This window comes from Camponotus vicinus, unplaced genomic scaffold (genome assembly GCF_025532165.1).
Source record: "Camponotus vicinus isolate PSW18456_S1 unplaced genomic scaffold, iyCamVici1.0 SCAF_14, whole genome shotgun sequence".
Classification (NCBI taxonomy): domain Eukaryota; kingdom Metazoa; phylum Arthropoda; class Insecta; order Hymenoptera; family Formicidae; genus Camponotus; species Camponotus vicinus.
The window spans coordinates 10,406,088-10,478,176 of NW_028141950.1; the positions used below are offsets into that span (position 1 = coordinate 10,406,088).

At 33.3% G+C, this 72,089-nt stretch overlaps 2 protein-coding genes and 1 pseudogene across 2 annotated transcripts; 1 reads left to right on the forward strand and 2 right to left on the reverse strand.

The window, feature by feature from the left end:
- Window positions 1-8,613: 8,613 nt before the first annotated feature.
- Window positions 8,614-14,457, forward strand: LOC145964831 (uncharacterized; annotated as a pseudogene).
- A 3,200-nt stretch (window positions 14,458-17,657) lies between these two features.
- On the reverse strand, window positions 17,658-33,480 carry LOC145964832 (uncharacterized). The gene is made up of 5 exons (XM_083087992.1): window positions 33,030-33,480; window positions 31,157-32,944; window positions 25,387-25,478; window positions 19,716-19,965; window positions 17,658-17,744 (listed from the first exon to the last, which is right to left on the reverse strand). Exons 2-5 carry the CDS (start codon window positions 32,930-32,932, stop codon window positions 17,658-17,660), a joined length of 2,205 nt encoding a protein of 734 aa, XP_082944118.1. The 5' UTR covers window positions 32,933-32,944; window positions 33,030-33,480.
- An 11,026-nt stretch (window positions 33,481-44,506) lies between these two features.
- LOC145964833 (uncharacterized) lies at window positions 44,507-45,430 on the reverse strand. Its single transcript, XM_083087993.1, has one exon. The coding sequence runs from the start codon at window positions 45,428-45,430 to the stop codon at window positions 44,507-44,509; it is 924 nt and encodes a 307-aa protein (XP_082944119.1).
- Window positions 45,431-72,089: the final 26,659 nt, after the last annotated feature.

Below are 72,089 nucleotides of genomic sequence, written 5' to 3' on the forward strand. Positions count from 1 at the left end.
CGTTGGAGGCAGAAAGAAGGAGTGAGAGGAGTGGCGGAGACGGAGAGTGGAGATGGCGCCAGAGGCTGGAGGAAGAATGCGAGCGGCAGATAGATGGCTCTAGGAGTGAGAAGAATGAAGCAGGGGTAGTAAGATCGATGCGTAGATCGATGAGGGGAGTTATAGTGGACGGAATAGACAGTGAGAATTGACAGGGGCATAGTGAGAAATGGATAGGAAGACAGAAGGTGGAGAGTTGGTGGAGGAGGTGAGAGAGTTGAGGAAAGTGATGGTGGAAATGGTGCTGGTGTTAAGGAGGATGGTGAGGGGGATGGAGAGGAGAGGGGAAGCCGGTCGTGAGCACGTGGGAGAGGAGGTTAGAAAGGAGAGAGAAGGTGTGGGAGAAGAGAGGAGAGGAAGGAGAAAGGAGAGAGAAGGAAGAGAGGAGAGGAAGAGAGGAAGGTAGGAAGGCGGAGGAGTCAAGAACAGGGAAAGGGAAGACAACAGAGGGGAGAAGGGAGATAAGAGAGAAGAGAGGGAAAGGAAGCGGAGTGGAAGAAGAAAGAAGAGAGAAGGATGTGAAGGTGGAGGAGCCAAGGATAGGGAAAGGGAAGACATCAGAGGGGAGAAAGGAGACAGGAGAGAAGAAAGGGGATGGAATGAGAGTGGAAGACGATGAGAAGAGGAACAAACGGAAGGAGGGGGGGAAGGACGGAAGAGGAACAGAAGAGAAGGAAGAAAAGGGGAAGGCACAGGAGAGAAGGGGGAAAGGAAAGAAACGGGAAGAGAGGAAGAGGATGAAAGAGGTAGGAGAGAGGGAGGAGGAGAGGGGAGCAGAGAAGGAAAGGGAGAGTGGAGGAGAAGAGAGTTCAGAGGACAGAGAGAGAGAAGAAGAATGATGGAAGATGGTGGAAGAGGAACAGGAGGAGAGAAGGAAGAAGAGGAAGGCGGAGGTGGGAGGAGGAGAGGAGAAAGAAGTGGTTTTAGGTGGGGAGGGCAAGAGGACAGCCGGGGAGGACGCCTGGAGGAAGTTTGAAGAAAAGAGGGAAAGAGTGAGAAGGGAAAGAGAGAGGAAGGAGTTAGAGAGAAAGGAAAGGGAGAGAGAGGAGGAGGCGGAGAAGAGGGGGGAAAGAAGGAGGAACGTAGTGTGGAGAGGTGTAGAGAGGGGCAGCGCGGAGGAAAGGGGGGATAGTGAAGGAGGAACTGGGGAGAAAGGTAGAGATTAGGGGGGTTCGGGAAAGGAGAGGGAGCGCGGGAATGGTTTTGATAACAAGTATGGGGAGGGTGAGGGACAAGAAGGATGTGTTGGAAAGAGGATGGGAAATAAGGAGGAATTGGGGGTGGGGATAGACGAAGATTGGTCAATGGAGGAAAGGAGGGTAAGATGGAAATTGGTTGAAAAGGCTAGGACGGAGAGGGCAAGGGGAAGGATAGTAGTGACGACGAACAGAAAGATTTGGATTGACGGAAAGGCTTGGGGGTGGGATTTGTTGGGAGAGGAGTGGTATGAGGAGACAGAGGAGACAGAGGAGGAGAGTGATGGATAGAAGGAAGGGGTGAGAGGGAAAGAGGGGAAGAAGGTAGAAAGTGGAGAGGAGGAAAGGAAGAGGAGGAAGGGGGTAAGAGTAGGGTCAAAAGGGAGAGAATAAGGAGAGAGGGAAAAAGAAAAGGTAGGGAAAGGAGGAGAGAGGGCGGAAGGGAATGGAAGGAAGGGGAGGATAGGGGGGGAGTCGATAATTGCTATGGTTATAAGAATTTCTGTCCTTTTGATTTATTTGATTTTACAGTTAGTCCCGAGGCAGGAGAGATAAAGGAAAGGAAAAGATGAAGAAGGAGAGGAACGGATGTGAGGAAAGAAGAGACGCAGGACGGAGGAAGCATAAACAGGAGAAGGAGAGAAGAGAGACTGATGGATGGATAGAGAAAAGGAAAGAAAGGAAGCATGGTGTGGAAGAAGAAGGGACAGGAGGCAGGAGGGAGAAAAAGGGGGAAGGGGGAGGGAGAACAAGGAGGGGGAGGGTGCGTAGGGAGGGCGAGGGAATGTAGTTTGTAATGGTTGCACAAGGGCCAGGCCGGGGGGGATTAAAGTATATGGTTGTAAGGGGTCGGGTACGCTCCCCGAAAAAGCGCCATGGTGTAAGGGTTTGGGTACGTTCCTGAAAAACGCCCTTTAAACCCCTAGGGGAAATAAAGTATCTATATCTATCTATCTATCTATCTATGTACATATATTTTAATATTTTTAACATTTGCAAAATATTATTTATCTGTTTATATGTTTATATATGTTTATACAATTTAAATCTTATTTTTTTAGAAAATATAGTTTGTGAATAAAAAGATTGTACATTTAGTGGTATCTAAAGCAAAATAGTGAATACAATTGGACTTTAAACGAAGATGTGACAATAATAAAAATTGTACTGTTTAAAGGAGGAATATAATCACAAAATTAATTTCTATTATATATAATATTACTCTTTTCAAAATTATCATTTGTGAGTTTTAAAGGTCATCAGCTTTTTTTCAATTATTAAAAAAGAATTTTACTTAGAAAATTAATTTTATAATATTTTTATTAAATACATATAGATATATTTAGGTATAAATACATATAATAGATTTATGTAATATTTGAAAAAATAATGAATGTCTTTTATATTCTTATTAATATTATAATATTTTCATGAAATTTATTGCAGAAAATATTGAAAATGTTATCTATATCAACATTAATGTAAATCCTTAATTGCTAAACAAATAAATGATGTATTCTTTATATGTCAGATGTAATCGTGACACAAGCATTTGTCTTGTAATATTCTGTAAAAAAATTTAAAGGAGTTATTATAATTGCTTGTACTATTATTACATCTGACATTATTAAAAGAACATATATCGTTTATTTATTTAACAACTAAGGAATTATATTGGTTTCTTTAGATAACACTTTATGCATTTATTGCAATAAACTTTACGAAAATAATATTAAGTTAAAAATCTAAATAGACATAAACATTACGAAACACATTAAAAAATTGCTCAGATACATCTTCGAAATTTATATTACATTAAATATCTTTTTATATATTATTTTTATACATATAGTGATATTTATATAGTGATATATAAATACATATCGTTCGAATTTATCTTAAAATTCTCTTTTGATATAAGTATTAAAAAAAAATTTATTAACATATATTTGATAACTTCAAAAACTCAAAGATTATGATTTTAAGAAAGTAATCTTTTTATACACGATAATATTATATTATTCCTCCTTTTTAAACTAATAACAATTTTTGTTATTGTAATTTTTTTTTAAATTTTGTAGAGATATTTTAGTCTTTTGATTTAAGTACCATATCCTGTATGTACATGATTTAGACTTTTTTCAATAATTTACATTTATTATAATACACACATAATTTAATATATGTATGTAATAGATCTAAATACATATTCTTAGCTTAATACTATTTTCTGAAATTTATTGCAGATATTTAAAATGTTATCTATCAACATCAATACATTAATCTTTAATTGCTGACTAAATAATTATTTTAAATATTATCTTTTAGTACATACTGCCTAAAAATCTAATAGAAACAAAAGAACATCAAGGCCGCTGTTACTATCTAATCTAACAATCTAACATTATTCAAAAAACATCGTTTTATTTATGCAGCGATTTAAAAATTGCATTGATTTTTTATGGATACTTTACATCTCTTGCAATAAGTTTTACAAAAATATTAAGTTAAGAACGTAGTTACGAATTATCATTTACATTAGGAAATTGCTTCCTTAAATATATTTGCTACATTTATTATATTAAATATTTTGTTACATAGAATATTATGGGGTGTATCTGAAAAAAATTAACATTTTTCTCGAAAACCAAGATTTCGAAAAAAGGTCTTCTGTTTTGTGACTTCGAGGAGGATATAAAATAGTACCATGAGTTTAATTCATTGAATTTTAATTATAACCCTACCTTATCGAGCTGTGTCGATCTGTAAAACAAAGAATCGCATTTTGAATCGTTTCCTCTGTCTCACTAACATGCTATATCTACACAGCGTGTTACTAGAAATTGCCTTCATAGATATTTTTATAAATATTAATTTTATATAAAATGTTATTATAATATTAAATATTAATACAATATAAAATATTAATTCTTATATTAATAAATATTAATATAATGTAAATAATATATACATAGTTAATTTTACACAAAAATGTTTTAAACATTGTTTGGGTCGAAGTATCACTATCTCCCCTTGAAGTCATGAAACTTTTGTACATTTTTTTACGAAAGCTTTGGTTTCCAAGAAATAATATTAACTTTTTTAGATTTAAAGGTATCCATTTCTCTTAATGATATTATTGAAAAACAAAAAAATAATTTTCTGCGCAGAATTAGTTCCAGAGTTGACTGCACGAATTGACGGCTTTTCAAGTGGATACAGGTAAGTAATTTTAATTTTAAGAATCACATAAAGGCTGCTGTGCGTCGCCTATAAAAACCGGCTGCTATGCGTCGGTACAGAGCTGCTGTGCGCCTGTGAAAAACGGCTGCTGTGCGCCTGTACAGAGCTGCTGTGCGCCTGTAAAAATCGGCTGCTGTGCGCTTGTAAAAAACGGCTGCTGTGCGCCTGTAAAAAACGGCTGCTGTGCGCCGATACAAAGCTGCTGTGCGTCGTAATAAAATTGTACGTTGATATAGAGCAACTGCCTAGAGAGCAGTTGTTGCATATTTTAAAATAAAAAGGTTACACCTAATAATTATTTATTTATATTGTATTTATATAAAATGTTTACAAACACAAAGAATATAACTCTGCCATCTAGAGAAAAAGATATAATTGTTCGAGGTGACTGGTTAACTGACATACATATGGACCATTTCGGTTATCTCTTACAAAATTATTCAGATTATAGACCTGTTGAAACCTGGCGAGTGCAATGCCTTGATAGGATTCAACCTATGCCAGTAGATAAAAAACATATACAAATATTACATAGTTCATCAGGTCCATATAATGGACATTGGGTTTGTAGCTATTATGACAAAAAGAACATATTTATTTATGATTCATTAAATTATAAGAAGCTACATAAACATCACGAACAATTCTTAAAAAGATTATTCCCAACATATGATTTTAAAAAGCACCCTGTCAAGTTCCCAACGGTACAGCATCAACCAAATAGTAACGATTGCGGTGTTTTTGCAATAGCTTTTGCAATTTCATTATTATTTAATATTAAACCTGAGAAAGTGACATATGATCATAGTTCAATGCGTTCGCATTTGATAAAAATTTTTGAATCTAATGTAATCGAGCATTTTCCACAAGATAAACGTTATACTTTTCAAAAAATACTCCCATTAGCAGTAGTTAAAGCGAGAGAAGCTGAAGCAATTCGTATAAGTACGATACGTCAACATAAGACAAAGCAACAAAAATTTAATCGTTTGGAAAAAGTTGATAATAGTCATTCTGAGAAAAAATTACATAATAATCAATTATTAATATTAACGGACAATACGCCAAAAGAATTTATACAAATAACGAATGACAGTAAAAAAATAAGTAATATTGAAGAATTTATAAAACTAACAAATAATTTTAAAAAAACAAATGATATTGAAGAAATAAATATTCCAAAAGAATTTATACAAATAACAAATGACAGTGAAAAAACAAATAATATTAAAGAATTTATAAAAACAAATAATATTAAAGAAACTAATAATATTGAAGAAATAAATAATGTTGAAGAATTTATAAAAACATCAAATAATATTAAAGAAACAAATAACATTGAAGAATTTATAAAAACAACAAATAATATTGAAAAAATAAATGATGTTAAAGAAACTGATAAATATTTTCAAAATAAGCATTATATTAAAAATTACACCGGTTACAAAATTATTGATAATAATAATGATTTATGTAGTAACAATAAAATAAGTAAAATCAAAATTTACCAACCAATCTATCCAAACAAAGATTCTAAAAATAAATGTACTAAGAAACGTTCTCGATGTGAAGATACTGTCCAATTAGAAGTTAATATAAAGAAACAATGTGTGCAAGATTTAGAAAGTTCTCTTATACATTATACTAAAAATTTAGAAAATAATCGAGCTAAAAAACGACGTCCATGCGAACAAGATTTAAAAATCAACCGCGCTAAACAACGGTATAGATATAAAAAGAATTTAGAAGATAGACGCGCTAAGAAAAGAAAGCGATATGAACAAAATGTAGAACATAATCGCGCTAAGGACCGGTATCGATATGATCAGAATATAGAAAATAAACGCGCTAGGAAACGGGATTTATATAAACAGAATATTGTAAAACAACGTGCACAAAAACGTAAACGCTATTCCATAAACACTCAGCAAGAACGAGATAGACAAAAAGGATTAGATCCTGATCGCAAATGGCTTTACAACAGACGATATTATCAGAAAAGTAAAAAATCTGTACTTGTTATAAAGAATCACGATGTTGGAAAAAAAGTTATTAAAAAATATAATAAATAACTATAAGAAATTAGGCTCTGTGTATTAAAACATAAACTTAAATTTAAAGGCCATAAGAGCTAAACGCGGATGATAGTGCGTAAGTTCAACGAGAAAATAAGTTTTTCGTTGAAACTTATTTGTGTGCACAGGGCACAAATTTTCTTGGTACGATACCAAGCAAATTTAAATAATTCTCAATTCGAGAATTTATTTAATTATTATCCCTCTTTCCCCCCTGTAATGTTGTAGGCGAGAAAAATATCGGGCCGAAAGTCGCTGAATCGGGAATCGAACCCGAGTCTTTCGCTTGCCGGGCGACTGCTCTTACCACTGAGCTATTCAGACCCCTCAACTCGATACTTCTCGGTCGCCAAGAAAATTTGTGCCCTGTGCACACAAATAAGTTTCAACGAAAAACTTATTTTCTCGTTGAACTTACGCACTATCATCCGCGTTTAGCTCTTATGGCCTTTAAATTTAAGTTTATGTTTTAATACACAGAGCCTAATTTCTTATAGTTATTTAAAATTCACGCCGGCGGAAGATGGCGTTATTCTTCAATTTAATATATAATTGTAGGCGACCGAGAAGTATCGAGTTGAGGGGTCTGAATAGCTCAGTGGTAAGAGCAGTCGCCCGGCAAGCGAAAGACTCGGGTTCGATTCCCGATTCAGCGACTTTCGGCCCGATATTTTTCTCGCCTACAACATTACAGGGGGGAAAGAGGGATAATAATTAAATAAATTCTCGAATTGAGAATTATTTAAATTTGCTTGGTATCGTACCAAGAAAATTTGTGCCCTGTGCACACAAATAAGTTTCAACGAAAAACTTATTTTCTCGTTGAACTTACGCACTATCATCCGCGTTTAGCTCTTATGGCCTTTAAATTTAAGTTTATGTTTTAATACACAGAGCCTAATTTCTTATAGTTATTTAAAATTCACGCCGGCGGAAGATGGCGTTATTCTTCAATTTAATATATAATTGTAGGCGACCGAGAAGTATCGAGTTGAGGGGTCTGAATAGCTCAGTGGTAAGAGCAGTCGCCCGGCAAGCGAAAGACTCGGGTTCGATTCCCGATTCAGCGACTTTCGGCCCGATATTTTTCTCGCCTACAACATTACAGGGGGGAAAGAGGGATAATAATTAAATAAATTCTCGAATTGAGAATTATTTAAATTTGCTTGGTATCGTACCAAGAAAATTTGTGCCCTGTGCACACAAATAAGTTTCAACGAAAAACTTATTTTCTCGTTGAACTTACGCACTATCATCCGCGTTTAGCTCTTATGGCCTTTAAATTTAAGTTTATGTTTTAATACACAGAGCCTAATTTCTTATAGTTATTTAAAATTCACGCCGGCGGAAGATGGCGTTATTCTTCAATTTAATATATAATTGTAGGCGACCGAGAAGTATCGAGTTGAGGGGTCTGAATAGCTCAGTGGTAAGAGCAGTCGCCCGGCAAGCGAAAGACTCGGGTTCGATTCCCGATTCAGCGACTTTCGGCCCGATATTTTTCTCGCCTACAACATTACAGGAGGGAAAGAGGGATAATAATTAAATAAATTCTCGAATTGAGAATTATTTAAATTTGCTTGGTATCGTACCAAGAAAATTTGTGCCCTGTGCACACAAATAAGTTTCAACGAAAAACTTATTTTCTCGTTGAACTTACGCACTATCATCCGCGTTTAGCTCTTATGGCCTTTAAATTTAAGTTTATGTTAAAATATAATAAGTTTTGGTCGAAAAACACGATAAAACTTCATCATTCTTTAGAAATATTTATACAAAATATTATGAAGAAACTCACTATTAAAGATCACATCGAGAAACGATTAAAAGCTGAAAAAATCGTACGTTGGTGTATGTATGTTAGAAGAAGTTATATACGTAATATTTACAGAATATTAGCTTTGATTAAAAAGAAAACAGAAGCGAGTTTAACTCAAATTGAAAAATGTTCTACAGTTGAAGAAAAATTAGATGCCTTATGTGGCGAATCTAGTCATACAGCCTCATCTGAAAATTATTTTATTGATTCTACATATCAACATGTAATTCCAAAAGAATCATTAGTAATAAATGGAGATGAGAAAATAAGAAACTTACCGTTAATAAAATCTGCATTCGAACCTTTAGTAATGAATGAAGAAGGAAAAGTAATAAATATATTACCGTTAATAGAAATAGAAACGAAAAAATCATGGTCGTGCAATTTTTCATGTAAAACTGACGATCCAATTTTAATTAGTCGTTATCAGAAATTTCTCGAAACTTTGAATTTCTGTACTTTAAAAAATGTACCTAAATTGATACAAGATATTCATAAATGTACTATGAAAACTTCAAATGAGATATTGGGCCATACGCGTAGCTGCCATATTGATTTAACACTTTGCGAAGGAATGTTTCTTCCAGTTCAACTATTATCGCCTCATTTTTCACGAGTAAGATATATTAAGCGTTTAATTTATCAACTTACAGATTCTTATCGAAAGATGGATAATCTAGATGAAGCATTAACTAATGCTGATTTAAATACATTAAATGAAATTGTAACTTCTGCAGAAGAAAAAGCAGATATGTACAAACAGCAACAGACAGATACAATTATGAGCGATGATGATATTATTTCTAAATATCATCAAGCGTTTAAGGCTTTGGTTAAACGATCAACAGACACGTCACGATATGCTTGCGTATCGTGCGAAAGATCTTGTAACACATTACAAGAGAAATGTTTCTGAAGTCAATATTCTTCGAGGATTAGACACTCAAGATTGGAAAAATTTAATGGCACATATACAACAAGAAAGTAATGCGCAATATATATGTACTTATTGTGCAGGTAAATTTCGGAAAGGCGTAATGCCCGCATACTGCATTTTGAATAATCTCTTTACACAAGATGTGCCCGAAGCAATATCATCTCTTAACACATTTGAAAAAATTCTTATACAGAGAGCTAAAGCATTTCAAACTGTCGTCAAAATGGAAACTGTTATTAATAAAAAATTGCCTCAAAGGCAAATGATACAAAAAGTTAAAGGCAGAACATTTCATTTACCACTTCCGTTACAGGAGACATTGAAGAAATTATGCTTGGATACTGATCCAATAAATGTTAATAACGAATTATATATTTTAGTTAGAAGTATCCCGAACAAATCAAAGATTATTTGGGAAGAAATGGTTAATGTTAAAAAAGTTTTGACGCTTTAATATGGTTAAAGGACAACAATTCTTTATACTCTAACATTATATTGCCAAATGATCATAATAAATTGAACATTTTAGAACAATTAAAAAATTCAGAATTTCAAGTGGAAGAGACAGAAGTGATATTAGATGACGAACCTGACAATGAGATATTAGATAATTCAATAGATGAGACGAAAAATGGTGTCGAAAATATATTAGACAATCAACATAAGGCAATGTTAACTCAAGTTACAGATGAAAAAGATGGTTATTATGAAGAATACACTATCTATCCCTTATATGAAAAGAAAGCAAATAAAACTTCTACAGAATTGTACCAAATGTTAAAAGTTGAAAATTCAGCTTTGGATAATCGTGAAAAAGATTTAGATTTAATGTGTTTTCCAGATTTATATTCTTTTGGTATTAATGGACAACGTGAAAGTAGAAAAGTGAAACTTCAAGATCATGAATTTATTAAATGTCGTTTGACATCTAAACATCCAAAATACAGATTAAACCAACAATATTTATTTTATTTATTGAATGATGCCAATATTCGTCAGTTAAGACGTGGAATTTATCATAAATTGAATATAACTAATCCTCAAGATCGTTATACGGCTGCAGAATATTTAGAAGCATTGTCGAAAGAACAGTTGAAATCTGATCTAACAACAATATTTTCTACACTTCGAAATACGGAACAATATTGGCGTAAACCGAGAAGTAATCTAAGGTGTATGACGCAGCATTATGGACCTGCGACATGGTTTTTAACACTTAGTCCGAGTGAATGGTTATGGGAAGATTTAGGTGAATATATTCGTGAAGTAAATAAATGGCATGATGTTTCTTTAGTTAGCGAACTTGTTGCTAAAGATCCTGTATCAACGTCCAGATTTCTTGATAATAAGTTTCGGGCAATGCTCGATTTCATTAACTCCAAAGATCATCCAATTGGAGAAGTAACACACTATTTCTGGCGACGAGAATACCAAGGTAGAGGTATACAACATTTCCACTTATTAATTTGGATTAAAAATGCACCGATTTTCAATGAATCTACTGTTGAAGAAGTTTCCAAATTTATTTTACAACATATAAGCTGCAGAATGCCAGATGAAAATATTTCGCCACTATTGTACAAACGTGTTGATACGCATCAACGACATAAACACAACGATTATTGTCTTCGCTCTAAAAAAGTAGGCCGTAAAGTTATTCGTCGATGTCGTTTTGGATTTCCTCGTCCCGTTACTGAAACTTTTAACATGAGAGATGTAGCAACTTCAATAGCAGGTAGAAAACAATTGAAACAGAAAAGTAGGCTTTACGATCTTCCTCGAACGGAGAATGAAGTTAATATAAATGATTATAATCTTGTTCTTCTTACTGCATGGGAAGGTAATATGGATATACAATTTATTGGTGAAAAATCATCGCTGCTTACCTCATACATTACTAAATATATGAATAAAGCAGCAAAATGTGAGTTGTCTGATTCTATTCTTAATATTGAAAATAATAATAATAATAATAATAATAATAATAATAATAATAAGAAATTAGTAAGTCATCTTTGGAATATAAGTATGCGATTTGTGAATAATAGAGAATGTGGAGCTCTCGAAGCTGCTGATATATTGTTAGGTATTTCTTTGTATGGAACTGATCGGAATACAACTATCAGATGGTTAGATGTTAATCAAATACGACGTAAAAGATTAAAAAATTACAAGGAAATTGAAGCTCTTGATCCTGAATCTACAGATATATTTTATCCGTCTTTAATAGATGATCTTTATTCACATAGACCAAACGAATTAGAAAATATATCTCTTTATGAATTTGCACAGTGGTATGATGTCTCGAAGATCAAACCAAAAAATAAGTATGTTGAATATTATAAAATAGGTGATGGTAAATATCTTAAACGACGACAGCGTGGATATCTTATTGATCATTATAAAATTAATGTTAATACACAGCCGGAAAAGTATTTCTTTGCGTTATTACTTATGTTCAAACCATGGCGAAAATTAGACGATCTTAAAAACGGAGATACATATGCCGAATCGTTTCAGAAAGAAAAATTGCATCTTGTAGAAGCGTTACAATATCATGAAAAATTAGAAGAATTGCAAAAAGCATTTGAAACTGCAAAACAGTTAGTTCAGCAGTGCCTAGATGACGATTTACAAAAACAACAGTCTCAGGATGATCCTGAAAATCCGATAGGTGTTCAAAATATAGAAGCTGGTGAAGCAATGCAAGATTTTAAGGATCTTGGTGATAAAGCGGTTCGAGAAATCGATATATCTGAAATGATAGCAAAATTAAATGCGGATCAAAAACGTGTATTCGATAAAGCTATCAATACTGTAAAGTCAGATGAATCAATATTGCGATTATATGTTAGCGGAGAAGGTGGTACTGGAAAAAGTTAATCAAGACTATTACATGCTGGATAAAACAAAATCTCAACAAAGATACTGCTGTAGCAGCACCTACTGGTATAGCAGCATTTAATATAGATGGTTTGACAATCCATAGATTGTTTCAATTACCCGTTGAACATGGTAATACTCCTAAGTATAAGCAACTATCTGATCATGTATTGGAAGTTTTACGAGAACAGTTTAATAATGTTATTCTTTTTATAATTGATGAAGTGTCAATGATATCTAATTTGACTTTAATGTATATAAATCTTCGATTGTCTCAAATATTTGACACTAGTGATTGCGATGATGGTTGGTTTGGTCGAAAGCACATTCTTTTATTCGGAGATTTGCTTCAACTACCTCCCGTACGCGATGATCCTATTTTTAAACATTTATCAGATGAAAAAGTTGCTAAATATCTTGGTTCCATAAATGCGGTTAATTTATGGACTACATTATTTGAGTATGATGAATTGATAATCAATATGCGTCAGCAAGGAGATAACACTTATCGTGAGTTATTGTCAAGAATTCGTATCGGTTTATTAACAAAATCTGATGGTAAGATTCTCGAAAGTAAAAAAATTTGTTTTAAAGGTGATTCCTTCGAATCTAGACTAAACGAGTTATGTCATTTTATTAACAATCTATCATCAGACATCGTTTGTTTACTGCCCACTTGTCATATGTGTGATGTTCTCAATGATGCAATGTTAAGTCGCATTACTTCTAAAGAAATAATATTAGTTGCTGAAGATACAATTGAATGTATTCCATATCTAAAAAAGAAAGTATCTAAAAAAGAAAGTATTAAAAGTATTATCAAATAATGATGATGATAATTCAAAAACAGCTGGGCTTTCGAAAAAAATCATAATTAAAATTGGAGCGAAAATTATGATACGGCGTAATGTTGATGTTAGTTTGGGTCTTGTAAATGGTACAATTGCTAAAGTAATTTCAATTGTACAAGATAATGATGGTCAGGTAGAAAAAATTAAACTTCTTTTATCATCAGGTTTAGAATATTTAATTGAAAGAGTAAGTGTTAAATTTGAGGTGGTAGATAGAGCATACGTTGTCAGAAAACAATTCCCAATATGTTTGAGTTACGGCATCACTATACATAAAAGCCAAGGATTGAGTTTGCAAAGTGCTATTATGGACATTGGTAATTCTGTGTTTAATTGTGGCCAAACTTATGTTGCATTATCGCGATTAACATCTTTAGAAGGATTACATTTAATTAACTTCGATCCTTCATCAGTAAGAGTTAATGAAGATGCAATTATTGAATATAATCGTCTAAAACAAATACATAAACCGAAAGTAGAAATGATTGCTATGTCAAAGGAACAATATTACAAAGTAAAAGATGTCTTATGGGTGTTACCAAAAGTAATAGCTTCTGTTCAAAAATCAGGTTTAGATGAAAATGTTCGAAAAAGTACAGCTTGGATCATGCATGGTTTTCAAAATACAGACAAGGTTTCATGCTATGCAAATGCAGTATTACAGTGTTTATTGAATTTAAATGCCATTAGGCAGCAATTGTCCAATTGTGATAAATCAGATATTTTACGTATGTTAATGCATCGATATGAAAATGGAATATGTAATTTAAATACATATGCAATACGACAATGTGTAGGAGAATATTTTTCAAGTCCTATAAAACGAAATGCATCTGATTTTTTTATAGCTCTTTGTGAAAAATATGAATATATAAAGAGTTTAGTGAGGCATCAAATAACTTCTATTAGACGATGTAAAACTTGTGATAATACAAAAACTACTGTTGATAATAATATTATTATTTCTATTCCTATTAATCATTTAAAGAAGAAAACTTGTAATCTTAATGAATTATTAAATATTACGTTTTCACATTGGTATCAGTCGCATAATGAGACGTGTGAATATTGTACTGGAAATGATATAATATTCAAAAAAGAAATAATATTATCAAAAGAGATAGTTGTTATTCGTGTAATATTTTCATCACAGGACAATAAATTAACGAAAGCAACACAAAACTTTAATTTGAGTGCTATTCCAACAACTAAAGTATTAATAGATGGACATTTATATAAAGTCATGAATGCTATATTTTACTATGGTTCAAATATTGATGAAGGTCATTATATAAGCATGTGTAGAGAAGGAACATCTAATATTTGGATTGAAGTTAATGATGCTCAAGTTAAAAAAAGGCAGTGGCCTAGAGGTGCTAAAGATGTTTATTTACTATTTTTACAGAAAATGTAGTAAATAATAAATATCAAATGTTATAAAATAAAGAAAAAAATTCCTTATTAAAATATATTTACATGTTTAACTTGATTAATACTTAATCATTTAATAATTGTATTTCGATCAGTTCTATGCAAAAAAAGGTGTTATGTATCAGCAATTTCATGAACAATGTTTAATATTCTGTACTATTTATGTATAAAAAATTTTAATGTGAAAGAGAAAGAGAAAGAGATTATCAATTATATATTTTTATTATTAAATAGAATATTTTTATTATTTAAAATAAAAGTTTGTAACTCACTCTTTTCTTGTTTTACTTATTCAAAGATGAATTAGATAAGCAGAGCAATGATTATTTATTACTAAATTTAGAAATATTGATTGAGTGAAAAAATAATTAACTTCTAATGACATATTAATTTGTTTGTATTTGTCTAGTAAGAATAGCAAAGAAGTTTGAAGTCTGGTTGTCTAAGTAAGCTCTAAGTAAGATCTAAAAATGACCGTCATATTTTAATAAAATATGATGGGGGTGGTGGCGAGGTCTTTCCTTATATATTTAATCATGTTTAATGTATGTATAGTACAAAAAGGAGTGATATCTCTACAAAAATTACCCTTTTAAAAAAAAGGTAAAAAAAGGTGCTAAGTCCGCGTAAAAACTGTTATGTGTTTGCATAATAAATAATGGTTATTATAACCCTCAAAAACTATAAAAAACCTATTTCAAAAATAGTACCATTTCAATCTACAAAATTATTTTAATCTACAAAATAGTTATTTTAAACCGTAAAAAAACTAAGTTATTTTAGTTATACATTTTACTTACCTTACAAAAGTAATGATATCAATAAAATTGTGCTAAGTAAAAATAAAAATTTATAAAAATAAATCAAAAAACTGTATCAAAAAAGTTACAAAATACTATCAAATCCAAACAAAAAATAATATCGAAAAGTTGTGCTATTTGAAGATAAAAACAATAATATTTTAATAAAAAGTTAGACATCATGTGTTTAATTTTTTAAAAATATATATTACAAAATTGCGCCAACAAAATAAAAACTTTTAATATAAAATATATATTTTTCTTAAATTCTAGTCAAGTTACAAAATACTATCAAATCCAAACAAAAAATAATATTGAAAAGTTGTGCTATTTGAAGATAAAAACATAATAATATTTTAATAAAAAGTTGGACATCATGTGTTTAATTTTTTACAAAAATATATTACAAAATTGCACCAACAAAATAAAAACTTTTAATATAAAATATATATTTCTCTTAAATTTCTAGTATTAAAAGAAAAATATTAAATAAAAATAAAGTTGAAAAATTTAATTAAAAAAAGAAAAACAGAAAATATTAAAAATAAAATTAAAACTTATCAAGAAGATAAAAATTAGAAATTAATAGAAAAAAAATACAAATTTATATAAAAATTAAAAATTAAAATAAAAATTAGAAAATAAAATTAAAAATCATTAAGAAAATAAAAATTAGAAATTAATAGAAAAAAATTTATATAAAAATTAAAATAAAATTTTAGTTAAAAGACTTAGCGCTGCTATACGATCTAGAAATGACCGTCATATTTTAATAAAATATGGGGTTCTTTGCTTATATATTTAGTCATGTTTAATATATGTATAGTACAAAAAAGAGTGATATAGCAGCGCTAAGTCTTTTAACTAAAATTTTATTTTAATTTTTATATAAATTTTTTTCTATTAATTTCTAATTTTTATTTTCTTAATAATTTTTAATTTTATTTTCTAATTTTTATTTTAATTTTTAATTTTTATATAAATTTGTATTTTTTTCTATTAATTTCTAATTTTTATCTTCTTGATAAGTTTTAATTTTATTTTTAATATTTTCTGTTTTTCTTTTTTTAATTACATTTTTCAACTTTATTTTTATTTAATATTTTTCTTTTAATACTAGAAATTTAAAAGGAAAAAAAAATTTTATTATAATTTAAATATATATTTTATATTAAAAGTTTTTATTTTGTTGGCGCAAAAAAAATTTTATTATAATTTAAATATATATTTTATATTAAAAGTTTTTATTTTGTTGGCGCAATTTTGTAATATATTTTTGTAAAAAATTAAACACATGATGTCCAACGTTTTATTAAAATATTATTATGTTTTTATCTTCAAATAGCACAACTTTTCAATATTATTTTTTGTTTGGATTTGATAGTATTTTGTAACTTGACTAGAAATTTAAGAAAAATATATATTTTATATTAAAAGTTTTTATTTTGTTGGCGCAATTTTGTAATATATATTTTTAAAAAATTAAACACATGATGTCTAACTTTTTATTAAAATATTATTGTTTTTATCTTCAAATAGCACAACTTTTCGATATTATTTTCTGTTTGGATTTGATAGTATTTTGTAACTTTTTTGATACAGTTTTTTGATTTATTTTTATAAATTTTTATTTTTACTTAGCACAATTTTATTGATATCATTACTTTTGTAAGGTAAGTAAAATGTATAACTAAAATAACTTAGTTTTTTTACGGTTTAAAATAACTATTTTGTAGATTAAAATAATTTTGTAGATTGAAATGGTACTATTTTTGAAATAGGTTTTTTATAGTTTTTGAGGGTTATAATAACCATTATTTTGCAAACACATAACAGTTTTTACGCGGACTTAGCACCTTTTTTTACCTTTTTTTTAAAAGGGTAATTTTTGTAGAGATATCTTTAACGGTGCTTTTTAGTAAACTAGAACAACACAGGCGCGCGCTACGCGCGCGCCATTGAGCTCTTACATGAACAGAATAAATAAACTCTAGATTAAATTTTAATAAAATGAAATAATATATCTTATTTGTCTACCCTCTTACACACAAATTCTCAAAATACCGCGATGGCAACCGTTCGAGGCAACCACGAATCGAAGTAAATAACTCTCATCGATATTGAATAAAATGCATTTATCTAGGATGTATCTGGAGATCATATCATCAATTTTGTCATCAATTATATCGCATAAATACTCCTATGCATAAAATTGTTCATAAAAGGATATAAATTCTATGGAAAAGTAATAAATAAATCCATTTATAGTCACATTTCATCAGATACATTAAACAGATACATGTCCTAAAAATTTTAAACAGCAATTTAATTTGAAGCCGTTTTCCAACAAAGTAATATTAATGAATTAAAAAAATTGCTATAATTATTTTTTATCTGAACTTTGCATAGTTTCTATTAATTTAATTATATTTCTTTTATTTAAATCTAGATTTAAATATTTGTCATCATCAAAATTTATAATGTTATTTTTTAATTTAAATGTGCCATCAGTAATTGATCTTTATCTTATTCTTTCGATTATTATTCATAATGGATGTAAAATTTCATTTATGCTTGTAGAATTGTAAAATATATACAATGTTAAAAATATATTAAATAATTTTAAAATTTAAAATATGTTAAAATTCACTATTATCTACAAATATCCAATATATCAATATTCAGAAATGATATGCTTGATTATAAATTTTTGATATCACTATACTTAGAAAAATGTTTAAGATAGTCAATAAATATCGTAGAATATCGTAATAGGTAAAATCGACCTATTGATTTTCATCTATTATATCACATGAAGTACTTCTCTGAATAAAATAATCGAGGAAAGGATATAAATTATATGAAAACCTAATAAATAAATATCTACATCAATAATGTTTTATTACAAACATTTAACAGACATATAGTCAAAAAATATTAAATTTACATCAATAAAATTTAAAATGGAATTTGAAGCAGATTTTCAAGAAGTTCTAAACGCAGCTATACCTGAAAGAAGAGAGAATGAAGAAATTGATGAATTAATAGACTCTTTAAGGATGCTTTGTATGTACAATCCCAGCAAAAAGTAGCTGAAAATCAATATTGACGAATATATCCACTTTTGGTGTATTTTGAATATGAGAAATTGCGTCCAATATTACAATTTGATCTTAGCTACAGTGCAGAGATGTATTTTTTAATATTTATTGCGTTTTTACTGAAATATTCCGAATTTTGTTAATCGAAATGATTAACTTTTGGCAGAGAATTTCGCCTTGTGTCAGATACATGGCTAATTTCATTGAATTATATTTAATATCTTTTTAACCAGTTAGTACTTGTATCATATTATTTGACCAAATATTTCCTCTGTATCTAAACTACACTTTTGCAAATTTTAAACAAATTCTGAATATTATTTCCATGTGTTTTTGTCATTTGAATCGACGTGGTTATACGTTTCGCATAAGAACACATGTTAATTCGGTGCAAATTAAAATCCTTATAACTTGTGAACGCTTTAGTGAATCGATTTAAAAATTGTACTGAAGATTCTAAACATATGTAAGGACATTCTGTACAATTTTCATTAAATTCTCAATATTTTGAAAATAGGTACGAAACATCCTTAACATCTAATGAAATACTGGATAAAATTCAAATTTTTGATTCGACAGTGTTAGTATTCTTCATGGTTATTATATACAAACTATTATACAGATTATATATACAAATATTATACATATTACATTATATATATTTCACACACACACACACACACACACTCTCTCTCTCTCTCTCTCTCTCTCTCTCACTCTCTCTTTTAATTTATTCATTTCAGTTTTAAAATCATATATTCTAAATAAACTTTATAAATAAATTTTTTCCAATAATAATATCAAATAATAATAATAATAATAATAATAATTCTTTCAAATTTTTTCCAATAATAATATAAAATAATAATAATAATAATAAGATATTACATGAATTGCGATTCTGGAGAGGTGACAGGTGTGGAGGCATGGGCCGATGGAAGAAGGAAAAGAGGATGGTTGAAAGAGGAGATGAGAGTCGGGAGCGGAGGAGGAGATGGAGGTAGACCAGGGGCATGGATGGAAGTGGAGGCAGAGTTGGAGAGAAAAAGGTTAGAGGGTTTTTTGGAAGAGAAAAGCCGATGGAAAAAGTGCTGAGTTGGGAAATGGCGGATGGAGGGAGAGACGGGAAGAGTGACGGAGATGAAGAGAGAAGATGGCGCGGGAAGCAGAAGGAAGGAGAGAGTGAAGCGGCAGAGATGGAGAGTAGAGATGGCGCCAGAGGCCGGAGTAAGGAAGCGAACGATAGATGGATGGCGCCAGGGGTATAGAAGCGGGGGATAGATAGAGAGATCGATTGAGGTGATGAGGAATGCAAGAGTGCCAAATAGTAAACAAAAGACGGACAACAGGATGGAAGCTGGAGAGTTAGCGGAGGAGGTCAGGGAGCTGAGGAAGGTGATAGTGGAGTTAGTGCTGGTACTGAGGAGGATGGTAAGGGGAATAGAGAAGAGAGGGGAGGTCGATAGGGGGAGCGAAGGAGCGGAGGGTAGGACGGAGAGGGAAGGCGCAGGAGAGGAGGGCAAAGAAGAAGGCGAAAGGAGAGAAAAGGAGGAAGGGGGCGGAAGAGAGGAAGGTAGGAAAGTGGAGGAGCTAAAGATGGAGAAGAGGGATACAATAGCGAGGAGGAAGGAGACAAGAGAGAAGAAGGCGGAAGGAAAAGGGGCGGATGACGGAGAGAGGAAGAGCAAGCGGAGTGAGGGGGAGGGTGGCAGAAGAGGAGTAGATGAGGAGGAAGAAAAGGAGAAGGCAGGGGACGGGGAAGGGAAGGAAAGGAAACGGGGGAAGAAGAAGCGGATGGAAGAGGTAAGCGGGAAAAAGAAGGGACGGAGGGAAGACAGGAAGGTGGAGGAGATAAGGATAGGGAAAGGGAGAACAGAGAGTAGGAACAAGTGGAGTGAGAAGGAGGATGACAGAGTAGATGAGGTGGAAGAAAAGGGGAAGGCAAAGGTTGAAGAGGGGAAGGAAAAGAAGCGGGGGGAGGGAAAGCGGGGGGAGGGAAAGCGGAGGGAAGAGATAGGTGGGGAAAAGGAGGGAAGGGAGGTAGAGAGAGAAAGGGAGAGTGGAGGAGAAGGGGGTATAGAAGATGAGGAGAGAGAGGTAGCCGCTGTATTTTGGATTAACTTTGTTCTGTCTAGTCTGTACAGTTACGTCCGGTGCAGGAAGGAAAAGGGAAAGGAGAGGATGAGAGCGGAAGGAATAAATACGAGGGAGGAAGAGAGACAGGACGGAGGAAACAAGGGACAGGAGAAAAGAGAGAAGAGGGAGAGGTGGAGAGGAAGCAATCAACCACGAAAAGGAAACAGAGGCGGGAGAAGGAGGGTCAGGAGTCAGGCGGGTGATAGGGGAGACAAGGGAGGGAGGTCAAGGAGGGGGAGGATGCGTAGGGTGGGTGAGGGTATTGTAGTCTGTAATGGTCGCACAAGGGCCAGGTCGGGGGGGAGAAGTGGTCTAGATTTGTTAAAGGTTCGGGAACGCTCCTTGTAAAAGCGCCTTGTAATCCCTATGGGGCAGCAATAAACTATTATCTATCTATCTATCTATCTAATAATAATAATAATAATAATAATAATAATTCTTTCAAATAATAATAATATTGTTTTATTTTCAATAATTTCATTCTTTATAATTCTTTAATTAATGTATGTATTTATTTTTTAGTTATAGTATTCATGTCACTATCTAAATAACATAGTTAATGCAGATTCACTTTTTATTATGGTTATTTTTTATGTTTTTCTATGATTTATTTTTTCAAATGCACTATTTTCTTGTGTACAAAAAGAAAGTATATAATTTTATAATTTTATAATTCTTATATAGTGAAGTAATCGATTATGTTGATGGCATCGAGGCGTCTCGTATTGTTGGTAGAAGTCCACAATATAAATTTTTTTGCAATTTTGTAATTTTTTTATGTAATTATATGATTATATTTTAACATTAATATAATCTTGAATAGGTTCTTCATTTAGATGGAGTACAAGCGAGAATGCTCAAAATGAATATATATAACAACGGTAATGTACCGTATGATTATTAATTAGAAAAAACACATTGATTAATAATTTGGGAAAATATAATCCTAAATTTGTATCACTTAATCCGCAAAAAGTTTTATTAAGTGAAGCTATAAATACTTCCGAATGTATTAGTAAGTTTTATGTGCGCCTATTATTTTAAGCGGTAAATGTTTACTTTAGGTGACACAGCACATAAAAATTTTATTTTGACATATATTGTAGATCAGTGCTGTCAATTATTTGCAACTTTCGGCCGGATTTCTTAGTTCACGCCTACCGCTCTCCTCTCACCGCGCGCGCCTTAGCAACCGCGCCGCCGAACGCTCGTAACTAAGGAGCGCGGCGATAACCTCAGACACGTGCGCGTCACAAATGTAATGTAGCGATCTAATAACAAAAAATCATATAAAAAATAATATATAAAAAATTATATAAATAAATTATATTATATTATATTTTATGTAATTTTATTATTATTATTTATATAATTTATTTATGTAACTTTTTATATATTATTTTTTATATAATTTTATTATTATTATTTATATAATTTGTTTATATAATTTTTTATATATTATTTTTTATATAATTTTATTATTATTATTTATATAATTTTTTATATATTATATTTTATATAATTTTTTGTTATTAGATCGCTACATTACATTTGTGATGCGCACGTGCCTGAGGTTACCGCCGCGTTCCTTAGTTACGAGCGTTCGGCGGCGCGGTTGCTAAGGCGCGCGCGGTGAGAGGAGAGCGGTAGGCGTGAACTAAGAAATTCGGCCGAAAGTTGCAAATAATTGACAGCACTGTTGTAGATGATACATTCCTAAGTAATACACTATTTGAATTTTGCAGCGATCTCTCTATGTTCCTGAGATATGCGATTTCGAAATTTCGTGCTTATATCATATTTTCATTATACCCTAAACATGTTTATATTTTTTGTTTACAAGGTCATCTTTCCGAATGTTTCCACATGGGTTTGCGACTTTCTATGCGAAACGAGGTTTACCCCACACCACCCCTGAGTCAACGCGAAATGAGATCTATATTGTTTGGTTCCACATGGGTTTGCAACTTTCAATGAGAAGCGAGGTCCACCCCACACCACACCTGAGTCAGCGCCAAACAAGGTCTACCTATTATTGTATATTCCATATGTGTTTGTAACTTTCCATACGAAACAAGGAACCATAGATCTCGTTTCACACTGACTCCGGGATGGTGTAGGGTAGACCTCGTTTCGCATAGAAAGTTGCAAACCCATGTGCAACTATACAATAATAGACCTCGTTTCGCGCTGACTCAGGGGTGATGTGGGGTGAAGGGATTGGAGGTTAAGGTAAATTATTAAAAAAAATATAAACACTCAAGTAAAATATAACATGAAATCGTGACGAACAAATGTAAACAAAAAATATAAAAGCATAAATAGAATATAACGAAAAGATGATACAAGTAATTATGTTAATTTAAAATCGTATATCTCGTAAACGAAGTGAGACCGCCGTAAAATTCAAACAATGTTTTACTTAGGAATGTATCCTCTACAATATATGTCAAAATAAAAATTTTTCGTACTGTGTAACTTAAAGTAAAAATTTACTTTTTAATCTTAAAAGTTATTTAACATATTTTTAACATTATATATATCTCACAGTTCTAGAAGCATATATAAAAACAAATTTTGCATCGGTTATGAACAATAGATTAAATAAAAACATAGGCTGTGGTTCAATTACTTACGGCATATTTAAATTAGAAGTTAGTATTCTAAATTTTGACGACGATGAATATTTAAATTTAAATTTAAATAAAGGTGACAAAATTGAGATAATCGGAACTATGCAAAGTACAGGTAAAAATATTTAATAATTAATAATTATAATATTTAATATTATAATTATTAATTATTAAATATTATTAAATATTTTTATAAATATTTAATATTTATTAATTAAATATTTAATAATTAATAATTATATAATATATTATCTATGAATACATGTTTTGTTTTTTAGAAATAAATTTTTTTTATATAAATTTTTTTATAACTAATTTTTGTTGGATATATGTAAAAATTTCTTTTGAAACCACAGTTTTTTTTTGTGTTATGAGGTTGGTCACAATGTCTGGCTGTCGCTGCCGCCACGCTTACCACGCGTCCCTTTTGCTTTTGTCTCCTTCCGTGCGTCGACGTGTGCAGACACGTGCTTGTCGCTTACGTATTAAAAGTCTAACATAAAGAACCAAAGAGTTACCAAAAAGACTAAAGTTTATATATAATACTAATTATAAGCTCAAATAAGTTTAATAATAAAGTTCTGCATTTCTCAGAGGAGTGTGTTAAACCTAATCTCATATTTCACGCTAACCAAAACCACGTGCTCTAACAATTTTTTTAAATTTTATAATTTAAAATTTTTTTTATAATCAATTTTAAATTAAAAAAAAAATTTTTTTAATTTTTTTTTTATATGAGACATTTCCCCCTTTTTAATATTAATTTAATATAACAAAGAAAACAAATTAATTATTCCGCTGGTTCTCATTGCCTATTTAATTTTTGATTATTATTATTGGAGCTTTATACTTATAGTTATTAATTTTTATTATTTAATTTTATGTTTATAAAGCAAATTAAATTAAAAATAAATTAATTAGATTAAATATCATTGAATAATTTTTAATGCAAACTTACTTCGACAATACAGATCTTTTTTAAATTTAAGTATTAAAATTTAAATAAGTAATAAATTAAAATTTAATTAATTTGAATAAATAATAAATTAAAATATAATTAATTTAAATAAATAATAAATTAAAATTTAATTAAAGAATAAATAAGTAATAAATAAATAATAAATTAAAATTTAATTAATTTGAATAAATAATAAATAAAAATATAATTAATTTAAGTAAATAATAAATTAAAATTTAATTAATTTAAATTTATTTGATCTTTTTCTTTATTTTTCTTCTTATAAATATTATAGAATATCATTTTTTACAACAATCATTTATACACTTTGTTCAAATCTAATATTTTGCCTATAAATATTTATGCTTTGTTTCGAATATATTTATTCCTTAAATTAAATTAAATTTTTTAAATTATTATCTTTTAAATTATTATCATGCAAAAATTTCTTATAAAAAGTCCAGTACGAAATAATTTACTTCCTTTGATATTATAGTTATTTTAAGTCAATTTTTAATTATTTCTTTTATGATTTTTACATATTGTAACTCTCTTTTTTTCCTTATCTCTATGTTTCATATTGAATTATACAATTTACTAATTAATATATTAATTTTATAGCTGTTCCCCCATATTTAGTAGTTAATAATATCAAAGATATACATCGCAAAGTTAGAAAATTACCATTAAAAGAATTGATAAAAGCTGTTGAAATACCTAAGAAAAGTATAAGAAAAGAAAAGCAGAAAATAATCAGATAAATAGTACCACAACTAAGACCAAAGAACCAAATAAGACGAGTAAATGAAAAAACGAGTATGTTCCCCAAAAACATAAAATTTAAAAGTTATATATGTAAATAACTTTTGAAAACTAACATAATTTTTCTCTTAAAAGAATAACCATAATAAATCATTCGGAATAAAAATTTTGGAATTATAGAATCCTCCATAAAATATTTACGTTAAAATCGTTAAATTAATTAAATAGTTACCTTACATTTTTCTTGCAAAAATATAATTTATTAAAAAATTTATATATATATATGTATATATATATTAATAATATATGTATATATATATTATATATATGTATATATATTAATAATTATATATATATATATATATATATATATATATATATATATAATTATTTATAATCGTATATATTCAAAAGTAAGGAGTTTTAATAATTTTAAAATTGTTGATAATTTTTTATATATTTTTATATAATTTTCTATGTTTATTTTTATGATTTTTTTTTCTTCATTTAGTCTCCATTTACTATATTGCTTTAAACTTCTTATGTTCTCTTTTCGGCTCAACTTCTGAATAGCCCCTACCTCCGAATTTGATGAAACTTCCAGCATTTGAAGACTATAACAGAACACATTCACATCATAAAGGATTTTTTGTGGAAACGAGTAGAAGCAAAGAAACTCAAAAAAGAAAGTTTTCATATATTTCGCAAGAGATACTTATATAAATATCAGAAACATATATATATATATATATACACACACACACACACACACGCGCGCGCGCTGGGGGTGCAAGGGGGGCCTTCGGCCTCCCTCCCGCAACCACCCCGCCGGTAGGCAAGGTACCTAATCTTAACTTTAAACCTAAATTTCAATTAACTTTTACAACTTAACTTAAACTTAAGTTAAATTGTATATAATTATTACACCGCGTGTGTGTGTGTGTGTGTGTGTATATATATATATACGTTTCTGATATTTATATAAGTATCTTTTGCAAAATATATGAAAACTTTCTTTTTTGAGTTTCTTTGCTTCTACTCGTTTCCGCAAAAAATCCTTTATGGTGTGAATTTGTTCTGTTATAGTATTTAAATGCTGGAAGTTTTATCAAATTCGGAGGTAGGGACTATTCGGAAGTCTTACCCTCTTTTCTTTAGTTAACAAACATTTTCTATATCTTAACAAACAATATTCTTTTCAGATGCAGAATAAAAGAAATTCAATATAAATTTTATAATTAAACAGTTATTACTAATTGAAAATTTTATTAATTACATATTTATCATTGGCAAGTTTCAACAAAAAGTTTAATTACATATTTATTAATTGCAAGTTTCATTAAGTTCTTGAAAAATTCTTCCCTTTAACTTCATGTTCTATTATATTATTACTATTTTATGTTATATTAATATATTTTTAATAAAATAATATACTTTTTACAATTTGTTACCTAGCCTGATTATTGCTTTATTATTAATATTCATTATTATTATTTATACGTTATTTCATACGTTTTTATTACATTTTTATACGTTTTATGAGGAAATAACAATTATTCAATTTTGTGTTTAAAATATAAAAAAAATAAATATATAAAAAAATTATGACATTTTATACTTAAAATAAAGAAGATGAGTTTAAAATTTCAAAAGTTATTTTAATTAAAAAATTTTTTTTTTTAAATTTAATTTTATTTATTTTAAAATTATTAAAAATGTCAGACTTGTGAATATAAAATTAAAAGTATAAATTGGTATAAGTGGCAATGCGAGTCTAGTGTCGAAATTATTACACCGCTATTTATTGTACAAAAGACAATCATATAAGAAAATACATATAATAAATATACATTTGAGTAAGTTACGAACATTTCGACCCTATTTTTGGGTCATCTTCAGCGCAAATTTAAATTAAGTAATGAAATAATATAAAATTGGAATCAAGCATACGAGTGCTGTCTAATAATACGTTTCAGTTGAATGATGCGGTATCTCATTGTTGTTTTGACGATGTCTGCAATTTAAACAACCCGAATCTGTCAGCAAATAAAATACATCAAACCGAACAACAGTTTGAATTGATAAAATAACTTAAATAAATTAGGATAAAAAAGTAGACTAAATAAATAAATAAGAGTTCTAAAATTTAAAAAATTTTTTTAAAAAATTAAAAAATTACGGAATTAAACCTGTATAAAGGAACAATAAAAAATTACTTACTTCCAGACATCGAAAACATTGGCAGACAATAAAAGTGAAGAGAGACCGACCATCATCACAACAACAAAAATCATTAACTAGTCCTCGAGACGTAACGAGGCTACTTTATAAAGGAGTCGGAGCGAGTCGATGATAATATATAAATATAAACATGCGCAGAGTCATAAAAATTCAAATGTGGTATAAGAGATCGAAATATTAAATTTTTGATAAATTATTAACAATGTTTGAGTAAATTTCGGGTAAACGTTCGGTATCCGTCTGCAAATTTAAACCATTATTTTGTCTCTTAATAAATAACATTTCGGAAATTAATCTTTTGCTCAAGAAAGGCTCCTGGTCTAAAATTTTTACATCCTCCCAATCAAAATCATGGTCGAAATTCAATCTATGGTTAGTGATAACCGATTGAGTGTTAGTATTGCGTTTAATGTGACAACGATGCTCATTAATTCTGGTATGTAATTGCCTGCTAGTCTGTCCCACATAAGAAGCATCGAGGTCAGTGCAATTTAATTTGTATATGACATTCATAGAATCACAAATAGGAAGGGGGTCTTTATGGACTTTGATGAAATTACTCATTTTATTGATACTGTAGTAAGACAATCGAATATTTGGATCCTTGACAATATCTTTAAAAAACAGTTTTCATTCGAGTTATAAGGCTTGAAATGATTTCTCAAATTTATATGTATATAAATTATAAAATATCTCATAAAATATTCACTGTTCAATGATCTTACCTGAATAATTTAAGGCACAAAATATTGAAAGGAATTCATTGGTGTAAAAAAATACATAGTTATCTTTAAGAAAAGATATGTAACTGTTAATTGCAAATTACATATTTTCTTTTTAAATAACTATGTATTTTTTTACACCAATGGATTTCATTCATTATTTTTTGCCTAAAAGTATTGAGGTAAGATCATCGAACAATGAATACTTTATAATTTAACTTTACTTAAATCAAGAAGATTGTAAGATTGATTACTTACAATAAACAATAATGAATAAGCATAATAAACATGTTATTACTTAAAAAGTCAGATAAAGTTTAAAATAAATAAATTTTGATACTGTTAATAAAAATTATTTATTTTTTATTTTTAGATTGTAGTAAAATAAAATGACTTGATTCTATACAATATTCTGTAAATTGTAAATATGCAAATATACAGGTATAAATTTGCTCAATTTCATTCACATTTTTGAAACAAATTGTTTAGTGCATGTAATGCCCATAGCTCCTTTACCTACAATTTGCAATCTCATTTCAACTAATACATTTACAAAAATGAATGACATGTACATGTTAAAAATTAATGTCAAAAAGTATATTTTGTTCTATTATATTTTTTATGCATAAATGTATAACAATAATTTATAAATAAAGAATATACAGTTATATTATCAAATCTTAATTGTCATTTAAACATTTATAAAGCACATGTATATACAAATCAATTTTTTAAAAAATATTTATTTCATTAATTCTATTAATGTTCTAATGTCAAAACTGTCCTATAACTATATTCTAATGTAAAAATTATATTAATGTCAAAAAATATTTTTTGTTGTATTATATTTTTTATGCATATAAATGTATAACAACTATCTATAAATAAAAAATATACAATAATATTATCAAATCTTACTTGTCGCTTATTTTGTGCCTAAAAGTATTGAGGGAAAATCGAACATTGAATATTTTATGACATATTTTATAGTTTATATGTAAATTTGAAAAATTATTTCAAACCTCTTAACTCAAAGTATTGAATAAAAAATAACCTAATTAGTGTTTTGAAAAGCTCTCGAGGTAAGCTACAAGAATATATAATGAAAAATAGGGGGTTTCTTTTAAAAAAACAAAGTTGAATTCCATATGACCATGGCACATTCACACAAGGTCAAACCAATGGTACCAACTTATGTCCTCTTTCGAATAAAACAACTTTTGTTTTAAACGTTTTTTGATACAAGCCTTGGTTTTCGAGAAAAATCAATGCATCACTTAAAATGGGCCACCCTGTATATATGTACATATATTTACCAAAATTAATTTTAATCAAAATTCTTTAAAAAATTATTTTTATTATTATTGAACATTATTATTGTGATCAATAAAATAAATTTTATAACTTGTGAAATGCAGGAGAAGATTATACAGGGTGATTCTAAATAACTTTATGCTTTTGCAAAAACAATCTTGACCGAATTCTAAGACGATTTTTCCTTTGGCAAAATTTCATCCGAAGCTTAGTTTTTGAATTAATAAAGGAAGTAGTTAACGTATGACGGGTCGAATGCAAGAGGCAGGCAAGGGTGGCGCGATTCACCGTCAGACGCGGGTGCTTACGCGGGGCGCCTGCTGCGATCAGCTGGTCGCTATACACATACAGACACACATGCGAACACATACATTCTCTCTCTCTCTCTCTCTCTCTCTCCCCCCCTCTCTCCCTCCCTCCCTCCCTCCCTCCCTCCCTCCGTCCGTCCGTCCGTCCGTCCGTCCCTCCCTCCCTCCCTCCCTCCCTCTCATTCGCTCACTCACCTGTACTTATTACTTTTATTATTATCATATAAAATATTAATATTAAATATTTAAGATAATAGTAAAAGTAATAAATATTTTAAAAACACTTATTTAATCTAATTAATTTTTCAATAGATATCATACGATGTATGGATATCACACACATTCATGATAATAATAATATTAATATGTTAAATGTTTATTATGTTTACCGCATTCTTCAATCGAACACATGATCGCGTTCGATAGCGCCAGTAGTACCTTAACCTACCGCAACCTACGATGACAAAAAACTGCTTGCAATCGCCGAGTAATTATCGTCGCATTGTCGCGCCGTCGCGTCGTGTAGTAACGTGTCCGCGCGTATTTCTTTCATCGAGTGATTTTTAATCGCCAACAGTTATTATTCGACAGTGATTAATAGTGATTAGTGGTTCCAATACCGGACGAAATTTTAATACCGGTATTTCGGTACTGAAATCTCTGCAAGACCGGTAATACCGATATTTTTCGGTATTGAGATTTTTTTTCTAAATAATTAAATATATTAGGGGTTGCAATTGAACGACCAATTCTAATACAAGTTTTATTATTTATTCAAAAAACGACGTTTCGACTTCCGACCATTTGGTTGTGGTTGTGGTCCTTATACAGTCTTTGGTGATTTAACTATTCTCCCAATCACAATTGTAAGCGTATAATATCAATCATGTTACGTACAAAATTTGGTATTAAAAGAGAAACAGTCATATCGGTATGAAATTTCGTCAAGGAATGGATCACAACCAGATGGTCGAAGTCGAAACGCGTCGTTTTTTGAATAAATAATAAAACTTGTGCTAAAAGCTAGAATTGGTCGTTCAATTGCAACCCTTTATTTATCTACTAGCGTTTGAAGTTTGAACAATTTAATAAATTTAAATGTATTAGGTAGTTAGGTAGATAAAACTCAAAAGAATTTTTAATTAAAAGATAGATATGTTGTTTTATAATTTTAATTTATTAATAAGGATAAGGATTGTCTTGATAACATTAATAAGTAATATTGTGCTTATATTTATATAAAAAAATTCTTTACGTAACGTGAATTACGTTATGAACAGTAACAGTATTTATAATATAGGAGACTTTGCTTATATTTATACAAAAAAAATTCTTCACGTAACGTAAATTACATATTACATTAACAGTAACAGATAACAGTATTTATAATATAGGAGGTAGGAGGATAGCAGAAAACTATTACTCATTTTTGTTAATAAAATAAGATCTTAAAAACGTTAAATTATCAATGCTTTCATCGGAAAGGCTTGAACGAATTTTTGTTAATAACAATGCAGAGGCAGAGAAAGCTCGTTCTGCCTCCACACTAGTTGGTCTTACAGTTTTTAAGTAGTTGTAAACACGGTTTAAATATTTGCCCTTTATTCCTTCTTCGATATAATAATTCATTTCAGCTCTGATTATTTTCCTAATTTTGTTTATTGATTTATTCTTAACTTTTATAACTTGTTTTGTTCTTTCTAGTACCCTTTGTTTAAGTTTTTCTTTTAGAGTCAATGTCAATTGTAAATTTGTACTGTCATCAGGTATTTCAATGTCGACGTCATCTGCTTCCTCACTATCTATATTTTCACTTTCAGTAACTTCTGTAGCATCATTAAAATTTAATCTTTCAATTAGGCTAACAATTTGAGTTATAAAACTTGATTTAGATGTCTGATTAAAGATGCCGTAATTTTCGTGTTCCCTTTCTTGTATGTTACGTTCTTGCAGAAAGTTAAATAAATCTGAATGCTTGTAACGTCGTTCTGATATCCGATTTAATAAAGCTGTTTTAAGTTTTTTGCTAAGAAAATTTTCTTGTTTGGATAACTCATCAAGCATAAACTCTAATGTGATATCTGCTTGATATAAATCAATTTCTCGAGAACACAATGCTTCGACAGCAAGTTTGACAGGAGCCAAAGCCGCTATAATAGAAGAAACTATATCTAATTCTTCTTTTGTAAAAGAGATTTCAATTTTAACATCAATTAAAGCTTTCTGTACGCAACTTTTTAATTGATAAAACCGTTCTAGCATGAGCAGAAGACTATTCCACCTAGTTTTACAATCTAAAATTAGCTTTAATTCTTTGCCTAGTTCAGCTTTGACATGCTTTTGTAGAAAATCGTCATTTCTAGTCGGAGATCGACGGAATATTCTTACTACTTTCCTAATTTTCTCAATTAACGACTTTATAATCTCATTTAAATGTATCTCATCATTTATTTCTTTATTATGAATATGCAAACCTAAATATGCATCGTTTTCGTTTTCAGAATCAACTTCATCATTTTCATCAATATCTTTTAAGTCTGACATTTCGCGTTCACTTTCACTCTCTTCCTCTATATCGTCATCGTCATCGTCAACATATATCTGTTTTACTTGTTTATGTTTATTATATAATACTTCTAATATAGCTAGTTGAATACCATGTGCCAAACAAAGTTGTTGATCAGCATTAATTATTTTTCCTACTTTCTTCATTACGGATGCGCCGTCTGTTGTAATGGCAACGATATCATAATCCAAACATATATTATAAATTTTCAATTTAGCATCAATAATATCCACACACTTTTCAGCTGGCATTGTCCCATTTACACGACATAAACCAAGATTCCAAAACATTTTATCTGTTGCGTGCACATTCAAGTTTAAATATCTTCTATTTTTAATTGAAGTCCATTCATCGAAAGTCAAACTAAATTTTTGACCATCTAGTTTTAATTTCTTAATTTCTATTTTAAGTTGTTCTTTAACTTTATTACCATAATTTTTAACAATATTCGAAATACCGCTTACCGATTTAGGAATATCGGAAAATCCTCTAGCTGTTAATCCTAGTCTTATATCTAAAGATGTACATATTATTCGAAAGGACAAACCATCTCGACTAGTTAAACGTGCCAATACTGCAGGTAAATTATTGTCTGTTGGAAAATATTGAGTTATCAATCCACTTTTGTTTAATTTTTTGGATAATGTATAAGAACTGCTGGAACTACATGACGATGACGATATTGAAGCCGAACTCTCATTTGATGATGTACTTCTTTTTAGCAAACTTATATTATGAATTGCCTTCAGATGCGTGTGCATACCACTAGTGCTTCCTCCCGCACAATGGATTATTTTGCCACAAGTCGTACACTTGCATTCATTTTTGTTCTTTTTCCCACGTAAAAAGTAAAACCAAACGGAATCTTTGTTATTGGCATTTCTGTTAAATTTTTCAAATTCTTGTTCTTGCATCATGGGGATTGGGGACTGGAATTTGGAATAATAAAATTAATATATATTTTATTTATCATAAATAGTCTAATAATTAAGTAAGTACATAGTACATACATACCTTCTAACTTCGTTTTAAAAAACTTAATATTTATTAAGTATATGATATATATTAAATATATGTGGTTTGTGGTTATGTTATGGTTAGTGGTACTAATTATTTTGATGTTAATTGTGATCATTAGAATTTAGAATTATCTGGTAATACTGCAAAGTACAAACTGCATTTATATAATTGCCTGATTCCCTGGTTATACAAAACACAAGCACAAGACACAAATGGGAGCCTCTTGTTATAAACATATAACAAGATTATAAACAAGAGCAATGAGCAAACGTTATTTACAAATAGCAAATAGCGCTTTTCAATTGTTAACTGCAGGCGCGCCACGCGAAGCGCGACGTGCGACGGCGCGACAAAAAATACCGATTTTCGGTAATATCGGTATTCAACACCGGTACTTTTTCGGTTTTAGATTTGTCGGTATTACCGGTATTGCGGTTTCGATAAAACCGATATTGGAACCACTAATAGTGATTAGTGATAGAGTCATTAGTAAATTTCTCGTCTCATCGAGTGAGTAAATAAATGTGATTATGTTAAAGTTTATAAAAGAATACTGTTCATGAAAGAAGAAAAACTTTCAGTTAATAATTTAGTGTGGATCTTTTGCAACGTGATATCTACGTTAAATTTGAGAACATACGATCTATCGGAAAATTCATTTCTCCTTCAAGCAATTACAGCAATACATCAAAAGTCATCGAACAAGGTAATAATAACTATTTTTTGACGTTATGTGAAAACAGATCTCGGGAAGTCAGAGGGACAGTGTGTCAAAGGAAATTCGTGAAAAGAGAGGGATTTTTAGTGGGTAGGGAGTACCGAGTTGGTAATTCGACTTGGTACTCGAGTCCCACATAACTCACTGGATCGATCGGTGGGTATGCATAAAATGCATTTTCCCCTCTCTCGTAAAAAAAAAAAAAAAATTACAGGTGAGTGAGCGAATGAGAGAGAGAGAGAGAGAGAGAGAGACAGACAGACAGACAGACAGAGAGAGAATGTATGTGTTCGCATGTGTGTCTGTATGTGTATAGCGACCAGCTGATCGCAGCAGGCGCCCCGCGTAAGCACCCGCGTCTGACGCGGTGAATCGCGTTACCCTTGCCTGCTTCTTGTATTCGACCCGTCATACGTTAACTACTTCCTTTAATAATTCAAAAACTAAGCTTCGGACGAAATTTTGCCAAAGGAAAAATTGTCTTAGAATGGTGTCAGGAATACGTCATTTTACAGACATAACGTTTTTCAGGATCGCCCTGTATATGTTAGCAGTCTAGTGTATATATAGAAGTCTGTAGTTTGCACGCACACACGCAAAGCGAGTTTGTCCCTCAAGCGGCGTTCATTCCGCTGCGTATACGATTATTGCTTCGATATGTACAATGCTTCAAGAGACAAAATCATATGTGTGCATACATGTGATATGTATATGTATGTGTGTACGTATGTGTAAGAGATTAATTTATCGTACAGTAACAATTTTTAAAACTATCCCTTCGGGATGGAATTTAATATTTTAGAAACGGAGCCGTAAAAATACGGAACTTCTGCTGTTAAATAAAATAAGAAAAAAAGTAATTTATCGTATCGTAACAATTTTCAAAAACCATCCCTTATAAAAGCAAATTTCAAAAATCACCCCTTGACGATGAAAAATATTATCTCGAAAATGATGCGTCGCAGAAATATGGGACTCACGCCGTTAATTAAGGTTTCTTACAAAGACTAATTTACCATATAATAATAATTTTTAAAAACCACCCCTTAGGGATGAAATCTAATATCTTAGAAACGGTGTGCTACACAAATATAAAACCTATACTATTAGTTATGACTTGTGGAAAGACTAATGAAGCGTATAATAATAATTTTTAAAAATTACCCCTTGGGGCGAAATCTAATATTTCAAAAACGGTGTACCACAAAAATATAAAACCTGTGCCGTTAGATAAGAATTGTAAAAAGACTAATTTAGCGTGTAATAATTATTTTTAAAAACCACCCCTTAGGGGTAAAATCTAATATTTTAGAAACGGCATACCACAAAAATATAAAACCTGTGCCGTTAGTTAAGGTTTCTACAAAGACTAATTTAGCGTATAATAATAATTTTTAAAAACCACCCCTTGGGAGTGAAATCTAATATTTCAGAAACGGTGCATCACAAAAATATAAAATCTGCACTGTTAGTTATGATTTGTAGAAAGATTAATTAAGTGTATAATAACAATTTTTAAAAACCACCCCTCGGGGATGAAATCTAATATTTCAGAAACGGTGTGCTACAAAAATATAAAATCTATACCGTTAACCAGTTCACTGATAATAGCCCATATATGGTCAAAAAAAAAGTGCCACAACTGGTAATGGCCCATATATATCCACTATGAATAACTTTGCCAATTTTCAACGGATTTGCATGAAACTTGATACACCCACATTTTTCGGGTCACTGATGATTTTGGGATCGAAATTTTAAAATTGAAAATGGTGCATTTAGTATGGTGAATTAATTTTGTTATTTTATTATTATATTTGTTATTCCGTTAGAGAAGATTCAAATTCGATATGTTCAAGTTTGAATGTCTTGAACTAATCCGTTATCTGCGACCAAAAAACGTACCGAGTGTGATATATTTCCATAATGGAATATCAAAGTTAATCACTAGAAACCGCCATATTTGATCTGCCAGTTGAAATTTTGCAATTTTGTCTATAGATTCATCATGAAAGACTCGAAAAACGCGAACATATCGAATTTGATCTTCTCCATAATGAAATAAAATTAGTCCGCCATATTGGATTCGCCATTTTGAATTTTGAAATTTCGATCTTTGATTCGTCACCAGCGACGTAAAAAACCCCTTATAGATAAACTTTCACGTAAAATACGAATTTATTTGCTCTCACCAGTTTTGGCACGAAACGTTGATTTCGAGTGTACCAGTAAACTGGTTAAATAAAACTTATAGAAAAGTCTTTCTATAACGGTAAATTGACTAATTTACCGTATAATAACAATTTTTAAAAACCACCCCTTGAGGATGAAATCTCATATTTCAAAAATGGAGTATTATAAAAATATAAAATCTGTACTGTTAGTTATGACTTGTAGAAAGCGTATAATTAAGCTAATTAAGCGTATAATAACAATTTTTAAAAACCACCCCTTGGGGATGAAATCTAATGTTTCAGAAACGATGTATCACAGAAATATAAAACATGTGCCGTTAGATAAGACTTAGAAAGAGTAATTTACTGTACAACAATTTTCAAAAATATAAAGATCCCTAAAAATAATATTCAAATATTTTTTCCCCAAAAAATAATTTGCAAAAAGGATATAAAATTTTACAAAAAGGTATGAAATCCCTCTAAAAAAAACCATACAAAGGTAAAAAGAATACGCCAAGCACATAAAAAATATTCTACCTTGTATGCATGTTTAATAAAAAAATTCTTTAAAAATAATTTACAGTAATTTTTCTTTAAAAAATCATTTTTCTAAAAAACAAAACCTCAACAAATAATTTTCATAAAAAAATATTAAAAAATAAAATATCAAAATTAAATATGAAATCAATAATTACTATTAGCCAAGTACTTTAAGAATTAAGAGCAATTTCTAAATTTGATGTAATATTTGTCATGAAATATATCAATTTTATACAGTAAAAATATTATACATAAATTCGTCCTAAGAAATTAAAAACGCATTTTATATTTATTCAGAGAAAATTGATTTTTAAAATATTTAATGAGAATTAGGATTCTTTTAATTATTAAAACATTTTTTATACAATGTGTATAATTTAAAAAAAAAAATGTTTTACGCAAGTTTTAAATTGCACAGTGTCTAAATCGAAGTAAATTATGAAAACTTGACGTGCCCGGATTATTTATATTATAAACAAATATATCTCCAACAAAATGTAAAATATTAAACATTATGTAATTAAATATTTAATCTGTGTTTGATTACGATCCGGGCACGCCAAGTTTTCATAACTTACTTCGATTTAAAGACTGTGCGATTTAAAACTTGCGTATAACTTTTTTTTAAATTATATACATTATATAAAAAATGTTTTAAGAATTAAAGGAATCCTAATTCTCATTTAAATATTTCAATTAAATATTTTAAAAATCAATTTTCTCTGAATAAATATAAAATGCGTTTTAATTTCTTAGGGCGAATTTATGTATAATATTTCTACTGTATAAAATTGATATATTTCATGGCAAATATTATATCAAATTTAGAAATTGCTGTTAATTCTTAAAGTACTTGGCTAATAGTAATTATTGATTTCATATTTAGTTTTTATATTTTATTTTTTAATATTTTTTTATGAAAATTATTTGTTGAGGTTTTGTTTTTTAAAAAAATGATTTTTGAAGGAAAATTATTGTAAATTATTTTTAAGGAATTTTTTCATTAAACATGCATACAAGGTAGAATATTTTTTATGTACTTGGCGTATTTTTTTTACCTTTGTAAGGTTTTTTTTAGATCACATTGAGTGCAAAAATGTATACGAGAATATGAAGCACGATGTCAGCAGATTTGACACTAGCGATTATGCCGCGGACAAGGCGTACGGTATACTGTAACGTGACCTGTGTGAAGTTAGCCCTGCACTTTTTGAATTTTATATTTTTATTAATTTTGCTGCATTGTGCTACGTTTGTGCTATGTGTGCCGCAAACCGCAACTCAATAACTTGAACCATATTCAAGAAAATAAAAAAAAAATTACTAGCCCCGCACTTTGTCCCAATCGAGTTCAATTTTTTTAAATAAATTGGCATAAGTTTGTGCCGTATTGTGCCGTTAAGCAAACTTTGTTATCTCATTCCATTTAGCTAAAAAAAATTCGTAAAGTTAAAAACAATAATAATACATAAATCATTTTTTATAGCCTTAATTGAATTTTTATCAATTGTGTTATATTGTCCTCATAATTAGAAAGAATAAACAGATAAAAAAATATAGGTAATTATAAAATTTGATTAAATATTTAATAAAAAGGAGTGAGGGGGTGGAAAAAATTTAATATTTTTTATTTTTTTTCAAATTCTATCTATTCACTATCCAGTTATACTATATAGAGATCAGTGGTATCGATACGCTTGCCGCGGGCCGAGGATCTACAGGATCCCGGCGCGAAGTATCTGTCGTGTGAAATAATCGGCAGTAGCTGCGATTTATAAAATGCGTCCGTTTTATATAATCTGGTCGTTGACGTGTTACAGATCTTATGCGGACTACGATTCGTTCAATTAGCGGCGCGGATTAACGCGGTACGAAAATGCGTGCGATAATCGATTGCATGATTATTCGGCACGGCGCGCCGGTGTTTACGCAGACGGTCGGTTGCGTTTTTGCTCGGTGTTATGTCTCATCCGTCAGCTGTTCGTCCGGGGATTTAACGTTCCGGTTTCTATATAGTGAGCGGTCACTCCTTGATGGTTGAAGGATTTCGGGAGGCGTCGCGACGCTAGCAAGCGTCGGAGGCGGCTCGGGTTCCATCTCATGATAGGCGTGACGCCTGATATTTCAGTGGATGGTGCGGATGCGATTTTGTAGGCGCCGATAGCAATCGGTAGAGGCAGCGTTCACACTACCTTCCGATCTTTTTATTCTCGCTAGGATTTCTCCGGATTTCACTTTTCTTGCCTTCGGATCAGCTTAGCTCATCTGGAAGGATCGGTAGGATCTGTCTTGCTGTACCGCTAAGAGCCCGTTTTATACACGGTTAATCACCCGCGCCGGTGTATTCGGTAATTACTCCCACCAGGCGGCGGTAAAAATATTCGGAGCGGTTCGGGTCCGCCCGGGGGAGTTCGGGGTAGGGATGGGCGATTTTACCAAAAGAATCGATTTTTCGGATCGATCTAGATCGGAGACTTAAAAATCGATTCGCCAAAAAATCGACTGTTAAAGAATCGATCTATCAGAAATCGATCTCTTTATTTAATTTTACAAAATATTAAATATTTTTGAGATAACAATACAACATTATTTCTAATAATAGCACATTTTTGTATAAAAACAAAACATCAATAACTTGTTATATATGTTTATTGCTTATTTTTTATAAATATTCATATAATATATACAAGGTGTCCGATTCCTGTGTGACCAAACGAAAAGTAGTGGTAGATTGGATCAAATTGAGAAGAAAAGTTCTCTACTATTTTGCAAAATTCGCAAATAATTATTAAGAAATAAGCAAAAATGTTTCGGCGCATGAGAAGCGGTAGATCGCTCGCAGTGTCCGATTAATGAGTGATCAAACGAAAAGTGGTAGTAGATTGGGTCAAACTGGAAAGACAAGTCCTCTACCATTTTGCAAAATTCGCAATAATTATTAAGTTATAAACAAAAATGTCTCAGCGCATGAGAAGCGATCTGTCTACCGCTTCTTATACTCTGAGGCATTTTTGCCTATAACTTAATAATTATTGCGAATTTTGCAATATAGTAGAGGAATTTTCTTTTCAGTTTGACCCAATCTATCACCACTTTTCGTTTGATCACTTAATAATCACACACTACAAGCGGTTTACCGCTTCTCATGTACCGAGATATTTTTGCTTATTTTTTAATAATTATTGCGAATTTTGCAAAGTGGTAGAGGACTTTTCTTCTCAGTTTGACCCAATCTACTACTACTTTTCGTTTGGTCACTCAGGAATCGGACACCCTGTATATTGCATATAGTATTGCACATAATATTGCATATTTTATATGCATTGTTGCGATTTTCTTTACTTAACATAAACGAAAAAAATTTGTACGAAATATATCATAAACGAAAAAGTCTTAAAACGAAAGATTCTTAAAACAGGTACATATAAAATGTAACAGGTAAATATAAAATTTAATCTGAAAGATGCCAATCTATTATACTTAGAGAACTTAAAAATAATAATCTAGAAAGTCTATCGCCTTTCAGTCGATTGCGATTGTCTAACATTATGTTACCAGTACGGGAAAAAAGTCGTTCCGAAGGAACTGATGTCACTATAGTAGACAAGTACTTAAGAGCTATTTTGCTTAAACTAGTAGTTTCTATAGAAGTCCAGTATTGTATTGGATTCGTTTCTAAAGGCAGAATATCTTGATTTAGATAATTTTTTAGTTGATTGTGTAAGCCTGATTCAGAGTTATTTTACGAAATCAGGTCATTATTAGCCATCGCAATTAATGAGCTGTGGGCACTGCACAAATTAGTTGACTTTAATACACACATTTGCTTGATTTTCGACATCTACTCATTCATTCTTTGTTATGTTTTTAAGCATTTCATTAATTTTATGAATTGCATTACAGCATGACAATTGACTCTCAAAATATAATTTACGAAATCGCGGATCAAGTATCGTTGCAATTGCATATAATGCTCATTATTTTCAATATTACTAAATCTTGCATTAATTTCCTGCAAAAGATACTTTTTTAAATGTTTTCCAATGTCAGATTCTGCATTTAGTTCGTTTACTTTACCACGTAGTAAATAAATCATAGGAATGACCTTGCTGATCATAGGATATTTTTCGCCAGATATTTCTGTAGTAACCGTTTCAAATGGTTTTAACATTTTTAATATTTCTTGAACAGTCACAACCTCAAACGCAGATATCATAGGCGGAGAATTGCGTTGATTAATCAAAACTGCACTCACATGATCAATTACTTGCATGAATCTTTCAAGCATATAGTAGGTAGATGACCATCGCGTAGAAACTTTCTGAATTAATTTCAAATAAGTTCCCGAAGCACTTTGACTTTTGCGAAATTCATCCGCCGCAACAACGCTATGTTTAAAGTAGCTTACAATCGATTTAATTTTATCAATAAGTAGTTTTAAATCCGGCAACTTCTCAAACATTTTTGCGGGAATAAGATTTATCGAATGCGCGAAACATGTTAAATGTTTTTTTTGCCAAAAACAGTTTCAACTGCTTTTACTATATTCGCAGCATTATCTGTTACCACAGCTTGAACTTTACATAATGAAATATTCCAATTACAGATTGTACTTAAAACCATGTATTACAGAATTGTACTTAAAACGGTTTCTAAATATGTTGCAGTATGCCTTTCTTTTAATTCATATACTCCTATTGATACAGAAGTCAATTCATTTTCTAAAATGAGCAGTTACACCCAAAAAACTGACCGTATTCAAAACTTCGGTCCATACATCGCAGGTTAAGGTGATTGTAGTCACAGTTGACAATTTATTCATCATGAGAAGTGATAGCATTTCATACTTATTGTCCATTAATTCCGTGAATTGTTTACGAGCAGGAATTTTATAGAGCGGAGCAATAACTTTTAAAAAATATTGAAAGTCACTCTTCTCGACCGTGTTCAATGGCATATTGTCTTTGGCAACCATAAATAAAAGGGCATTAGTTATCTCTGCTGCCTTAGCACCTCCATCTGTAAAATAATTAATCAATAAATAAATGTACTTATTTATTATCAATAATTCCTTATAAATATATAGTAAAAAAAACTAATAATTAGTGGATGTATTGGTTTCAAAAATTGTTTTGAAACAAAATTTTTTTTTCCGAATTATACTGTAGTTATTATGTACAAATAAAATTAAGTATCATACATAGATTTCAATCTGTAATAATTATTACTATTTATTTTCAATGTTAAAAGATTTTCCATCAAATTAAATCTTGAATTATACCTTATTAGAAAATTTTAATTTTTATAAAATTTTTTTTTTCTTAATTGTTTTGTAACATTTATTATTACACAAATAAATATTACTTTCAAAATTATGTGCATTCTAAAAAATATTGTAACGAAAAAAAAACGACAGATTTTCAAATTGATCCATTAGTTTGATGTAAATGTATGGATTAATATAATTCATAGCTTTGATTAGAAATAAAACACACACATTTTAAGTAATCAATTATTGACTGCGTTCAGAAAATAACAACTCTGCAATTGTTGTAAAATTCTTTAATACAATTGGTTCTTGCTGGATTTACATACATAAATGTAAAATCCAATATTAAATCGTATTAAAGAATCTTACAATAGTTGCTTTTGCTGCTGAATGTATTGTTCTGTTCTACTTTTTTGTATAGATTTAAATAATAAAATGCATATGTTAATAATTACCTTCAAAAGCTTTGATTTTTTTTATTGCAGAATAAATGTATGGTTGCGGTAATATTTTTGCATATATTAGATATTAACATTTTTGAGTCAGTAACCTATAAATATAATTTTTGTTATATTAAAAGAATTAAAATTATTCTTTGAATATCTAATTACAATGAATATTTTTTTACCTGTTTTACCGGTGATTTTTCTTTAATTTTTTCACTTGTAGTGAAAATAAGATTAGGCGTAATATTCTCAGTCTCTTCAATCTGGAATAATAAATGTTAAGATATTAAATACAATGATAAACGCAATATACGGTCCGGATGATAACAAATCAAGTAATAAGAAAGAAAGGCTGAAAGACCGTGGCACAAGATGTTAAACTGTAAAAAATAATAACGACTCTAAGTAAGAGACATAATATATTAATAATCAGTTAAAATTAAAATTACATACGTACGTTTCGATCTTTTCAAGATCCTTTTCAATGTTCAAGAAGTCGTTAGAAAATAAACAAAACATTAAAAATTTCAAAATCATAATAACAATAACGGAACGCGATTAAAACAAAGACAGAAGCGATGGGACAACAAATAGACATTGTGTACAGTAATAACGGACGCAGCTTTTTTTAAAAACGCTAATAATTGATGTAACGAATGAAAGCGCAAGACAGTTAATGAATTAAACGGCTAATAATGTCTAGCTACTAGCCACATCTTCCAAAAAAGGTAACGCACCCATCATTCGAGACGGTATAATAAATTCGCATACGTGAAATAATTCTTCGTAAAATACATTGTGTGACGATCCCCCGATGAAAAAGGCTCAAAATTTTTCAAATAGGTCATGGAGTCGTGAGGATAAAAATGAGCTTGGTCAAGATTTTTTTAAACAACAACCAGAAGTCACTCCAGGTAGAAAGTCCAAAAAAGGAATCGGTAGAGACAAAACAAATCGCTTAACCGATGAGCGAGATGGAAGCCTATGTAAAAAAATTCAAATGAAAGAACGCAATATATCAAGAAACAAAGAACGCAAATGTCAAATATAACAGCAATCACAAAAAGCCGTTAACAATGATTAACAATAATTAGTCATAACAGCAATTAAATATTAAGTAAGCAGAATGAAAAATATTTAGTTCGAAGTTAAGAGTCTGCGTTAAAAACCTACCAAGATGGAAGACAGATAAACGAGATGACAAAGACGAGGCCATCTCTAAAAGCGAAGGATTGTGAAACGACTGAGCGATAGCCGATCAAATGTGAAGGAAGAGAAGGAGAGGAGAAGGGGAAAAAACGGGGAGAGAAAGGGGAAAGAGAAAAAGGGGGGGCTTAAGGAATAGGGAGCAATGGGACGGGAGACTTTGAAAATGCAAGACATTTCTTAATGACAGGAAGATAAACGTCCTTTAATAATGAGGTATCATTTTGTAAGTTCAACCCATTTTCTTGCTGGCTAATGTGAAGCATCTCAGAAACCAATCTTTTTCTATAAAAAGGTTCTTCATCGAGAATTGTCGTGTCCTCCCAATTAAAGTCATGACCTAAGAGTCTATGAGACGAAACCACTGTCTGGGATTCAGAAGAGTAATTAACCATGGACTTATGCTCTTTTAATTTAGTCGTTAACGTCTGCCAGTCTGTCTACGTAAGATGCATCACAGTCCCTGCAAAAAATCTTATAGACGACATTAGAATGGTACATCTTGGGCAACGGATCTTTGTGTAATTTTATGATGCCACTCAATTTATTGTTCACTGTGAACGCCAACCTCCCACCATTATCTTGGATCATTGAACAAAAACTTTTTGGAAGGCCCTTAATATAAGGAATGACGAAAAATCTTGATTTAGGAGAGCAAGGGAGAGGAGTTTTAGGGTGAGAGACTCTGTTGTGGATAAGAAATTTTAATCGGCGTAGCATAATTTTGTGGATAAACTGGAGAGAATATGAGTTTTCGAGGAGAATGTTGATAACAAAGGAAAGGTTTTTTTCATGGAATTTTGGATGGGAAAGATGAAAGGTTCTATCGACGAGACCCATGACAACACCAATTTTATGAGAAATAGGGTGGTAAGAAAGAAAATTCAAGAATCTACCAGAAAAGGTAGGTTTGCGGTACCAGTTGAATTCTAAACGATTCTCATTGATAATTAATAACGTATCTAAGAAGCTAATTGTATTGCCCGACATATATTCAATAGTGAACTGCAATCTTTTATGGAATGAATTGAAAACTTTCAATATGGTAGAAATATGTAAAGAAGGCGCTGCCATAATGATATCGTCTACATAACGGTAATAAAAGGAAGGCGAAACTAACAAGGAGGCAATGGCTCTGCTTCCAACTCTTGTAAAACTAAATTGGCTAAAATAGGTGAGAGCGGGGACCCCATTGGCGTACCAAAAATCTGTTTGTAGATAATGTCGTTAAACACAAAATATGTTGAATCAAGGATGAGTCTGAGAGCTCTTAAAAATTCTTCATAAGGAATGTCAGTGTTCGGTTCTAAAAAATGCCATTTTTTTGCGATGCTTCCAATGATTAGGTCATGAGGGACATTAGTAAATAGATTAACCACATCGAGAGAAACAACCTCAATGTGTTCTTCAATGTGAAAATTGTTGAGTTTATTGACCAAATCAAAACTGTTGGCAATATGGCTTTTCGGTCTAGGTAAGTTAACATACAAGAGCTTATGAAGAAACGCGGCAAACGAATGCAGCGGGCTATTTAGCGAAGAGATAATCAATCGTAAGGGGACATTATCCTTATGGATCTTTGGTAGGCCATACGCACGAGGCAACACCCCATCGCTGTATAACAGAGATTTCGAAGTTCTGCCTGAAACAAATTCTTTTTTACGCCATCTCGCCAGTAATTCTCTAAGATTGCTAGTGATTTTTTTCGTTGGAACCGTCTTAACCACTAAATAAGTACTAGAATCAGATAGTAGGTCATTCATTTTATTTAAATAAGAATCTTTATCTAACGCTACAGTCGTGTTACCCTTGTCAGCCCTTGTGATAATCAGATCTGGATGGTCCGCAAGGAATTTACGGGCCGTCCATGCCATATTTAAAAGACTGCGATCAATCTCAGAGAGAGGAGGAGGGGACGACAGAAATTTTTCAAGGAATTGAACTGCTGAGTTTCTAATGTCCGCAGCTTTCACTGGATCAAGTTTGAAGAAATTGGATTCAATGTTCTTGACTACATCAAAAACTAAACGTTGTGACATCTTTTTGGGTGGAAGGTTGAAATTATTCCCCAATTGGAGGAGACATTGCACATCTTCCGGGATATTCGTAGAAGAAAGGTTCACAAACCATTTTTTATTCGGAATATTCAGAACAGAACAATTTTGGGAAGGGGAAGGATGGTTAAAATTCAGATGAATGTCATAAGAAGAGTGAGGAGGAGTGTGGAATAGGCGAAAAGGAGAAGAGGGGAGGGGGCGAAGGAGAAGGCAAAGAGAGTACCTTGTGTGACCTCAATCTTGATTTGTAATCGTCAGTCACGGGGGAGGGGGAGGAATGGAGCAATGATAATTTATTGGAGGCAGTCTTGGAGAGAGAACCTCACTTTTTCTTGAAAGCCATTGTATTTTTTAAAAAAATCTGGATTTCTCTTTAATAGTCAAAGAACGGAAAAAGGCCCACTGTTTTCTGAAAAAATTGTTGAGAATGGAAGACGGAATCCAACTATACAAAAACTTAATGTAAACTAATAAGTTGTGTTGTAAGACCCTTAGGAATCTGTATAAATCCGACTTCTCAATCTTTAATAAACATTTAATAGAACGGTAAGCCAACTTATTGTAGGCTCTAATAGAATTACTGTTATAAAAAGTAAAGTTGTTATTATACAATTTCCGCAGATGTTGTGGTACTAAATTGCGTTTCTGACATTCCTTCAAAAAAGAGATCTTTTCTTTCGTTTTTATAACCGTAACACTAGTGTGCATCCATTTCTTCAAATAATATTTGGCATTGTCACCAAATTGAAGAATTAAGATATTAAAACGTTTAAAATATAATAGATATTCTGAGCAAAAATATATAATTAAATTGCACTTTTGGGCTGCAATATTCCAATGTTCATATAGTCAACTTTTATAATAGTGATAGTAATCTATTTAAAGTTGAACTTTCAATGTGATAATTATGAGTGATGAGTTATTCTATTAAGAAATATTAGATTTTCATATAAAAGTAATAAAAGAAGTGCTAACTTCGACGTGGAATTTGTGACAATGCATACCAATTAACACACAAGAAAATAATATTTTTTTTCTGAGAATTGCACTTACCGATTCAGACATTTCAATGAATTGATCCGTTGTTTGTAATTGTTGAATGTCACGATTGTTTGTAGTGTTTTGTACAATAGTCTTGTGATATCTTTTCAGATGGTTAGTTAAATTAGTGGTATTGCCACTACATCTAACTTGTCTTTGGCATAGCTTGCAAGTACCACCATGTGATTCTTTTATAAAATATTGCCATACACTACTTTTTTTTACTTTACCCATTTCAAATTCGCTCGTTTTTACCTCTTATCGTCTTTTAGACGACTTCGAGAGAAAAGAGATGCCAACATTATCACGTGATCAGCTTTGTGATTGACTGACACGATTCTGCTTAGGAACTAAAGTGACTCCGTCACTTAAAGCAAGATTGTGGACCAAGCATAAGACCTCCGCTACAATGAGACGTAAGGGCTTCTGCACACAGGACGCGGCAATGCGTTAAATCTGAAATAGACAGACGCGTCAAGCGTCACTCAGCGAGCAGCAAACCAATCAGCGAGGCAGTATCAGCAATGGCGTAAAAAATATCGCCTCGCTGATTGGTTGCTGCTCGCTGCTTGACGCGTCCTATCTGTTTCAGGCTTTACGCGCGACAAAAGGCGACGCGATAGCCAATCAACTTTTCGCTCTTACGGACTAGCCATAAATCGATTGACTATCGCGTCGCCTTCCGCCGTGTATAACGCGTTGTCACATTCTGTGTGCAGGAGCCCTTATGGCTTATTGTAGGAAACCTTATGCTTGGTCCACAATCTTGCTTTAAGTGACGGAGTCGTAAGAAACTAACCAATCGTATTCAATTATTCTTCTCACATTCAACTGCGATTGGTTAGTTTTTTACAATTCCTTACATCATATAAAGAAAAATTGTGGATTAAGGCCGGGTCTACAATAGATAACTTAAGCCTTAAGTCTTAAGAAATTGACCAATCACACTCGAGTATTCTTTCAAGTATTCTCTTCATATTTGACTGTGATTGGTCAATTTCTCAAGGCTTAAATTACCTATTGTAGACCCGGCTTTAAAATAAAGACTAAATTTCCTTTCAAATAAATTTGTATAAATGCTATGCACACATATACGAAAAATCAAGGCATAATATGAATTTTATACTTTTATTTTTTAGGATCGATCTCTAATCTTAAGAATCGATTCACTGGATTAATCGAAGATGTAAGATCGATCTAAAAAATCGAGAATCAGATATAAAAGAATCGATTCTTCAAAAGATCGATTCAAAATCGCCCATCCCTAGTTCGGGGTGCCGAACGCGGGATCATAACCGCCGGAATCGACTCTTGACGGCAGCATCGCGATAATCGATCTATCCTTTTCCTACCCTGTTGTTTGCTAATGATTAAAAATGGGCGCATCGCGCTTCTGCCTTAGCCCGACCGGTGGTCGTCGGGCGTCAGCTTCCGGCCGGGAACGATGCATTTCGGGGTGCATCGTTACACCACAATAGAAAGGTACTGGGCCTAATGAAGGATGAAAATAACGGTACGATAATGACTGAATTTGTCGTTAGAGCAAAAATGTATGCGTTGTGAGTGTGGGAAGAAGAATATGAAGAAGGTTAAATGCGTCAAAAGCAATGTTGTCGCGAGGACGATAACATTTGACAATTACATGCAATGCTTGAACGAAGAGATTAAAATGACGCGTCGGCAATCATGCATAAGATCGAAATTGCACCAAGTATATACAATCCGCGAGACAAAAATTGTTCTAAGTTCATACGATGACAAGCGATATATCATACCCGAAGCCACCGACATGCTTGTCACGGCCCTATCAGGGTTTATCCGCCACTGTTTTCTGATTTATTGTTATTTACTAGAGGGATCTTGAAGGATGTGGTCACTCTATGGCGTTGTGTTCGTCGATGCCATTTCTTACGCATGGCCAGTAAACCAGCTTGCAGTGCACGCGAATACCTCCACCAGCACTTATTTGGTCAACGAGCTTTTCCAGTAAAGATAGGGATGTATGTGAAAGGAGATTAGGCGTGTCCATACGCTCATTTAGTTAACGAGCGACAGAATTTATCCGTGACTAACGACATCGACGCATATCCTGTGAAGAGAACATTCACACACTTTTCAGCCTAACGAATAATTGCTAGAAAACAATATTTGTGGATTAGAAAAATATGTGAGGTGCAAATGGCTGGATCGAGGATCAAACACGAGTTTTTCGCTTTCCAAGTAACTGCTCTAGACCACTATCTAGATTTCACATCTAATGCCGCTAGTTAACATAGTGATGTGTGGGGACATCGCAGAACATAAATAATTCATTTTATAATATTTTGTAGACAATTTTGTGTAACAGTTATTTATTTTTGTAAAATTATGTATTCAAATTAAATTTATATATTTTATATGTATATACAACAAAATTATCGCATAGGTAATTTTATGTCAAATTTTCGCATAAATTCAAATAAGTATAATTCCGTCAAAAATGATCGTATTTGAAAATTTTTTTCATTCTCTTAAAGCCTCTATTTTAAAAATCATTTGTCAGATTTAGAATTTATCCTCCCCCCTCTCGTAATCTCCTTAAAAATAAGGACGTGTTTCGTCTCTAAAAAATTGCATAATTTGACGCAATGTGTTGAAAGACGGGAATGTGTAAATGTTCACATTTAAAAATATGTATTGCCACCTCGTTTTCGGATAATCACTTGTAGACGCTCATGTATATTGTTGCAGGCTCTAATTATTGCCTGAGGAATTTCATTCCTTATTTGATTTAGCGTTGTGATCATTTCCACATTCCCGTCTTCCAACACACACACACACACACACACACACACACACACGATGCGTCAAATCCGACCAGCAACCTCCTCGTGGTGCGCATCAGATAATGCTAATGTTGGTGGTAAATGAACAAAAATGTATAGTTAACTTTGATGTAATGTAACTCGGCGAAAAAAATTATACAAACTTCATTTTTTTAAATTCACACATAAAAGTCCATATTTTACGATGATTATCATAAAATTTGCGAAAACATTTATTCCACCCCGTGGAATGCGTCAAATTATACAATTTTTTGGAGACGAAACACGTCCTTACTTTTAAGGAGATGACGAGAGAGGGAGAGGATAAATTCTAAATTTGACAACTGATTTTTAAAATGGAGGCTTTAAGCTTGAGGATGAAAAAAAATTTTTCAAATACGACCATTTTTGACGGAGTTATACTTATTTGAATTTATGCAGAAATTTGACATGAAATTACCTATGCGATAATTTTGTTGACGAGTGTATATTTTGTATATTTATATAATAACCATATTTTTAATATATTTTTAATATATATTTTTAAAATACAATTTATACATTTTAATAAATGTTTATAAAACGTTATTTTTATGTATCCAAGTGTTACGTCCAGGCCCTTTAATGGATGGACCATCTGGAAGGACGCAACCTACTTACCCCGTAACACACTTGTTAGGGCGTGTGTATATATCGAGTCGAGCGGACTGTTAGGGGCCTGACACAGGTCAGCGATCGAAATGGTCCCTTTAACTCTGTGAAGTCCTAGGCCTATCCGCTCGACGGTCCCTTTTCGGTAAGGGAACTTAATCTTTTTTTCTCGGGACGGGATCTTGCGCGATCTTGGGATTCAGGAAAGAAAGCGGATTAGAAAAAGTAATAATTTAATCATAAAATTAAAATTTTATTCACAGTTTACTTAAAAACATATATTTTAAAAACAATACAGTGGCAAAAATTTATCGAGATTTGTGATATAATATATAATATATAATGTCCTTAAAGTGTGTATGTGATTGAGTATGTGTGTATGGGTATGCGTGTGTCATATTTTCGCGGGTGTTACATTGGTTCGGAGGTTATCAGTCAGAATATACAGGGGGAAATTTACGTTAAAAGTTAAGTTCTGACTGGTTATCACAATATATATAATTAATAAAATAAAAATCAAATATGCAAGTGCAATAAAAGTATGTGAGTAAAGCTTACTCACTAAAGGAAGAATAAAAATTCGTCGGTTGCGCATATGTGTCATAATTAGAATAAAATTTTCTAAATTCGCTGGACACAGGTCTAAGTTAAAATACAATGATAAAATTAAAATAAGTGGTTCGCCAAGTCTGAGCTCGATTCATGTTCACCTACTTCAATGGTTTCTTCAAAAAGTAGTGGTAATATTGTTGCATCCGCGGAACGATATCTATCGATCGCGCGCGACACAAGGATCGGCACCCGTGTACTCGCTCGCGCACTCGTAAATAAGAACTCGTATTTATTGTGACGTTGCTGTCTCGACGCGCATCCATCTGCCCCGGAAATCTTGACGGGGCGCGAGCCGAGCGGCCGCGCCAGAAAAAGATTGCGAGAGCCCTATCGAAATCTCCGGACAGACGAGCCATTATCATATTTCGCGCTATTATTAATTTTATTGTATTATAATATTTTATTGTATTATTTTTACGTCGGGCAACCCGCCGGAAGGAAACTGGAAGAGGCCAAAGAAGAATCCTTTTTGCGACAACCGACACGGCGCTCACGGATTTCGAGCCGAGAGCGGAGGTAGCGCCTGAGGATCAGGACAGCGCAGAGTCGCGGGTGGATTTCGCCCCTGCAGTTGAAAGAGGAAAAGCGACAAAGAAACTGCTGTCTTGGACGAGAATCACGGAACCCGGTCGGCGCTACCCTCCGAGGACGGAGGACGAACGATCTGCCTCCAGAAGACCACCGATAGGAGGGTCGCCGAAATTCAGAATTTCGAATTATCGGGGCCGTTACGGCCCCCGATACGGCGTTGTCGCAGGGCGCATTGATACCTCGCGTGTCGCGGCGCTATTGGCCGCGAATCCGCGCACCCCTGCGCGCAGAATTGACGCCGCTATCGACCCTAGATCGCGAGATCCAGGGAATCATTCTGGTACGGGCGCTCTCAGCGTATAGTCGTGTTGTATATCGTCGTTGTCGTTTCGTGTGTCGCAGTCTAGGTCAAGGCGAGAGGACGAGCCGAGGATCATCCCCTGGCCACAGGAGAAAGTATCGGTGAGGTTTCCCATCGCTAATTGTAAGCCACGTACGCGATTTCGTCCGCGGACCGGCCGCTCTGTCGCCGTCGCCATTTTCGTGTCTCGTTGTCGCTCGGGCTTTGTACCGAGCTCGCGATTTTCGTGTATTTTGGGCGACCGGAGACAAGCGACCGAGGCATCAAGGACGATCGTAACGTCGGCCGTAGTTGATAAGGAACCGTTCGTCTCTCTCCGGGATTCGGGGTGTCGTAAAACGCGTAGTGACCGGCTCTCGTATATCGACCACGTGCGCGGTAAATCGCGGAGAATGCGTTCGCTATCCGTGCTGTCGAAAAGAGTTGTCAAAGCCGCGTAAGACATCCCCGCAATCGATCTTCGGGCAATTTTCGTTAGTAATTAGCGTGTATGTGAGAGTGTGACCGTGTGCGTATCGTGAACTTGGAAATGTCGTGCTGTCTTTGTCGCGCTTGTTACTTGTATGAATTGCGCTTATTGCAAGATATTTGTCGTGCGTGTGAGTGTGTCGCGGTGTATAATAGATTATAGCGAATTAGGAAATTGCCGAAATTCTAGAGCTTCGTGTAGGTAAAAAGCGTTACGCCGAAAAGAAGGTAAGCGGCGTCCGACGGCTATCGAATTTCAATCGAATCGATCTTGTTCATCGCAAGCGAGATTTTCCGTCTTCGCAAATTGCTTGATTATTCTCGCTCAATTATTAAGCCTCTTTTCGAACATAGTGCTGTCGATTAAAAAAGCGAGTGAAAGAACAAAGGAAATAGATCTGTAAAATGAGTCATCGATGAGATTGTCGAAATTGTCGTTATGTTTTCGAAACGCCGTTCGGCCTCGCAAAGTCCGGCCATAAAAACGGGCCAGAAAAATCACAAATATCAAAGTTTTCTTATAGTCTCGATTTCGTATTGTTATTGTTATCACCGCTATCGAAGTATTATTTGTTATACGTTCCGATATTTCAAATTGTCTAAGTTCTGTTAACATCTGCTATATTTCGCCATTTCAAATTGGCTAATTATTGTCATTATTATTTCTTTCTCTTGAATTCATTATTTCTTTTACTTTATATTCCTTTTTTATATTTCTTTTCTTGAATAAATTTGTTATATTTTCTTTTCTATTAAATTCGCGTAATTTATTTGAGTGTTCGTTTTTCGTGAGTGTTAAATTCCGTTGTGTTTGTCAATTTTCGTAATTACCGACAACCTGGCATAAAATAATTCAATATCCTTTCCAACGGACCCTGCCCCTCTACCGTTAGGTGAGCTAGTCGGCCCGTGGCGAAATAGGCTAACGTTTTTCGCGTTATTCTGGCGTTTTCGCGAACTGATACGTGAAAGACCGTATCTGGCGCCCGAGAACTTCGAGATCTCGAGACGGCCTTCGCTTCGCCGCGGCTCGCGCGAGAACACCCTCCATCTTAGTTCCTATGAGCGCGAGTATTCTCTATCCGCCTTGTGTTTTGACGGCGTTTTCGCTCCCCCTTTAGCATCCTCCTCTCCAACATCCGAGGAGGACTTGTAAAAAAAAAATAAATAACGTCGCATTATAAAAGAACTTTAATGAACACAGGGGAACACAGAATGTAACAAGATTTCACACGGAAATACAACACCGAATGTAAAACGCGTCCGCGCAGCTTGACAGCTCGGAAACGACTCAGCTGACTCTCGTTGTTTATAAACAATCTTCTTGTCAACGGGATCCGGACAACGGCAGGGCCGTAACGACTCGAGCGCGCGCGTAACACTGCCCCTCCTCTTCAAGATTGTCGTCCCGACAATCAGCAAGGGGCTCGATGACCAATCTTTGCGGACTTCCAGGGACCCCGAACGATATCCTGCTCTCCCTGGAGCTGTTGCTCCAGGTTACCGAGCATCGCTCCGACCAGGCCCCAATCCACTGGGCAGACTCCCAATCGATTCCTCCCAGAGAGTTGGCCAGACCCTCAAGAATCGACTCCAGGGCAGCCTCCCATTCCAGTCATCTTCCTCGTGTTCGGCGCAAGTCTTTTTTCCTGTCCTTTTCTTCCCGTGCCTTTGTTCGGACAAGAGGGGGATATCCACCGTGGACCCATCGTCCTAAAAGGACTCCCCAAGTCCCTGCCTCGGCATTCGCCCTCCGACCCACGGGAAAACCACTGCTCAAAAACCGTGGGCGAGGCAGTCTACAGGCTCAGCGTTACACTAGTTTCGTAGGTGTTTCGGTTCAGTCAGCTTCCGCAAACTTTTCTAAAGAATAAAATAATTTTGCGCAGAAAACAAAGCAATTTAAACTCAATTCCTTAAACTACCGGACTCCACTATTCTACTAGCTCTAACCAACAAGGACTATTTAACATCTTTCGGAAAAAGAAGCTAACCTATCCGCGTGCACAATTTTCTTCTTGTGTCTTGGAGATCTTTGAATGCAATAAACTACGTCATTTAACTTCCTCACTATCAAGAAAGGACCTTCCCACTTGCTTTGCAATTAGGGGCCTTTCCCTTCATTCTTCGAGGATTATAAAACCATACTTTCTCCCCTTCCTGAAAAAGTGTTTGCCTGGCTTTCCGATCGTACCAGGTGTTACGTCCCGCAACAAAATTTTTATTTTTATTTAAACACGCAAAAATTGCCTCTATAATATTTAAACTGTAATTCCACCTACAAACATATAAATCTTAATCCCACCGAGTAACATATTATTGTTAATATAAATTAATATTGTTAATTAAAATTCCATCACGCCATCTATTATCACCAATATTTCTTATTATAAAATCTCACCGCGCAATGTAATATCACCAATACTTATAGTATATCAATATCATTCCACCGCGCGATATAATATTGTCAATATCTCCGAAAATAATCTTTCTTTGTTAAGAAGCTAGCTATACATAACATAACCTCACTTAGAATGATAGAAATAATTTTAAGTATTTGCCCACATATAGTATCATCCGCATAAAAATTACCTACTTTACCAACAATAGGCAAAATCACCCACACAAAAGTTACCGACAGTCGATAAAATAAATTCCTACTTTACCGACAGAGTAAAAGTTACCGACAGAAAAGTTACCGACGGAAGGTAAAGTAAATTCCTACTTTATCGACAGAGTAAAGTTACCGACAGAAAAGTTACCGACGGAAGGTAAGGAAGTTTTCTACCTCACCGACAGAAAAATTACCGACGGTCGATAAGGAAGTTTTCTACCTTACCGACCGAGCAAAAGTTACCGACAGGAAAATTACCGACCCATGATAACACAGTTACCGACGTTACCGACTGAGGATAAAGTCATTTCCTACCTTACCGACAGTGAAGACTGTCCGTACCCACATTACCGACAGAGGGCAGCGCCATCTCTGGGGTAGCGATGATACTAACTTTACCGACATATAAGAGAATACCTCCTTTATTAATATGTAATCCTGATACACAAGAAATTTTACAAATCAAAAACCAAAAGACTTTATATACATATATATATATTTTTGAACACGTCTCAGCACCGACTACACGTATATCTAATTATTTTGAGGCCTAAATTATATCAAAAATCATTGATTCCAGATTAACTCGAAAAATACTATAAATAAAAATCTTATGACAATTTTCCCTTAAGGAGCATAAAAAGTCAGACCGACACATGTATACATAATTATGAAAACTCCAATACTACTAATTTTATAAACGAAGTTTTAAATATAATTTTCCGTATGCGATATTATGAGTCATCATCACATTCCAAACTAAGACTATGGAATATTCCGCTCGAATATTATTGCACAACATTACACAACATGATGAAATAATTAATTATCATTAAGTAACAAATGAATTTATTGTTATTAAGCGTATGCAATAACCTCCATTTATATATTAATTCACAAAAAATCCGTTCAAGTGAACATTGCGCAACATAACGAAATAATTAACTTATTGTTAAACATTAATATTAAGTACATGCAATAATTTTTATTCAAGAACCTAATAGATATAAATATTAAAAATAAAAGCGAAGAATAAAAATTGTTGCACCATTTACTGAAATAATTTATAGTCTTTATATACTTATATCCTACCGCATAAATACTTATGTGTTAAAATAATTGTAATTATAATAATTATGATGTCAGAATTTATTAACAATATTTAAAAGCATTTTTCCATAATAATACATAGAGACAAAAATGAACTTTCGAACGGAGCATGCTAGAAACTCCGTTGACATTTCTACAGCTAGAGCTTAAAAAACTACATTAGAAAATATATGCATATAAACTGCAAAGAAATTCTGATGGTCTAATAATTATTATAAAACTTATGTGTCAAAATACAATGTAACCAGTATAGCCGATTCTATACTGACCGCTCCGTCACCCCCACTTCAATTCTGAAGAGTCCCACCATCTACAAATTAAACTACGCCCAAACTACGCCCAATTCCTGCGGCAACGCCCAGCAGCGCGCGCATCTTCCCCACGCTTGTGCCAGCGGCGCGCGCAACCAGCCCGGAGAAGGGAACCAATGAGCGACCGCGCCGCCCACACCGAGGCGCGCGCATCTTCCGAGGCGCGCGCATCCGTCACGTCAGCGGGAGCCAATCCCAAATCATTGCGCAACAATCACGTCAGAGAAAACCAATCACCCGTTGACAACGCGGCACATCCCTCAAGGCGCACGCATCTTTCGAGGCGCGCGCAGCCAGAAGCAGAGGAGGGAACCAATCACTGCTCGACTCCCTCCACGGAGAAGCGCATCTCCTACTATTGGGACCGTGTGCAAAACTGGGACTGACGACTATATAAACCCGTGCAGAGCGGTCCTCCTCGCATTTGGCCCAACGATCTTCAACATTCAACTACCTCCGGCATTTGGCCCAACGTTTTCAACAGTTTATAACTGGCATTCTGCCCACCGATCTTCAAGTTAATACTTATATCTCCGAGATTTTGTACGTGTATTCAGTTAATAAATTCAGTGACTATTGAACATTGAGTTTCTCAATCGAACTCCTGGACTGCAACCTCCATCCCGAACTGTCACCGAGGTAGACGGTATCCAGCGGAAGGAAGCAGCATCCACTCATCAGCCTAGTGAAGGGAAGCAGCCTTCACACACTAGGACATTTCAGACACTGGTAAATATCCGGCCACTTGTCATTAATCTAACCTTTAATTTCTACTAACAACTAAATTCAGTGAAACAGTGCGCGACATTTCGGGAACCTTACCTTTGATTACCCGTATCCCTTAATCCAATTATTCAACTTAGTAAATATCATTTCCAATTGGAAAATTTATCTGGGACTTATCTCTTTGATAAGACGACGCGATAGACAGTGAGCGAGTGCGAAACTGCAGCGGCAGGTCGAACCTAAGTCTGGCTCGGTGGAAAAATAATTATCTTGAGGAATTTATTCCCATGATAGAGGTTGTTTCTCAACCTAGAGCTGGTGAGGCAATAGAAAAAATAAGCGGCCTCCTGTCAATCGACGTTTGAGTAGGCGAAAATACAGTTTTCGATTAATAGGCAATTATCTTGAGGGATTTATCCCAATGATAGAAGTTGACCTTTTGATCTTGGATTGAATTTAGCCTTAACTTCAAAACACGAGATACATCCCAGGACTTAGAGACAATACACTGGCTTAGTTTATAACAATTTGAATCATTATCACTACTTGCAATTATAACCTAACCTTACGAGGTTAATACTAAGCCAGCCGTATGATAGGTGGATAGCTTGTCGGCGTATTCAAACTCCTGATTTTTCCTCGAATCCCCTTTCGATTTTCAGAGAATCAAAATAAAATAAGAATTTATTTGAAACCAAGATAACACATTAACATTTCAAACAAATAAATTCTCGATAATCCTAATTTACCATCAGTTGGTAATTTTTCCAAGTCATCAATCAAAACATACCATCGGTCGATAACTTACCATCGGTCGATAACTTACCGTCAGTCGATAACTTACCATCGGTCGGTAAAACAGAAAGTGACGTTAACCATCGGTCGGTAAAACAGAAATCTAACTTACCATCGGTCGGTAAAACAGAAAGTGCCGCTAACCATCGGTCGGTAAAACAGAAATCTAACTTACCATCGGTCGGTAAAACAGAATGTGACGCTAACCATCGGTCGGTAAAACAGAAACCTAACTTACCATCGGTCGGTAAAACAGAAATCTACATTACCGACGGTCGGTAATTTTCGGGAGTCAAAGTTTACCATAGATCGACAATTTATAGTACTAATACAATTTATTCTTCTCAGACTATACTTTATCAGCTATTTCAACCGCTTCTTTGAATTTCAACGATCCCCTCACTCGAAGGATTTTCGAATAACCTCAATTTAATTAATTAATAAACACCATTTATCCAGCTTGTAAAAGATAGAAGAAAATAAGAAAGGAAATAAATAAAGAAGGAAAATAGATAAAGATTTTGCTTACAAATACATATATTTATTCTCACTCCCTCCTGAATCCTCTCTATAAGCACAATAGACCTTCAATCTCTCGGCGTCCCAGGGTATAGCCGGCCTAGCAGGTTGCCCTAAAACAAATTGAGAGATTAATTGCGTCCAACTGGGAAAGTAAGACTTCCAGACCAGTCCTGAGGAACTGGGGACGTAACACAGGACTTTATTCGTGAAGATTTTATTTTCATTTGCTCTCTAACATTGGAATGGATCCTCTCTAGTTTCTCCTTCAAATTTCTAACAAAACCTCCGACCGGCTGAGATCTATTTTCTGGGGGACTTCCTAATAAAAGATCCAGGGGCAGTTTAAGATTTCGGGCAAAGCACAGTTCTGCAGGAGTCACACCAGTAATCTCGTGTTTAGAGGATCTATAGGCTAATAAGAACATGGGAATCCAACGATCCCAATCTTTCTGATTTTCAGAAATATACTTCGCCAAATATTGGGTTGTTCGGAAAGTAATTTCGTTTTTTCCCAACAGAGGACTTAATTGTATTTTTTCACAGCCAACTTCACACTTAAGCCGCATAATCATTATATATTAACAGCTGATATAGCAAGGCTTGCTTGTGAAAAAGTTCGATTGATTCTACGCAGTAGTTTTTGGTTGGTACCCTTTCAAATATGGAAAGCGAAAAGCAGCATTTTTGGCATATTTTACTTTTTTACTATCGAAAAGGTAAAAATGCTGTTCAAGCAAGAAAAAAATTATCCGATGTGTATGGAGAAGATGTATTGACAGAACGCCAGTGCCAAAACTGGTTTGCAAAATTTCGATCCGGCAATTTTGATGTTGAAGATGCACCACGTTCTGGAAGGCCAGTTAAAGCTGATGAAGACACAATAAAGGCATTAATTGATGCAAACCGGCGAATAACAACTCGTGAGATCGCTGAGAGATTAAATTTATCGAATTCGACCGTTCATGATCATTTGAAACGCCTAGGTTTAATCTCGAAGCTCGACATATGGGTTCCTCATGTTCTTACGGAAAGAAATTTGTGTGTTCGCGTTGACGTCTGTGATTTGCTTCTCAAACGTCAAGAAAATGATCCATTTTTGAAGCGCATCATCACTGGGGACGAGAAATGGGTTGTCTACAACAATGTTAAACGCAAGAGATCATGGAGTAAAAAAGATGAACCGGCTCAAAGCACTTCGAAAGCCGATATTCATCAAAAAAAGGTGATGCTATCTGTTTGGTGGGATTTCAAAGGAATAGTTTTTTTTTGAGCTTCTACCGGACAACACAACGATCAATTCTGAAGTGTACTGTCATCAGCTGGACAAATTGAATGATTCACTTAAACAGAAAAGACCAGAATTGATCAATAGAAAAGGTGTAGTGTTCCACCAAGATAATGCGAGACCTCATACAAGTTTGTTAACTCGCCAAAAGCTTTTACAGCTTGGATGGAATATACTGCCACACCGACCATATTCTCCAGATCTGGCACCTTCTGATTATTATTTGTTCCGGTCTCTACAAAATTTTTTAGACGGTAAAACCTTTACTTCAAATGAGGAGGTCAAAAATCACCTGGATCAGTTTTTTGCCAGTAAAAAACAAAAATTTTATGAGCGTGGAATCAGGCTACTGCCAGAAAAATGGCAAAAGGTATTGGACCAGAATGGACAATATATAATTCAATAAAATATTTATTCACTATAAGAAAATCGTCTTTCATTTTCATCAGAAAACGAAATTACTTTCCGAACAACCCAATAATTAATAATGGTTTGATGCTGTCGCTCAACCTGTCCATCCGACTGAGGATGTAAAGCAGTTGTTCTCGTTTTCCTAATACCGAGTAGATTCATCAGCTCCGCAAATAATTTGGACTTGAAATTTTTTCCTTGATCCATATGAACTTCCAATGGGATTCCATGTCTAGAGATAACTTGATTAACGAAAACTTCCGCCACCGTTTTTGCCTTAATATTCCTCAAAGGAAAAGCTTCCACCCATTTGGTGAAACAGTCAACGACGACAAGAAGGTATCTATTCCTGGAAGTAGTTGGAAGAGGGCCGAGGATATCCATTTGTAACCTTTCGAATGAGGTCCCAACGTTATAGATTTGTAATGGCGACTTCCCTTTCCCCAACGGACCTTTTTTGGATACACAAATTTTACAGGTTTTGCACCATTGCTCCACATCCAGTTTACAAGTGGCCAAATAAAACCGCTTACGGATCTTTTCCAGAGTTTTATTGATTCCAAAATGCCCTCCAGAAGGAGAATCATGCGCCTCCTCCAAAATTTGGTTAATACGGTTTCGAGGAACAATAAGTTGAAAGATGCTTGACTTAAGACGGCGCTTCCCATTTCCTATAAAGAACTCCATCTTTTAAACTCAGGGCATCCCAATAAGACCAATAAATCCGAGCGGATACATCTCCAGCGGGTATTTCTGAATGTGATGGGCGCACTCCTGTTTCTTTTCCACGATAAATTAAGGAGATGCTAGGGTCTTCTTTCTGTTCCTTCCGCCATTCCTGAAGAGTCTCTACTACCAGAATAATACGTGCAACTGATTTTCCTGATCTCACCATATTTTTCTTTTCCACCTTTGCGCAATATTCACAACCCAGTAATTCGCACTGCCGTCTGGACAAACCATCGGCATTCTTATGAACCAGTCCTTTGCAATGTATGATCTCGAATTCATATTCTTGGAGCCTCTCGAACCATCGTGCCAATTGACCTTTTAAATCTCTAAAAGACATTAACCACCTAAGAGAAACGTGATCCGTACGGATCAAAAACTTCCGCCCCAAAAGATAATGTCGGAAAAATTTAATAGAATCGATTATCGCCAAGAGCTCCCGACGAGTAACGCAATAATTTCTCTCAGCCTTATTAAGGCATTATATACACGACTGAAATATGCAATGACTCTTTCTTCCCCTTCCTGCTTTTGTGACAGGACTGCGCCAATTCCAATATTTGAGGCATCCGTATCTAAAATAAATTCTCCCTCCCCTTTCGGAAAAGACAACATTTGGGAAGAAGATAGCATACGTTTTAATTCTAAAAATGCATTTTGACATTTCTCATCCCAAGAAAACGTAACTTGATTTTCCGTCAAGGCATATAAAGGTTTAGCCAAAGATGAAAACCCTTTTACAAATTTACGATAATAAGAGCAGAACCCCAAAAAACTTCGTAATTGCCTCTTATTATGTGGAACTGGCCAATCCCTCACAGCGGAAATCTTCTCAGGCTCTGTGCTAACGCCTCCCGAAGAAATTATGTGTCCTAAATATTTCACATCTTTTGCAAAAAGAATACATTTCTTAGGATTTACTTTCAAATTAACTGACTTTAATCGTAAGAATACTTTTTTTAGATTCTCCAACATTTCATTAAAACTGTTTGCAAAAATGATCACGTCATCCAAATAGACTAAACAAATTCTAGATAATAATCCTTCTTTTTCCATTAGTCTCTCGAAAGTAGCAGGGGCGTTACACAATCCAAAAGGTATTACAGTAAATTGCCACAATCCACGTCCAACAGAAAAAGTAGTCTTTTCTCTATCCTCAGGACGAATCTTTATTTGCCAATAACCACTCTTAAGATCTAAAGTGGAAAACCAAGAGTTACCTGAGAGCTGATCGAGGATATCATCAATTCTGGGCAAGGGATAAGAATCTTTTTTGGTTACTGCGTTAAGTTTCCTGTAATCGACGCAAAATCTTAACGTTCCATCTTTTTTCCTTACTCAGACAGCAGGTGAAATCCAGGGACTTTGTGATTCCTCTATGACTCCTTGCCCCTTCATTTCCTCAATAATCTCATCGACTTCCTTTCGCATATGTATGGGGATTCGACGAGGAACCTGCTTAATGGGAGAAGAATCTTTTACATTGATAACATGCTCTACAATTTCGCAATTTCCAGAAACAATCTCCTCGGAAAATACGTCCTGGTGCTCTCTTAAGAAATCGACAAAAACGTCTCTTTGAGCCTCATTTAAATTGACCGAATTATTTCCAAAAAGCTCTTTTGAAGATAAGATGAATGGGACTTTCTTAGAAGAATCCCGAATTCGTGAACAACTTAAAGCTCGTCCCCCACCAGACTCCGATAAACCAAAAGCGTGTCCGAAAACATTTTCCAAATTCACCTTTTTAAGGAAATCTGCCTTTAGTAAACAATCATCATTCATCTCCATTACAAACATTGAAATTTCCACTGAATATTTTCCCAAGAAAACCTTAACTTTAACTTTAAATTCGATAGGGACTATCTCCCCAGAGGGATATCTTACAGAACCATCTCTGATCCGAATAATGTGCTTGCCCGTTTTTACCAACTTCTTATTAAGAATAGAAACGTCCGAGCCCGTATCTATCTTAAAACAACATTCATTATCGTCTAACTTTCCTTTATAAGTAAAAAGATTTGAATTTAATTTAATTCGATTAACATAAAACGTTTGAAAATTAACATTCGGGGCGTTACCTTCTAAAGTTGTTCTCCCCCCGCCGAGAGCAACTAAGCCGTGTTTCCCTTATTCTCTGGACAATCGGATCGGAAATGTCCCGCTTTCCCGCAATGCCAACACTCTTTAGTGTTCGGCCTTTTCCAATTCCCCCGCCCGTAATTATTCCCATTTTTCTCGTCTTTTCCATCTTTTTCTCTTTTCTCATTATTTAGCGCGCTCTTGTCTTTCCCTTTCTCAAACCGCTTTTCGAAATCTTTCCTCCTCTCAAAATTCTCCCCTTGAATAACTTTAACGGCCTTCGCCCTCTCCACAGCCAATTTCAGCGAGGTGATTCTTTCTAGCTGTAACGTCCTTCTAACGAATCCATCCGAAAGAATCGAAACGAATTGCGCGCACGCGATTTTGTCTCGAACCGCGAAGGAACACTCGAGGTAAGCTAATCGAGAGAGTCTTTCTAATTCTGACCCGAACGTAGCAAAATCTTCCCCGAATTTTTGTCTCCTATTTGTAAATTGCGTGTAGTAATTTTGCGAAAGATGCCCTTCGCCGAAACGCAACTCTAATTTCGATTTAAATTCCTCGAAATTACAATTTTCCAAATCCTCCACGGATTCCAAAACGGAACGTGCTTTCCCCCTCAAACTCGACGCTAGTGCCACGGTCTTCGTCGCGTCATCCCATCGATTCGCACGCGCGATCAAAACAAACTGCAAGAAAAACTCCCGCAATGGAACCGAACCGTCGAACGTATCGGGCTTTAACTTATACCCCATTTCATTATGCGCGTTTTCCCCCGCATTCACAATTTCCCTCTCGGGACTACGATTCGTTCTTATATTGGAAGGACTTAGCTGTTTCTCCCGTGAAGGACGCCGATCTCCCCGCAAAAGCTGCAGCTCCTCTTCGTGCCGGCGAAGCATTGCGGCGATTTCCTCCTCCCGACGCGCTTGCTTCTTGCGCATTCGCCGCATCTCAAGCAACACGGTCTGTAAAGCCGTCGACTCTGTCGCCGCCGACTCCGTCGCTGCCGACTCCGACGCCGCCGATTCCGTCGCTCTCGATTCCGACGGCGCACAGTGGGGCGAATGCATCATTTTTCGGTCATTTGCTTATAACTTCCACATTTTTTGATGAAATGACTTGAAATTTAATATAAATAATGTACGAATGGTATATTTTCATTGTATAAAATGTAAATCTGTAACTTCTGCTTTTAACATTACTCAACAATATAGATGTGGCAGATATTAAATTCCTCGTGGTGCTTAATTTTTCTATGTCTTGTTTCTCACATATATTTTTTTGATAATAATAATAAGGAAGGGTCGTTTAAGATCAAGAAGGGCGCAGGTGGTATTGCGTGTTTTATAAATCTATATTTTTTAAAGAAGAAGAAACCCAATTCTAAAAGTACAAACGTTTCAATCCCTTTCGGGCCCTCCTCAGTGTGACAATAATAATTTAAAAGAACATATAAAAGAAATACTAGAATAAATAGATAAATAAATAAATAAAATAGATAAATAAATAAATCAATAGATAAATCAATAGATAAATAAATAAATAAATAAATAAATAAAAATATAGCACTGGTACAAGTCGAATAATAAAATTGTAAAAATAAACATCGATATATTTTTTTGGATTTAATCATCATAATCTGCATCATCATCGCTGAAATATAATAAACGCTTTGCATCTTCAGTTAATTCTCTCTTCTTACGTTCCATCAATTTTCGCGAATGAGATATTACTGGATCTGAAGCAATCATCAAGTTATTAAAAATATCTTCATTATTTTGTATCCGTGACATTTTTCGCGAATGATTTTCTCTATATTTTCTAAAATATTTATGGTTTGTTTCTTGAGCCTCTTTAGATAATTGTCGAATTGGTACAATAGCATTTTTCACAATATCGCTACCATGAATCAATAATTTGTGAATTGATACTGGCATGTAGTACCATGGGTATAATGATACAAATATTTCGGCAGTTCTAAAAGCGTAGGATTCGAATTCCGATACATTAGTCTTTTTGCCACTAGCGATTGCTTGCAATAAGACTCCAAATCGAGTTATCAAATTCTCATCTAAATCTGTAATGGCAGCTGATAATTGCGGATTAGCAAAACATTTTCTGGCAGTGTTGCCATCATTGAATGTACCTTTTCTTTGCTTCACAACATCTACCAAAAGACCTGCTCTTGTTCTAAAGGCAGTTTGTATCTTGCTTTTTCTTTGCTCGATTTCTTGTTTGTGATTTTCGTTTCTCACTGCACAACATTTGATATTAATTCTATACGAAATATGTAATAAACATTCGAAACAACGAATCCAGCAATGTAACGAAGAAAGTCCGAACGAAAAGTATTCATCTTTCACAATTTTCTTTTTCTCTGCATTCAAATTGTTCATTTCCTTCGGAGAAGCGCCACAAAGATAACATTTCATCGACGATTTAGTATTTGTCATTATGTTACAGATCTTGTTGTCAATCATTGTAAATAAAAGCGTATGCTTCATCGAAATTCCTTCTTCGGAGATAGATGGTGTTAAAGAAGATATTTCTTCATTGATTCTCTCAACGATAGTTTTGACTTCAGTTTCCTCTTCCTTCACGAATTTGAATTCGATTGGTCTGCAGAAACGAGTTGAGGAAGGAGAACTGTTTTCCCACAGTACTTCGCCATTCTCGATAGAATAAATTTTTATTGGTACGAAACTGCATATAAAAATGCTAGAATCATCATGCAGAGGATCATCAAAATTTAATTTATAACGTGATTGATCGGAAGCACCATCGCATCCCCATTTAGATATCATCATTAGATTCGCAGATGCACTTAAACGAGGATGTAACAATTTAATGAATCTAAATGCAGTATGATTTAAAAGACTTTGTAAAGAGACTTTAACACCTATCTCAGAAATTTCTATCGCTCCTTGTGGAAGACAATCTTTTTTTGATAATTGAATTTGATAATAGCTAGGTAGTGCTCTCAATTTAAATTTCGTAACGTCACGAATAATATTGTATTGATAGCGTGTTAATTTTGCAGAAATAAAAGTACTTAATGCAGTTTCTCTATCTATCAAATTTGTCCCACTTTCGATTTTTTCGCAGAACTGTCTAATCTTTTTTACATGTTTGGGATGTCTCTGGATAAAATCATATATAAATAGCGCATCATCGGATTTTAACTTTTTCTGAACGATAAAATCAAGCATTTCCGGATTATTTCGTATTTCTTCAGTTTTCTTCCTTTTATATCGTTCAGAGAAATCTACGAAATTCTTTGATCTATTAGGAGGCATACGTGAAAAAGTAGGAATTAAATTTAACATTTCGATCGGAAAAGAAAATTCGCAATCTAACCAATTTTCATTTTTTGCAATAAATTTGTTATAATCGTAACGGCTAGATATCCATTTTGATTTTAAAGTTTTTGTGAAATTTATAATTTTTCGCCTCAATGCTTCCAATGCGTATTTGGGCAATTCAATATTACAAGATGATGTTATGTACCTTATTAAAGCCTCGAAATCTGATAAATCGAGATTATTTTCACGCAAATAATTAAAAAGTTGACGATTCGTACGGAGATTTTCCATTTTAGTTAACGATGTTCTTATCGAGAGACCTACAAAAATCATAATACATTTTTCAAATTTTATAAATAAAATTTATCTCAATATAGTGAAGTCACGCGAGTTAAATAATATAAAATTAAGAGAAATGAAAGATCGAAATCTCACTGTATAATTCTATAGTATGTATGAATAAATAAACTTAATCTAAATAATGCTTTCTTTTTAAGCTTGATACTTCTTAAGGCAATTTCAATTTTAGCGTCGAAATAATAGCGTGATCGAAACAATACTGAATAAAAACAGCCGGTTATAAACAATGTGTCAGACAATTGCGACTAGAAGCAAATATATATATATATATATATATATATATATATATTTTTATGTTTCGGTATATGTCAGGTCCATTTCGGAGACGCAAAGGCACATACCAGGACTTTTGGCACATATCAGGACCGTCCCGGTATTTTTCTATATAAAATGTGATTTACCAGGACCGGTCCCAATATTTCCAAAGATATGTAACGTATCAAACCAGGACCAAAATTACTTTTTACATATTGTATATTAGCAGGTCCGGTACCAATATTCACAATATATGTAACGTCAAAAACCGGGACCATACAATATGAACAATTTTACTTTGTATTAAGTTGAATAGCCTCTGTCAACACTCATTATTGTTTAATCCTAAAAAAGTTATTGCGCACTAATACGTTTAGAAAAATATTTGTCACCAGAACATAAACTTTTTCTTGTAACTTCGATTTATAAATAATGCATTACTGTTTAAAGAGAAAAATACGCGCGTGAAAAGATATTATGGTGATGAATATAACTAAATTCAGAAATTGCTTTAACGAAGTAAACATTGTGAAATGTGGGGACCGATTTCCGTGATGTAATGGCACAAAGCAGGACCACTCATTTTGATTAAAATTTTTACAAAGTTTAGATAGAAACTATATACTTCCGTTATAACGATTCAAATTGAAGCGCTTGTCACTTCCACGTTTAATTAATTCTAATTGATAATTATTATTACTAAATTAACTAAAAATATTTTCGAGGCTCTAGTAAACTAAGAAGTTTAAGCTGAGAGAAATATTTATCATTTTCACGTACACACTCTGTTGCTTCTTACTTCGACTTTTTAGACAATGTACTACTGTTTAAAGAAGAATATGCAAAGATATTACAGCTGCGCAGATTACAACAGTTAAATTGGAAAAATGCTTTCGCGATGTATCGTGAAATACGAGGACCGATTTCCGTGATGTAATGGCACAAAGCAGGACCACTTATTTAAATTACGACTTTAATTAATTTTACACAAAAATTATACATTTCCGTTATAACGATACAAGTTGAAGCGTTTGTCACTTCTACGTTTAATTAATTCTAATTAATAATTATTATTACTAAATTAACAGAAAATATTTTCGAGACTCTAGTAAACTAAGAAGTTTAAGCAGTGAGAAATATTTATCATTTTCACGTACACACTCTGTTACCTCTAACTTCGACATTTTAGACAATGTACTGTTTAAAGAAGAATATGCGAAAGTATTACAGCTACGCAGATTAATATAGCTAAAGTGAAAAATTGCTTTTGCGATGTATCGTGAAATATGGGGATCGATTTCCTCGATGTAATGGCAACAACCAGGACCACAAAGTTAATCATTTATTTAAATATAAATACTGTGTTACGTCCTATTCGATCGTTTATTCAACGATTCTGCAGGGCTCGCCGTGCAGGGACGAACAATGTTATATCTCTCTATTTCTTTTTCAGGGCAACCTGCTAAGCCGGCTATACCCTGGGACGCCGAGAGATTCAGGATCTGTAGGACGCTTCTTTTCAGAGGTATTTTAGGGTTGACAAATAAATATGCAGATTTATTATGTTATAAATTTCTATTTTTTCCTTTTATTTATTTTATCCTTCCTCGTTCTTTTACATTAGTTTGTAAGGTAATTTTAGCGAAATTAAATTATGTATGATATATGTCATCTACCGTTCCCAAGAACTCCTCACTATCTAAGTAATCTAAAATTTGGTTAGTTTCAAAATCAGCGAAGCTCTCTTCGGCTGGAGAGATGTCTATCGGTTCTGGGTCTATCTCTCCAAGAGCGACCGGAGAGTAATTCGGGGTAGAATAACCTGAAAATGAATCAGGGGTTTGTGGAGGGCTTGGCGATGGCACAATCTGGACTTGTTGGTCTCGAGTTCTTCTTATTTCTCCGTTTCTCTCGAAAGCTAGGAGAAGTCCTCGGGGAATTCTGACCGTTGGGTTGTCCAAATCGTACACGACTGTTGGGCAATCGCTAAGGTGATCAGAGTCCTCGTCTGTCAGCGGAAGGTCCTCTTCTTCGCTCGATTCTTCGCCTGCTGGTATCGCTGGGGGGTTGCCGTTGTTGGTTTCGGGGTTGAATTCAGGAGGCAAAGGAGCGAAGGACAAATCAAAGAAAGTATCTTCGCGATCGTTGGCGGCGCGTAAAATACGAGAAGGGATGTTATCCCTATCTACAAATAATTGCCGTGCAATAGAGGGGCGATCTCGTAATAACCGCTGTCTGAATAGTTCTCTGCGAGTTACGCCTGCATTTTGCAGAGGGAATTCGCGGCGAGTTATTGGGTCTGGTCGTCGGGCGCTAACCATCTATTATTGAAATAATTTAAGTTTTAAAATTTGTTTTATTGAAAGGATAATTTGAAATTATTTCGCGGCATCTAATACTTACGATGGAAATTTCGAGGGGTCACCTGTCAAAAAAGAATGTACCGCGTGAATCTAAAGTTTCGTAACCGGTTTAGAGAAAGAGACAGGACAGATTCTGAAATCGCGACTCCTCATTTATTATAAGAGAAAATTATTAGTTAATTACTTCTCATGCAGTGACGTGGTAAAGAAGGGTGTGTAGGGATATTTGAATATAAGATGGATACCGTGCCTGCTGGTTTAGTTTTATTATTATAAAATAATTCCTCTAATATATTATACTAAACCAGAGTTATCATACTATGTGTCAGTCGGTCCTTAAAGAGCGCGTCCCGTGCTCTACGACAAGTTTCGATGTGCAAGACGTCACGTCACAGCGGCACAGAGTCCGTAAAGAAATTTCCCTGGAGAAAATTCTTCGCGGAAACGGCAGAGGGGTAGAGTAGACTACCCAATGCACATCGATTGACAAGTCGAAGGCGACGATTCACTCTTGTGGATAAAACCAAAGACAGACTGAGTGTTTAACGTCAAAGGCAATCAACGTACTCGTGTTATCAGAAGGAAGAGACGTTGGAAATGTATGGAAATAAATTGTTGACTCTGTTATGCGTAATAAAATTCTTCAATATGTCGTGGAAAAATAATAATAATATTCGGTTGATGGTTGCAGATCACGAGAGATGAAAAGGAAAATATTGAATAATTAAAACGAGTACTTACCCAAAAGTACTGCAGTTGGAAGTGCTCGTCGAACCTCCGCTGTGGACTGTCGACCTCAGTGATGCCTTGGCAGGAGAGTCGAAGGAGCCGGTAGTAAATAAATGGCAAAAGACCTCGATGATGTTCAAATAAAACACTTTTATTGTTCGAGTATACTACTGTCTTACAGCTCTCGCGACTAAGTTTTTAAGTCGAATAATGTTTCGAGACTAAGTCTTTATTTCAATTTTAAATGGTTCGTGACTGCTACTGTTCTTGTTCTTCAGAGAGCTCCTGGTCAAATGCGCGGAAGACTGAGCTGCGCTCCCTGAGGTACCCTCTGGTCCCTACTCCGTGCCGGCTATCCGCAGTGGTAGGAGAATGCGGCGCTCCCGGGCGTAGGCGGCTCGACCGCCGCTTGCCGCTATAGCTGTCCTTCTTCTTCGAGCGCGCTATGACGTGGTGGCCGCGCTCTTGCGTGGGGATAGTGGGGACGACGGAGCAGTCAGTATTGTCCGTGCATCGAGCCCGTTAATTCATTTTACAAAAGGTAAGGCTTTACAATAGGTTTTTAATCACCAGAATTTTAATAATTTGCATGCATATATTTTTTAATGTAGAATTTCAACCTCTTTTAATAGAAGTGTGAATGATCGTTCTAGCATGTTCCGTTTAGAATTGATTTTTAACTTTCTTTATATTAATTATATAGTTCTAGTTAACAATGTTATAAACAAATTCTGGTGTTATAAACCATTATAATTACAATTTGCTATATAATAATTATATGATATATATATATATATATATATATATGTATGTGCATATAGGTGCATGGTCTAGATAGTTGTTAATAATAATTGTGTTACATTATAATATAAAAGTGTATTAATTATTCTTTTTATTATTCAGCTCTTGGAACAAAGGATGTGGCGAGCTGTTTTATCACCGGATGCAGGTGTTCGCCGCGCCAGGCAGTCGCGCCAGGCCTTATCTTATCGCTGAGTGAGCTCATGTGCAGCTGCACCGGATGAAGCTCGGAGGGTCGCTTATCTTTTGGTGAGTGAATTTATAACGCTTTATAAATCGATTTAATAATTTCATTCGTTATAATTTATTCATATATTCCTTACTTGTTAATTGTATAGAATATATATATATATATACTTATATATATTGTTTGTAAAAGTTAATAAATGTAGTTGTTAAAAATTTTAACTTCATTATTGAATTTATTTTGTGATTATTTATTAATTAAATATGTATTATACATATTGTTATTTCCCTTTTGAAGGCTTGAAAGTTTGCTAAAAAATGTATTACTGTTGGATCTTGTTAGTTAATGATATGGATTAATTTATTATATAATATATATATATTCTTTTATAATTTATAATTTCGTAATGATTTATTACTCTTGCAATAAGAAGGCGCTCTTTATAATATCCATACATTATATATTCGCGAGTCCCCTTCGCATTAAGACTCGGCGCGGACGTCGAAAACATTAGGGGAGATAACAAAGTAATAGGGGAGATAACGCGGTACGCTGGACTTAGCCTTGTGCTCTTATAAGAAGACTTATTATTCGTCTCAATAATAAAATTATGCATAATGAATTTTATAAGACCATACATTCATTATTATTATTAATATATGTATATTTATTACCTTGTATTATTATTATTTAAGCTTTATATTTCATGTGTGTTAAATATGTGTAAAGTTTCGTTATAACAAAATTTATTTAGTAGCTATATAGATTTATAATTCTGCATGCAGTAAAGGGTTATGCATGAGCTTTATTTTGCATTATTGGTTTTATTAAATCAGAAGCTTTATTATTTATAATTATTAATAATTTAAATAATTTAATATATTTGTATTCAAAATTTTATCATATGGATTTAATACATTTCTTTCGTTATTCGATTTCCTTATTTTATGTACTTATATGCATTTATAAAATATTAAACTACTTTTCTTTGTAATGATTTTTTAAAATTTTATAATAATGTCTTGAATTGATTTTTATAAGGTATTTATCATATTTTATGTTAGGTTAAATTTCTATTTGATCAGATATTATTTGTTATTTTATTTTTCAGCTTTCAAGACTTGGAGTTTTCTGATTGTTTACGACAAGCCTATGGAGGGAATGTATTTAATTTATTATCAGAATTCGGGTAAGTATTTTAGAAATATTAATTAATTATTAGAAGTATTTTTCTTCTTATATATTTGTCTTATATAGTTATTATATTTTTCAGATATTTTATAAAACGACATTCTATACAGAAGATATTCGAGGGTGCATATCGTTTACAGCTTGGCTGTATTTTGATCGACAATATAGAACGTTTATTAGACTATTGTCGGAGCGGATCAAAATACTCACATATGATCATCTGGCCATGACTTGTTAACTCTATGCACCTCTAATTGCGGATAAGTTTTGGATATTTTGAAATATTTTAATATTATTTTGAATGTGCTGGACTTGACAACTTCGTCATTTATTAACTATATATGTATTAAATAATATTGAGCTTTCACATAATGAAAATGGTTTATTATTTGGTTAT

What these genes read in the sequence shown, in the direction of transcription:
- LOC145964832 (XM_083087992.1), bottom strand. Translation starts at nt 32,932, where the DNA reads ATGATGCAAGAACAAGAATTTGAAAAATTTAACAGAAATGCCAATAAC. An exon ending in AAGAAAAACTTAAACAAAGG is followed by an intron (nt 25,479 to 31,156) that starts GTACTAGAAAGA and finishes GTTCTGTTATAG; the next exon opens with TCTTCAAATGCTGGAAGTTT. An exon ending in CAGCTTCCATCCTGTTGTCC is followed by an intron (nt 17,745 to 19,715) that starts GTCTTTTGTTTA and finishes ATTATAAATTTT; the next exon opens with GATGATGACAAATATTTAAA.
- LOC145964833 (XM_083087993.1), bottom strand. Translation starts at nt 45,430, where the DNA reads ATGTCACAACGTTTAGTTTTTGATGTAGTCAAGAACATTGAATCCAAT.